At 44.6% G+C, this 72,089-nt stretch overlaps 1 long non-coding RNA gene and 1 pseudogene across 1 annotated transcript; one reads left to right on the top strand and one right to left on the bottom strand.

Annotated features, from left to right (window-relative positions):
* Nucleotides 1-27,915: 27,915 nt before the first annotated feature.
* On the bottom strand, nucleotides 27,916-49,919 carry LOC139265187 (uncharacterized). The gene is made up of 3 exons (XR_011593495.1): nucleotides 49,808-49,919; nucleotides 45,947-46,106; nucleotides 27,916-28,478 (listed from the first exon to the last, which is right to left on the bottom strand). It is a non-coding gene; the product is annotated as an uncharacterized lncRNA (long non-coding RNA).
* A 20,780-nt stretch (nucleotides 49,920-70,699) lies between these two features.
* The window catches only part of LOC139266139 (centrosomal protein cep57l1-like), a 7,667-nt pseudogene continuing 6,277 nt past the window's right edge, over nucleotides 70,700-72,089 (top strand).

The raw sequence follows: 72,089 nt of genomic DNA, 5'->3' as shown, positions 1-72,089 counted from the left end.
GTGTCTTAATGAAAGGAGTATCCATAATAAGGTGGATGAATTAACTGTGCAAATAGATGTTAACAAATATGATGTGATTGGGATTACAGAGACGTGGCTCCAGGAAGATCAGGACTGGGAACTCAACATCCAGGGGTATTCAACATTCAGGAAGGATAGAATAAAAGGAAAAGGAGGTGGGGTAGCATTGCTGGTTAAGGAGGAGATTAATGCAATAGTTAGGAAGGACATTAGCTTGGATGATGTGGAATCTATATGGGTAGAGCTGCAGAACACCAAAGGGCAAAAAACATGAGTGGGAGTTGTGTACAGACCTCCAAACAGTATTAGTGATGTTGGGGAGGGCATCAAACAGGAAATTAGGGGTGCATGCAATAAGGGTGCAGCAGTTATAATGGGTGACTTTAATATGCACATAGATTGGGCTAACCAAACTGGAAGCAATACGGTGGAGGAGGATTTCCTGGAATGCATAAGGGATGGTTTTCTAGACCAATATGTCGAGGAACCAACTAGGGGGGAGGCCATCTTAGACTGGGTGTTGTGTAATGAGAAAGGATTAATTAGCAATCTCGTTGTGCGAGGCCCCTTGGGGAAGAGTGGCCATAATATGGTGGAATTCTGCATTAGGATGGAGAATGAAACAGTTAATTCAGAGACCATGGTCCAGAACTTAAAGAAGGGTAACTTATGAAGGTATGAGGCGTGAATTGGCTAGGATAGATTGGCGAATGATACTTAAGGGGTTGACTGTGGATGGGCAATGGCAGACATTTATAGACTGCATGGATGAACTACAACAATTGTATATTCCTGTCTGGCGTAAAAATAAAAAAGGGAAGGTGGCTCAACCGTGGGTATCAAGGGAAATCAGGGATAGTATTAAAGCCAAGGAAGTGGCATACAAATTGGCCAGAAATAGCAGCGAACCCAGGGACTGGGAGAAATTTAGAACTCAGCAGAGGAGGATAAAGGGTTTGATTAGGGCAGGGAAAATGGAGTACGAGAAGAAGCTTGCAGGGAACATTAAGACGGATTGCAAAAGTTTCTATAGATATGTAAAGAGAAAATGGTTAGTAAAGACAAACGTAGGTCCCCTGCAGTCAGAATCAGGGGAAGTCATAATGGGGAACAGAGAAATGGCAGACCAATTGAACAAGTACTTTGGTTCGGTATTCACTAAGGAGGACACAAACAACCTTCCGGATATAAAAGGGGTCAGAGGGTCTAGTAAGGAGGAGGAGCTGAGGGAAATCCTTATTAGTCGGGAAATTGTGTTGGGGAAATTGATGGGATTGAATGCCGATAAATCCCCAGGGTCTGGTGGCCTTGGAAATAGCGGATGCATTGACAGTCATTTTCCAACATTCCATTGACTCTGGATTAGTTCCTATCGAGTGGAGGGTAGCCAATGTAACCCCACTTTTTAAAAAAGGAGGGAGAGAGAAAACATTGAATTATAGACCGGTCAGCCTGACATCGGTAGTGGGTAAAATGATGGAATCAATTATTAAGGATGTCATTGCAGCGCATTTGGAAAGAGGTGACATGATAGGTCCAAGTCAGCATGGATTTGTGAAAGGGAAATCATGCTTGACAAATCTTCTGGAATTTTTTGAGGATGTTTCCAGTAGAGTGGACAAGGGAGAACCAGTTGATGTGGCATATTTGGACTTTCAGAAGGCTTTCGACAAGGTCCCACACAAGAGATTAATGTGCAAAGTTAAAGCACATGGGATTGGGGGTAGTGTGCTGACGTGGATTGAGAACTGGTTGTCAGACAGGAAGCAAAGAGTAGGAGTAAATAGGTACTTTTCAGAATGGCAGGCAGTGACTAGTGTGGTACCGCAAGGTTCTGTGCTGGGGCCCCAGCTGTTTACACTGTACATTAATGATTTAGACGAGGGGATTAAATGTAGTATCTCCAAATTTGCGGATGACACTAAGTTGGGTGGCAGTGTGAGCTGCGAGGAGGATGCTATGAGGCTGCAGAGCGACTTGGATAGGTTAGGTGAGTGGGCAAATGCATGGCAGATGAAGTATAATGTGGATAAATGTGAGGTTATCCACTTTGGTGGTAAAAACAGAGAGTCAGACTATTATCTGAATGGTGACAGATTAAGAAAAGGGGAGGTGCAACGAGACCTGGGTGTCATGGTACATCAGTCATTGAAGGTTGGCATGCAGGTACAGCAGGCATTTAAGAAAGCAAATGGCATGTTGGCCTTCATAGCGAAGGGATTTGAGTACAGGGGCAGGGAGGTGTTGCTACAGTTGTACAGGGCCTTGGTGAGGCCACACCTGGAGTATTGTGTACAGTTTTGGTCTCCTAACCTGAGGAAGGACTTTCTTGCTATTGAGGAAGTGCAGCGAAGGTTCACCAGACTGATTCCCGGGATGGCGGGACTGACCTATCAAGAAAGACTGGATCAACTGGGCTTGTATTCACTGGAGTTCAGAAGAATGAGAGGGGACCTCATAGAAACGTTTAAAATTCTGATGGGGTTAGACAGGTTAGATGCAGGAAGAATGTTCCCAATGTTGGGGAAGTCCAGAACCAGGGGTCACAGTCTAAGGATAAGGGGTAAGCCATTTATGACCGAGATGCGGAGAAACTTCTTCACCCAGAGAGTGGTGAACCTGTGGAATTCTCTACCACAGAAAGTTGTTGAGGCCAATTCACTAAATATATTCAAAAAGGAGTTAGATGAAGTCCTTACTACTAGGGGGATCAAGGGGTATGGCGAGAAAGCAGGAATGGGGTGCTGAAGTTGCATGTTCAGCCATGAACTCATTGAATGGCAGTGCAGGCTAGATGGGCTGAATGGCCTACTCCTGCACCTATTTTCTATGTTTCTATGTTTCTATGTTTGCCACTCTGGCTGGCATCCAACGGGTGCGGGGCATCATCGACTGCATACATGTGGCCATCAAGGCCCCCCTCATCACCCAAGAATCTTTGTCGACCGCAAGGGTTTCCAGTCCCTCAATGTGCAGCTGGTCTGCAACCATAGGAAGATCATCATGCATGTGTGCGCCAAATTCCCTTGCAGCTGCCATGACTCTTTTGTCCTACGCCAGTCCACTGTCCCTCAGCTCTTCACACCTCCAAACAGACTTTGCGGCTGGCTGCTTGGAGACAAGGGCTATCCACTGAAGATGTGACTCATGACACCCTCAAGGAGGCTGCGTATTGAGGCCCAGGAGAGATACAATGAAAGCTACATTTCTACCAGATTTGTTATAGAGCAAACAATAGGCATACGCAAAATGCGCTTCAGGTGCCTTGAAAGATCTGGAGGAGCCCTTCAGTATGCAACAGACGGTGTCTCCACAATTGTTGTGGTCTTTTGCGCCCTGCACAACATAGCACAACAGCGAGGATTAGCGCTACATGAAGAGCAAGGCTCTGAGCGCACAGTTTCTTTAGAGGAGGAGAAGCAGGAGGAGGATGAAGAGCATCAGCTGGAAGATGAGGAGGAGCAGGAGCTGGAGGAACCTGCGGCCCAGATTGCACCAACACCCGAGCATATTGCTGCCAGGAGGCCAGGGATGGCCTCAGCAAGGCCAGATTTACTTAACTTTACGCAGTACACCCATATGGCTGCCACATGCTGAGTCAGATTTGCACCACCACACAGCAACACCATAAAGCATCCCATAAAGGACCAAGCCAGTCCTTTCACACTGACAACCATTACTGGAGGTAATGTTATGTCTCATCATTCACTGCAACTCACTAAGTGCTTCCAGAAGTGCACACAGATCTGTTGAAGACTCGAAAGTTGTGAAAAAAAACGATTTGAATGTTTGACATCACATTAATGGAAACATGACATTAACATTGAATAAAACACCCAAGTGGCAGCCCTTGTGAATCTACTTGAGTGTCATCTTTCTCTTAAACGTGCTTCTACGAGGTGCTACTCCAGTGGCTTCAGCAGAGGTAGAGGCAGCCTGCTCACTTCCTTGCTGCGACTGAATAGACACTCTTGGTGGACGTCCTGTGTTTTGGAGCCTATGAGGACCCCTCCAAAGTCTGCTCCTCCTGTGACTGTGCAGGGCCAGACTCAGCCACCGCTGTCTGAGGAGGCATCTGGGGCTCAGACTGAGGGTGTGGCAATGGGAGAGAAGTGTAAGCGCTTTGAGAGGAGCCCACACTTCCATGTCCCCTCTCACTGTTATTCCTCTTACGGGCTACCCGCACTTCCCTGCTAGCAAGGAGCTGGTGAGTACCTTGCTGCACATCGGTGGGGCCATGAGGAGCCACATCTTTGCTGACATCCCTCCTAGACAGGAGGTCCATGAGCATCTGCCATCTATTCTCCAAAGAAAGCCATCTATTCTCGATAGCGACCATGTGCTCCTGTGAGTGGCGCAGTTGCTGCTCCATGCAGGTGGCCATCCTATCCAGGGAAGAGCCTACAGTCGCCATCGCCTGCGACATGATGGTGCTCATGTTGGAGATGGACTCCTCCATTCTCTGAACATTTGCAGACATCGCGGTCACAAAACCTGTTAGAGCCTCTTGCACTTCTTGCTGCACTTCCAGGTTCATCCTCTTTCTGGATGGCCCCTGAGGCTCAGCGTCTGCATGCAGCCGAGCAGAGTTGGGAGCCTCCTGCGCCCTCCAGCGAGGAGTCTCCACTACTGTCCCTGTCTCCACCATCTGCTAGAACATAACATAAGAAACAGGAGCAGGACTAGGCCATTTGGCCCTACGAGCCTGCTCCGCCATTCAATAAGATCATGGCTGATCTGATCATGGACTCAGCTCCAATTCCCTGCCCGCTCCCCAGCTCTTGCTGACTTGTGTCTTGTAACAGACCTGGTGACAACAGTACTCTGTCCCGCATGGGACTCACCCAGGTGTGCGTATCTGTGCTGGTGTTGGGTGCGCTTATATCTGGTAATGCTGCGCTCTCAGAGGCTGGAGGCTCCTGTGAGGAATCTTCTTCCTCTTCCTCCTGGACAGTGGGGGTGGGGGCGGGTGTGGGGGGGTGCACTCTTGATGGATCTGTGGGAGAATGAAGAGATGAATTAGATATGTCATATGAAGAATGGGTACAGATGTACAAATACCATTATGCACATGATGACCATTCAGTGGCTGATGACATCAGTCCACATATGAGTGACTGCTGTATGCCATGTAGCTGTATGAGATGTAATTCTGTTACCAGGTTGCTGAGATAGCTCCCTCTAACTATCTCCCATCTCCAGCTGCTCGGCCACTCCTGTAATTTCTAATGCAGCCTGCTGTTGTGAGTGTGGCAAATTATGGAGGTCCACCTCCTGTTCTCTCTCTCTTATTGTGGGCTCTATTTTCTTGCAAGGAGGGAAAGAAGAGAAGGTTAAGTGAGAATGATGGAATGAATGTAAGGAATAGATGGGCTACATCTGTAGAGGGTCACTATGATGGAGTGAGGTGGCATCCTTGTGTGTTGAGGGTGCGTGTGAGGGATAGCTAGTAAGATGGGGATGTGATAATGTAGATAGAGAGAGTGGGATGGGTGGACGTGCAAGGTATGTTGGTGTGAGTAATGAAGTGCAGGAGTAGGGTTGGGAAGGCAGAGCGATGGAGATGTGATGAGAGGCACAGCAGGATGAAGTTAAGTGTGGCTTTGTACTCAGATTTCCTAATCTAATGAGATCGTTGAAATGTTTGCGGCACACAGGTCCTCCTGACCACATCCCTGCTATTGATCTCCTCTGCTATTTGGAGCCAGGCTCTTTGTGTCTCCTAGGGAGGTCTGTTCTGCACATTCAAAGGGAAAATGACCTCCCTGCATGCTCTCACTCCCTCTGCAAGCATATGGAGGGAGTCATCGGAGAACCTGGGTGCAGCCCTCTGCCTCTGTGCAGTCATGTCTCCACGTGTTTGGAGCAATCAAAGTCTCCAGTACAGTGACTGCACAATCCTAGATGAACCCTCAAATGCAATATGGCCATGGCTCCTTTAAATATCCTGGCTGAAAACGCGTCGTGGGTGACGTTATCAGACCTGCACCATTTAATAGAGCTGGGTAATGTGCAGGGTGGGCTTAATAGGCCCCATTACCTCAAAGTCAATTTCTGCAGTGGGATGGAAGCAAGAACGGGGTCATGACTCGCTACGGTGACCATCCTCACCTTACCTGCCCAGGTACAGAAAACTCTGGCCGTAGTAACAGTGAAAAATGAGATTGGAGTTGGAGAGTAAAATGTTTTTAAAATTGCAACCGTTATGTTAAGTTAAAGGGAGAAATGTCTGATGGAGAGCAGTAACTGTCAGGGTTGCCTTTTGTGTTCACATGGAATTTATTATCTGATCCAATTGCCCAGTAGCTCTCAGTGGTCAGCAAGCCTGAAGGACCATATGCTCTGACTGTATTAGACATCATGTTGCAGTTAGAATAAATAACACTTGGTCTTCATTCTGGGCAGATATTGAATCTTCAGATATGCAGTCACAACTTAGCTTTAATGGAACAATCTTGGAGAGGTTGTGCATGATCTGCAATTGTAAATTTTCAGCTCAGTGGAGGGGTCATGTATCACTATAACTACACCCACAAGAAGTAGACTGAATTTCACGTTTCTTTTCCTGAATCTGTCGAGTCCAAAAAGGAATGTGTTGAATTTGATTCCTGATATAATTGCATATAGGTCAGTGGGAGCAGTCTAAAAATGTTCCTTAATGCAAGTACCTCTTGTGCTATTAAAAAAATGAATCCTTGCCACTTTTGTGTGCTGAAAAATAATCTTTTCTCTCCAATCCCCCCCCCCACCCTGCCCCTTCCCATTCAATTACAGGACATTTTCCACCTGCCCTTGCTGTACTGGATAGCTTTTTTTTTTAGTGTGCATTAAATAAAATGGTCCCTTTAAGGCTCTGTACTTCCTATCAATCAGATAGTGCAGTCGACAATATGTTCAAAACTGCAATTTTAGGCTCCTCTAATGGCTCACTACATTTATCCAATGAGTGACTGAACCATACAAACCAGGATGATTTCTGGTTCACCCTCCCTCTGTGCTGCATTAACTGCTTACAGACAAGGTCACTATTCGAGTACCTGACTGACAGTATGCATATTTGGACATCTGGAGAAGACAGGACCTAGTTAAGATGTAAAAGCAAAATACTGTGAATGCTGGAAACTGAAATAAAAACTGAAAATACTGGAAATCTCAGCAGGTCAGTCAGCATCTGAGGAGAGAAAAACAGAATTAATGTTTCAGGTTGATGACCCTTTGTCAGAACTGACGAATGTTTGAAATGAACACATTCTTAAAGAGTACTGACAGGTGGAGGGAAGGACAGAATAAACCACAGACCTTCCCTTTTGTTCTTTCCTCCCCTCCCCCGTTCAGTGCTCCTTAAGATCTGTTCTTTTCAAACATTCGGCAGTTCTGATGAAGGGTCACCGACCTGAAACCTTAACTCTGTTTTTCACTCCACAGATGCTGCCAGACCCGCTGAGATATCTAGGAATTTCTGTTTTTATTCTAGTTAAGATGTGATGCCTACATCCTTGAATAGCTTGTTGTCAAGGCTTATGTGAATAAGCCAAAATAAGACCCTTTCTTGACAATACCAGCCTGTCACCTTGAGCTCCAAAACATCTAAATGGCAGATGAGAAAGCAGTAGTGCCAGCCTTTCATGGTGCAATTTGGCCTTGATCTGCACCTGAGAAAATTGGTTTGTAGAGCTATTTGACATCAATATGTACACACTTAACATTACTGTACCCACTTCAGATGCAGGAGATGCATAGAGGAAGTTCAAGTACAACTTTATCCAAGTGCAGAATGGGAAAAAGATTGGTGCCCATTTTTCCTCTGGGTGCTACATGAGTCGAGGACAGAAAAATATCTTCCATGAATCCCGAGAATTTAGAATTCAGTAGAGGAGGACAAAGGGTCTAATTAGGAGGGGGAAAATAAAGTATGAGAGGAAGCTTGCAGGGAACATAAAAACTGACTGCAAAAGCTTCTTTAGATATGTGGAAGAAAAGATTAATGAAGACCAATGTAGGTCTTTTGCAATCAGAATCAGGTGAATTTATAATGGGGAACAAAGAAATGGCAGACCAATTGAACAAATACTTTGGATCTGTCTTCACTAAGGAAGACCCAATTAACCTTCCGGAAATACGAGACGTTCGAGGGTCTAGCGAAAAGGAGGAACTGAAGGAAATCCTTATTAGTCAGGAAATTGTGTTAGGGAAATTGATGGGATTGAAGCCAATAAATCCCCAGTGCCTGATAGGCTGCATCCCAGAGTAATTAAGGATCTGGCCCTAGAAATAGTGGATGCATTGGTGATCATTTTCCAACATTCTATTGACTCTGCATCAGTTCCTATGGACTGGAGGGTAGCTAATGTAACACCACTGTTAAAAAAAGGAGGGAGAGATAAAACAGGGAATTATAGACTGGTTAGCTTGAAATCAGTGGTGGGGAAAATGTTGGAATCAATTATTAAAGATGAAATAGCAGCACATTTGGAAAGCAGTGACAGGATTGGTCCAAGTCAGCATGGATTTATGAAGGGGAAATCATGCTTGACAAATCTTCTAGAATTTTTTGAGGATGTAATTAGTAGAGTGGACAAGGGAAAACCAGTGGATGTGATGTATTTGGACTTTCAAAAGGCTTTTGACAAGGTCCCACACAAGAGATTAGTGTGCAAAATTAAAGCACATGGTATTGGCGGTAATGTATTGACGTGGATAGAGAACTGTTTGGCAGACAGGAAGCAGAGAGTCAGAATAAATGGGTCCTTTTCAGAATGGCAGGCAGTGACCAGCGGGGTGCCGCAGGCCTCAGTGCTGGGACACCAGCTATTTACAATATACATCAATGATTTGGATGAAGGAATTGTATGTAATATCTCCAAGTTTGCAGATGACACTAAGCTGGGTGGTGGTGTGAGCTGTGAGGAGGATGCTAAGAGGCTGCAGGGTGACTTCCACAGGTTAGGTGAGTGGAATGCATGGCAGATGCAGTATAATGTGGATAAATGTGAGGTTATCCACTTTGGTGGCAAAAACAGGAAGACAGAATATTATCTGAATGGTGACAGATTATGAAAAGGCGAGGTGCAACGAGACCTGGGTATCATCAGTCATTGAAGTTTGGCATGCAGGTACAGCAGGCGGTGAAGAAGCCAAATGGCATGTTGGCCTTCATAGATAGAGGATTTGAGTATAGGAGCAGGGAGGTCTTACTGCAGTTGTACAGAGCCTTGGTGAAGCCACACCTGGAATATTGGGCCCAAGTTTCCACATGATTTGCACCTGATTTCTAGGAGCAACTGGTGGAGAACAGACTGTCTTAGAAATCGCAATTCTCCACATATTTTTTTCTGCAGTTCTAGTCAGGTAGAACAGTTCTACTTTGGAACAGAATTTTTTCTTCAAAAGGGGGCGTGTCCGGCCACTGACGCCTGATTTCAAAGTTTCCACAGTGAAAACGTACTCCAACCTAAAGTAGAATGGAGCAAGTGAAGATTTTTGTAGAACTGAAAAAACCTATTCTACACATTAAAAAATCAGGCGCAGGTTACAAATTAGGCATCCAGAACGAGGTTGGGGGGGGAGGGGGGGCAAGGGAACTCATTAAATTCTACAATAAATCCTTATTTATACTTCTACAAATATTATACAAATAAATCCAACCTGAATAAACATTTATAAGCAAAGAAAAGATTAAATAAACCATATTCCTACCTGTGTGAAAGTGCTTCAGCCAGGGAGAATTCTGCAGCCGTTCGTGCGGCTGAGCGGGAGGGTGGGGGAGAAAGCCGTTCGTGCCGCTGAGCGGGAGGGGGGGGAGGAGAAAGCGGTTTGTTGTTGTGGAGGGGAGGGAGGGGAAGGACTCAGCGGTTTGTTGCCGCGGAGGAGAGGGAGGGGAAGGAGACAACCATTTGTTGCCGTGGAGGGGAGGGAGGGGAAGGACTCAGCGGTTTGTTGCCGTGGAGGGTGGGGAGGGGAAGGAGACAGTGAGAAGGGAAGCCTCAGTGCTGATGTGCTGATGGCAATGTGCTTTTATTAAAAAATGTTCAAAAATTAAACAGCTACAAAGAACTACAAAAATGGCCGAGTGCCAATGTTTTTTTTCACACTGAGTATGCGCGAACGCTCTAACGCGCACGCGCAGCGTTGCCGGCAGGAAAAAAACTAATTTAAATAGTACCCGCCCCCTCCCACTTACAAAATCGGTGCGAGTGTAGGCTCCGCCCCCCCTGGGCGCCGCGCCAAACAGACAAGGAGCTGCAAAGCGCTCGAGAATAGCGCGTTTTTTATCCTGTGGAAACTTGGGCCCATTGTGGTCAGTTTTGATCTCCTAATCTGAAGAAGAACGTTCTTGCTATTGAGGGAGTACAACGAAGGTTCACCAGAATAATTCCCGGGATGGCAGGACTGACATATGAGGAGAGACTGGATCAACTGGGCTTGTATCTACTGGAGTTTAGAAGAATGAGAGGGGTCTCATAGAAACATATAACATTCTGATGGTGTAAATTCCTGGATTCTTTTACCTCAATCTGGTTCAGTAAAATTACTGAGTCGAATACCTCTTGTGCTTTGAACAAAGCAGTCTTTATTACCGGCCAGTAAGACCTATCAGACAGAAGATATACTCTCTGGATAGAGCGTACACACTCCCTACGGATAGGTGAAGTTACATCGTAAAGCGTCAACAGTTATACAGTTTTGAAATCAGATAACAAAATACAATTAGATTGACATTCTAACTCAGCCACTCATTAGTCAATCTATATGAGATGTTTTTATGAAAGCTCAAGCATTGCCTCTAAATGTTTCAATCTAGTGGTGTGACTATTAACTGAGACCTTGCAATTCTGCAGATATATTTCATGTTACAATTAGATGTTATTGGCAGGATTAGTGACTTGAAACCTTGAGAAAGACTGTTAGCTATGCTGATGTTGCACTATTTGCAATCTGACATTCTCCCAGCTATTCTTCCATGGCTTATACATTTTCATATATCCCGTTTACTTTACTGTCCTTAATTCCATATATTCCGTTCAGATATCCACAATGGGATTGGACAGGTTAGAGGCAGGAAGAATGTTCCCGTTGCTGGGAAGTTCAAAAACCAGGGGTCACAGTCAAAGAATAAGGGGCATGCTATTTAGGACCGAGATGAGGAGAAACTTCTTCACTCAGAGAGTGATTAACCTGTGGAATTCTCCACCGCAGAAAGTTGTTGAGGCCAGTTTGTTGGATATATTCAAAAGGGAGTTAGATATGGCCCTTACGGCCAAAGGGATCAAGGGGTATGGAGACAAAGCATCAAAGGGGTACTGAGGTTGAATGATCAGCCATGATCTTATTGAATGGCGGTGCAGGCTCGAAGGGCCGAATGGCCTGCTACTGCACCTAATTACTATGTTTCTATTTTTCTATGTTCTGGGCATATTCCGATCAGAACAAGCTCCGCCATTTTCTTTGAGTGAACCTGGTTTTTATTGCACCTGGCATCATGACAGAAAGAAAGAAAACAGTAACATATTATTTCACAGATGCTGAATGTTTTAAAGAACAGCATGCTCAATATAATTGAGCATTTTTTTTGGTGGGGAAGAGCTTTAAGTAATTTTGCTATTCTAGCATGTAACTATTATGGCATTGTAATAATCGATATTTTAATTTAAAAACATCATAAGAGTGAAGAAATAAAGGAAAACCATTTCAGTGATAGTTTATCCTGGTAAAACAGAATTTATAGCTTATAGCTTTTTTAATCAACTTATTTTATACTTTGCATCTGTTTTCACAAAGGAGAGGGGCAATGCAGACATTGCTATTGGGGAGGAGGAATGTGAAATATTAGATGAAATAAACATAGTGAGAGAGGAAGTATTAAGGGGTTTAGCATCTTTGAGCAGTCGGTCGAGGAGGTGGGAGCTCGGAGCAGCGCGAGTCCGGGGTCGTCGAGAGGCCTATAAAGGCCAGCGGGAGTCGGGCAGTTCGAGCAGTCAGTCGAGGAGGTGGGAGCTCGGAGCAGCGCGAGTCCGGGGTCGTCGAGAGGCCTATAAAGGCCAGCAGGAGTCAGGCAGTTCGAGCAGTCGGTCGAGGAGGCGGGAGCTCGGAGCAGCGCGAGTCCGGGGTCGTCGAGAGGCCTATAAAGGCCAGCAGGAGTCAGGCAGTTCGAGCAGTCGGTCGAGGAGGCGGGAGCTCGGAGCAGCGCGAGTCCGGGGTCGTCGAGAGGCCTATAAAGGCCAGCAGGAGTCAGGCAGTTCGAGCAGTCGGTCGAGGAGGCGGGAGCTCGGAGCAGTGCGAGTCCGGGGTCGGCGAGAGGCCTATAAAGGCCAGCGGGAGTCGAGCAGTTCGAGCAGTCAGTCGAGGAGGTGGGAGCTCGGAGCAGCGCGAGTCCGGGGTCGTCGAGAGGCCTATAAAGGCCAGCGGGAGTCAGGCAGTTCGAGCAGTCGGTCGAGGAGGCGGGAGCTCGGAGCAGCGCGAGTCCGGGGTCGTCGAGAGGCCTATAAAGGCCAGCGGGAGTCAGGCAGTTCGAGCAGTCGGTCGAGGAGGCGGGAGCTCGGAGCAGTGCGAGTCCGGGGTCGTCGAGAGGCGTACCGGTGCAGCTGCAACGGGGACAGAAGACAAAAAAGTAAAAAGAAATCGAAAGGTGACGTCACAGCCAAGGGGCTAAGTGATTGGCTGGTGATTGGTAAGTAGTTTTTCTTTTTCTTTTCTATATCAGTAAGTAACATTTAGCATTGTTGTTGCCAAATTAAGTTTATCTAAGGGTTAAGTCATGGCAGGAGAGCTCGGACACATGTTATGCTCCTCCTGTACTATGTGGGAAATCAGGGACACCTCTGGTGTCCCTGACGACTATGTGTGCGGGAAGTGTATCCGCCTCCAGCTCCTGATGGTCCGCGTTGCGGAATTGGAGCTGCGGGTGGATTCACTCTGGAGCATCCACGATGCTGAGAATGACGTGAATAGCACGTTTAGGGAGTTGGTCTTACCGCAGGTAAAGGGTACACAGCCAGATAGGGAATGGAAGACCAACAGGAAGAGCAGTGCAAGGAAGGAAGTGCAGGGGTCCCCTGCGGTCATCCCCCTGCAAAACAAATACACCGCTTTGGGTACTGTTGAGGGGGATGACTCATCAGGGGAGAGCAGCAGCAGCCAGGCTCATGGCACCGTGGCGGGCTCTGCTGCACAGGAGGGCAGGAAAAAGAGTGGGAGAGCAATAGTGATAGAGGATTCAATTGTAAGGGGAATAGATAGGCGTTTCTGTGGCCGCAACCGAGACTCCAGGATGGTATGTTGCCTCCCTGGTGCAAGGATGTCTCGGAGCTGGTGCAGGACATTCTGAAAAGGGAGGGTGAACAGCCAGTTATCGTGGTGCATATAGGTACCAACGATATAGGTAAAAAACGGGATGAGGTCCTACGAGACAAATTTAAGGAGCTAGGAGCTAAATTAAAAAGTAGGACCTCAAAAGTAGTAATCTCGGGATTGCTACCAGTACCATGTGCTAGTTAGAGTAGGAATTGCAGGATAGCTCAGATGAATACGTGGCTTGAGCAGTGGTGCAGCAGGGAGGGATTCAAATTCCTGGGGCATTGGAACCGGTTCTGGGGGAGGTGGGACCAGTACAAACCGGACGGTCTGCACCTGGGCAGGACCGGAACCAATGTCCGAGGGGGAGTGTTTGCTAGTGCTGTTGGGGAGGAGTTAAACTAATATGGCAGGGGGATGGGAACCAATGCAGGGAGACAGAGGGAAAACAAAATGGAGAGAGAAGCAAAAGACAGAAAGGAGATGAGTAAAAGTGGAGGGGAGAGAAACCCAAGGCAAAAAACAAAAAGGGCCAATGTACAGCAAAATTCAAAAGTGTCAAAGTGTAATAAAAAGGCAAGCCTGAAAGCTCGGTGCCTCAATGCGAGGAGTATTCGGAACCCAGGAGAGGGCTCTCAGCTAGTTAGAGTGGGTGAGAGCTCAGATGAACAGGACCCCAAGAAAGAATGCAAAAGGCAGGAGGCAACAGAGCAGAGTAGCACTGGGGTAAGTGTAAACCACAAGGTGATAGGAAGGGACAATATATATGAATATAAAGGGGCTGCAGGGGGGGTCAAAACTAAAAATCATGGTTTAAAAACTAGTATTAAAACACTCTACCTAAACACACGCAGCATTCGAAATAAAGTAAATGAGTTGATGGCACAAATCATTACAAATGGGTATGATTTGGTGGCCATTACAGAAACATGGTTGCAGGGTGGCCAAGACTGGGAATTAAATATACAGAGGCATATGACAATTCGGAAGGATAGAAAAAAGGGAAAGGAGGTGGGGTTGCTCTATTAATTAAGGATGATATCAGGGCAGTTGTGAGAGATGATATTGGCTCTAATGAACAAAATGTTGAATCATTGTGGGTGGAGATTAGAGATAGTAAGGGGAAAAAGTCACTGGTGGATGTAGTTTATAGGCCCCCAAATAATAACTTCACGGTGGGGTGGACAATAATCAAGGGAATAATGGAGGCATGTGAAAAAGGAATGGCAGTAATCATGGGGGATTTTAACCTACATATCGATTGGTCAAATCAAATCGCATGGGGTAGCCTGGAGGAAAATTCATAGAATGCATACGGGATTGTTTCTTAGAACAGTATGTTACAGAACCTACAAGGGAGCAAGCTATCTTAGATCTGGTCCTCTGTAATGAGTCAGGAATAATAAACAATCTCCCAGTAAAAGATCCTCTCGGAATGAGTGATCACAGTATGGTTGAATTTGTAATACAGATTGAGGGTGAGGAAGTAGTGTCTCAAACGAGCGTACTATGTTTAAACAAAGGGGGCTACAGTGGGATGAGGGCAAAGTTGGCTAAAGTAGACTCGGCACACAGACTAAACGGTGGCACAATTGAGGAACAGTGGAAGACTTTTAAGGAGCTCTTTCATAGTGCTCAACAAAAATATATTCCAGTGAAAAAGAAGGGCGGTAAGAGAAGGGATAACCAGCCGTGGATAACCAAGGAAATAAAGGACAGTATCAAATTAAAAACCAATGCGTATCAGGTGGCCAAGGTTAGTGGGAAACTAGAAGATTGGGAAAATTTTAAATGACAGCAAAGAATAACTAAGAAAGCAATAAAGAAAGGAAAGATAGATTACGAAAGTAAACTTGCGCAAAACATAAAAACAGATGGTAAAAACTTTTACCGATATATAAAACAGAAGAGAATGACTAAAGTAAATGTTGGTCCCTTAGAAGATGAGAAGGGGGATTTAATAATGGGAAATGTGGAAATGGCTGAGACCTTAAACAATAATTTTGCTTCGGTCTTCACAGTGGAAGACACTAAAACCATGCCAAAAATTGCTGGTCACGGGAATGTGGGAATGGAGGACCTTGAGACAATCACTATCACTAGTGGGGTAGTGCTGGACAGACTAATGGGACTCAAGGTAGACAAGTCCCCTGGTCCTGATGAAATGCATCCCAGGGTTTTAAAAGAGATGGCGGAAGTTAAAGCAGATGCATTCGTTATAATCTACCAAAATTCTCTGGATTCTGGGGAGCTACCAGCGGATTGGAAAGCAGCTAATCTAACGCCTCTGTTTAAAAAAGGGGGCAGACAAAAGGCAGGTAACTATAGGCCAGTTAGTTTAACATCTGTAGTGGGGAAAATGCTTGAAGCTATCATAAAGGAAGAAATAGCGGGACATCTCGATAGGAATAGTGCAATCAAGCAGACGCAACATGAATTCATGAAGGGGAAATCATGTTTAACTAATTTACTGAAATTCTTTGAGGATATAACGAGCATGGTAGATAGAAGTGTACCGATGGATATGGTGTATTTAGATTTCCAAAAGGCATTCGATAAGGTGCCACACAAAAGGTTACTGCAGAAGATAAAGGTACGCGGAGTCAGAGGAAATGTATTAGCATGGATCGAGAATTGGCTGGCTAACAGAAAGCAGAGAGTCGGGATAAATGGGTCCTTTTCGGGTTGGAAATCGGTGGTTAGTGGTGTGCCACAGGGATCGGTGCTGGGACCACAACTGTTTACAATATACATAGATGACCTGGAAGAGGGGACAGAGTGTAGTGTAACAAAATTTGCAGATGACACAAAGATTAGTGGGAAAGCGGGTTGTGTAGAGGACACAGAGAGGCTGCAAAGAAATTTAGATAGGTTAAGCGAATGGGCTAAAGTTTGGCAGATGGAATACAATGTTGGAAAATGTGAGGTCATCCACCTTGGAAAAAAAAATCAGTAAAAGGGAATATTATTTGAATGGGGAGAAATTACAACATGCTGCGGTGCAGAGGGACCTGAGGGTCCTTGTGCATGAATCCCAAAAAGTTAGTTTGCAGGTGCAGCAAGTAATCAGGAAGGCGAATGGAATGTTGGCCTTCATTGCAAGAGGGATGGAGTACAAAAGCAGGGAGGTCCTGCTGCAACTGTACAGGGTATTGGTGAGGCCGCACCTGGAGTACTGCGTGCAGTTTTGGTTACCTTACTTAAGGAAGGATATGCTAGCCTTGGAGGGGGTACAGAGATGATTCACTCGGCTGATTCCGGAGATGAGGGGGTTACATTATGATGATAGATTGAGTAGACTGGGTCTTTACTCGTTGGCGTGCAGAAGGATGAGGGGTGATCTTATAGAAACATTTAAAATAATGAAAGGGATAGACAAGATAGAGGCAGAGAGGTTGTTTCCACTGGTCAGGGAGACTAGAACTAGGAGGCACAGCCTCAAAATACAGGGGAGCCAATTTGTTGTGGAAAAATATTTCCAAGACTGTATAATATATAAAGAGAGGTTTATTAAATCGGAGACAAAGCTTTGGGAGAAGTGTTAAAGACCCCTGTCTTTGAACCATCTTCTCAAATTGGTATCTGTAGTGAAGTCCTTTTATCTTACAAATTACGTCACTTTACAACACATGCTTTAGCACTACAAAGCTTTGACTTATCGAAGGCTAAGCTTTTGATGTATAACCCATCCTGCATTGTGACAGGGCAGTATAAAGAAGTGCAGGCTTTTGACACCAGTATAAACAAACATACCTAGCACTTAACTATCTAGTGTTCATTATCTCACTTTCCAATCTTCATCATTAACTCAAGGCCAGCATACCTTAAAGTCTAACTGTTTTTTTTATATATTGCATTAAATTGTCCCTTACAAAATTCATTAAAGGGCAAAATAAAACAAATGTTTGGTCCCATATACAATCAAATATATGTCCAAAAATCCGCTCCAACAATATTCCCCCTTTTGGTCCTGGAGGATCTTTACGAAATCCAGATGACCACAATGATAGTTGCATATATTCGTCCTTTGGGGTATGTTACTTCCCTGATGTTCCATATATCCACCTTGCCTGTAGCTCTAGGCTACCCTTCAAAGATTGTGGTCGGTGTCATTGTCGTCTGTTTCTTCATCCTTGGTGTCTTCAGGTATTTCCATCAGGTGTGCTTCTTCTTCGGCGATTACACTGGCTACTGGCATCAGTCGGGCCATCATAACTTTACAGCAGATATTAAAACACCCGATAATCAGACAGCAAGTAATTATTATTACAACCAGACTAATTACTCCATGCATAAGATAGGACCCCCAGGATTCCCCCTAACAGCCAGTCAAATCAGCCAGATCCTCCTGCTGTCGTGAATAACAACTTTACCTCCCTTCTTATGTGATCAGCGAGGTTGGTTATGTTTTCTGAATTATCGGGAATGTAAGTGCAACATTCAGCTCCAATTAAGGCACATGTGCCCCCACTTTGTGCTGGTATATAATTGCTTCAGCAATGTCGTTAACTATCTGTTCCAGTACTCTCGCTCGGTTACGTAATTCATCCATGGTGCGTCCTTTCCCGAATGGGAGCATCATGACCCCAAATAGCCTCTCTACCAGGGTAAGATCTCGTCTTAGTCGACCTGGTGTCTGTACTTCTGCTAAAGTACGTACCCGTCTGACAAAAAGGACCACATATCCCAAATAACAGGACCCCCTCCAGTTCTGAGGCAACCAGGGGTAGGCCTTATGTCCACACATAAAATAAGTGCCATTGTATGCTGTTAGATTCGATCCCAATCTCTCTCTCAGCCCCCGTCGCCACCTAATCTTAGGGTCCCAGTCCTGGCTACATGTCTGATTCTTCAAACCCTCTATTTCAAAGAACCCCTGGTTTGTTGTTTCGCTGGCTATTATGTTCCACCTGGCGAGGTTAAAGTATCCTGCTACAAAACCTGTTTCCTCACCGGTCAGGTTTCTAGTGAAACAAATGTCAGCGGTGGGCCTTCCAACTCCTGAGGTGTTGGTCAAAACCAGGAACGGGGGTCGTACCGACCTATTGTATTCTGGCTGGTACCATCCGTCAATGCATCCAAAAGGTAAACCCCCTGATCTCCACGTTTCTTTATCCCCACTCTGGTTCCAAGTATCATTTACTTCCCTTGTACCGTTTTGTCACGTTACCCACTCTGCTACTTCTGAGATGTTAAGGGAGATGTACAAAAAGGTATTTACATGTAACTCTCGTTTCGGTCTAGCTAGCAGGCCGGACCTAACACAAACTATGATAATCGCACCCATCGCAATGTTTAGTTTCATCTTATTACTCTATAATTAACAAATAGTCAAAGGCAAAATGGCCGTATGGCTTGCTTGAAGAATCTCTCGCTGTCAATTTGTAAATAGACAAACAATAACAACTAATACGTGTGCTAAACGGCTGGTTCAAAAACCTTAAGCTGGGTCCAATGCTTCCATTGTCCGTTCCCTTTAACATCGATGCAGGCACAAGTGGCCTTGCTGATTATAACCTCATATGGTCCTTTTTGGGGCAAACCCCGGTTTTCCCGGGAGGACCCTTACCATAACGCGACTTCCCGCCAACGGGACTTCAGGGAGCTTTGTAAGCTCTGCTTCCGCGTCTCTTTCATCCTGATTGTCCCTAACTTATTTACGCATCCCTTTTAATTGAGTACTTAGTTCCAAAACATACCGTTTTATTTTGTCTTTTAATGGGCCTACATCGGCCCCCCCTGTTATGATGTTCTCTGGTAATTAGTTCATAAGGAGTTAATCCGGTTGTCCAGTTTGTCGTGGCTCTTAACTTCATCAATATAATGGGTAATACTTCTGTCCACGTTTTTCCTGACGTTTGCATGGCCATTGCCAGGGCGTTCTTAAGGGTACGGTTCATGCGCTCTACCATCCCAGAACTCTGCGATGTGGGGGATGTGGAATTTTTGTTTTATGCCCATCAACTGGCATATTGTTTTTACAATTTTTTTCCGTGAAGTGGGTGCCTTGGTCGGAATCTATTTGAAGAGGCACTCCCCATCGGGGAATCACCTCAGTCAATATCCTTGCCACTGTTGAGGCAGTGCAATCACGTGTGGGGGAAAGCTTCCACCCACCGGGTAAATTGATCTATAATCACTCGGGAATATCTTTTTCCATGGGATGGGGGCAAAGGACCTGTAAAATCAATTTGTACATGTTCCCATGGCCCCCGTGGACGGGGCTGGTGTCCCATTTTAATTTTAATGGGCCTGCCTGGATTATATCTCTCCCTATCCCTTTCCACCACCAATCTCTCCCAAGACTCCCGGTCATAGCCTCTCATCCTGAATGAGACAGGGCATGATGCAACTCCAATAATGTATTCTGTATGCATTCAGCCGCCATTACCTTGTCGTTTCGTCTCCAAACGTTATCCTTCTCTTGCGTTGCGCCGCTTTGTCCACATACCTATTTCTTCCTCAGAAGTGTCCTGGTGTAGTTTCTCAATACTTATCTGTTCGTCTCGGGCCCCAGCGGCACTGACTTAATTTTAATCATTTAAAATCATTATCAATGGAGAGTGTTTTTTACCTCTTCAAATTCTTTTTTTTTTCAATTAAACTAATATCTTTTTCACAGCTGATATCAACTGGTATTCTTACCAACGGATCCACCACAGAACTAATACAAGTGCAGACCTGGGTCAAGCAAGGCTGTCATCACACCAAAGCTCTTCACAATCTTACTCGCTGCAATGCTTCATCTCACCCTTGCCAACTCCCCACTGGAGTGGAGCTAATCTTCAGGACAAGTGGGAAATTGTTCAATCTCCGACGCCTCCACTCCAGATCCAAGGTTGCTACAACCTCTGTCATTGAATTACAATATGCAGATGACGCTTGCGTTTGTGCACACTTGGAGTCCGAACTCCAAATCTACGTTGACACCTTCACTGAAGCGTATGAGAGTCTGGGTCTCACATTAAACATCAGTAAAACAACCTGTCCCCACCACACAGCACTGCTCCCCGGTTATCAAGATTCACAATGGGACCTTGGACAATATAGGCTGCTTTCCATATCTCAGGAGCCTACTATCAGCAAGGGCAGACATCAAAGACAAAGTCCAACACCGCCTTCAGTGAGCCAGTGGAGCCTTTGGCTGCCTGAGGAAAAGAGTTTTTGAAGACCAAGCTCATGGTCTACATAGCAGTAGTGATACCTGCCCTCCTGTATACTTCAGAGACATGGATTGTGTACAGTAGGCACTAGAAAATTACCACCAATGCTGCCTCCGCAAAATCCTGTAAATTCATTGGCAGGATAAGTGCATCGATGTCGGCGTCCTCTCTCAGGCCAACATCCCCAGTATTGAGGCATTGACCACACTCGACCAGCTCCGATGGGCGGGCCACATTTTCTGCATGCCCAATACTAGATTCTCGAAACAGGCACTCTCCTCTGAGCACCGTCATGGAAGGTGAGCCCCAGGAGGGCAGAGAAAACGCTTCAAGGACATCCTCAAAGCCTCCTTGAAAAAATCCCTACCAACTCTTGGGAATCCCTGGCTCAAGACCGCTCAAAGTAGAGGAGGAGCATCTGAGAAGGCACTGAACACTTCGAGTCTCTTCACAAGGAGCACACAGAAGCCAAGTACAAAAAGCGGAAGGAGCATTCGACAAATTAAGTACCCCACCCACCCGTCCCTCCAACCACCATCTGCCCCACCTATGACAGAGACTTAGATCCCGCATTGGTCTCATCAGTCACCTTAGAACTCATTTTAATGTGAAAGCAAGTCATCCTTGACTCCAGGGGACTGCCTAAGAAGAAGAAGTAGGTTAGGAAACTCCTTAGTTGTCCAGTGTACATGCCTAAAATGAACATTAGGCCCATTGCCTATGCAAATGGTGGACTTAACGTTTGTTTGAAGCCCCTTTGACAAATTGGCTAATGTCTGACCACTGCGCTCAATTTTCTGGCTCCGTGAAACTTTTGTCCACTGCTGCTTTATGATACGACAGCTGGAGGCTGCAATCTTAAAGTAAAGTAAAAAAAACATTTTACTCATCCAAATGTGGAGCCAAGAGGCACAGGAATGCTGGTCCTGGCTGCACATTAAAATTGTGGGCCACTATCCCTACGTTTATTGTGCTTAAATTAAGGCTTTGCTCTGCAACAAATGATAACTAAAAAACAATGACAGTGGGCAGTACAAGAATTGCCTATACTGGCCGGCAGCACTCGCTGATATTTGCTGAGATTATTTCATGCAACATTATGGGAGGAAAATCTTGCATCAGATCAAATTTTGTACTGCCCACTCCCAAAGAGGACATAGATTGGTCCTTTAATGCTCGCTGACTATCTGATGGTTGTGACTTTTATCATCTCTTTTATCTTTCCCCCCACACTGTGAGCTGCTGTTAAAGACCAATGCTGACCATGCTGGAGGTAAGTTCACTCTTGATTCAAGTGATGGGGACTTTTCTTCTGTTTTCGTCCATCTTCCACCCATTTCATTGGATATTTTGGAGTCATATTCTTCAAAGGAATTTGAGGACGTTCCAATCAATAATGTGAGGACGCTAGTTTCTATAATTACATCAGATATTAACTTTAACTTGGAATGATTTATCATTTTTAGAAAGATATTAAACTCTATTCATAAAAATGAGCACTGATATTCCTTCTCTTGTTTTCTCTCCTAAATATCCTTTTACGCCACAATAACACGTTAATTTTATTTTAGACTATTTCTTTAGGATTTTATACATATATATTTTCGGTAATCTCAAAGCCACTTGGTTTGTCTATACAACTATCGTTACACTTAAAAGTAATTTATTGTTTGTGTAGCACTTAAGACTTAAGATGTTATAAAGTAACATAAATGTGTAAGCTACTTTACTTTTTTGTTGTATTGTCCAATTGAAAGTCCATTAAACTTTCACAGAAGATAAAAGAAAAGTAATGTGTGGCTGGAAATGACTGTTGCCGATGTTCATGGATAAACACTTACGGACATGTCTGCAGCATTCATCATGTCAACGTGCAAACCCTCTGCCTACTATTTTAATGGAGACATTAACCTGTTTTATTTAAAATCAGTTTACTCCTTCGTCAAAATAATCAACAGAAGTCTCCTGCTCATTCCAGTTCTTAAAGGGGATGTCATTTCACTCAGCACCTGGTCATTTTCATCATTGCTGGACTTCACTGAGAGCTGGAAGGAAGTTCTGAGATGGCTGCTGCAAATCCTCTTTGAAGGACCACTCGGTTTAATGACCTGGCATTGGAGACATTGGTGGGGGCAGTGGAGAGAATGAGGGATGCACTGTTCCCTCTATCTGGGAGAAGGCCAACGCCACAGGTTTTTAGGACCATGTGGGCAGAGGTGGCTGCGGAGGTGTTGGCCAGCACGGTGGTCGGCAGAATCCCAACACAGTGCCAGAACAAATGCAATGACCTCAGTCAGGTAGTCAAGGTGAGAACATGTTTGCACAACTCTTACATACTAGCCTCTGAGCCTCTATCTGTGCACACTCTTCAAAGCAGCTATTAACCCAACAGGCAACTACCTGTACCTACTCATAGTCACAGCCTAATTTCACGTCTTGCCTACATTCATAGCTATTCAGCTGCGGCAGGCATAACTTGCACATACATAGCTGAACTCTTACTCACACATGTGCCTTTCTTTTGCAGGCCAAGATGGCATATAACATAAGGGAGCAGCAGCATAAGGGGGGGTGGGAGGTGGAGGGGGGTAAGCTGAACTGCGCTAACTGACTAACTTGGAGGTGTGAGTGCTGCGGCTCATTGGCCCACTGGTGGTGGGCGCCGAGGCTGGGGGAGATGTCGGGCCCGTTGGGAGCAACAATGGTATCTTTATCCCCTCTTCTCATCCCACTTCCCCATTAAACCAGAAGACATTATCACTTTCCGTTCCTCATACTGTCTGCCTTGCTCCATTTCTGCCCCCCGGCCCTCAAATTAACGTGACTCTTGTGCCATTTATGCTTTCAGGTAACCATGCAACAGATGACCAGCCTGTCCCTGAGTCTCCCCCAAATGAGTCACGAGGGAGAAGGGGGGACGAGGATGAGGAGCGAGTGGAGGAGGAGGAGCCTAGCACTGTGTCACTGCTTCTCTCACCCGCAAGCACCAGCTCATATACTGACACTACGCAGTCCTTAGAGGTTAGATTAGTAGAGGGGTCTGCACTTTGTCATGCACCTGGGCCTAGCAGGCTACAGCACGGTCAAGGGGGAAGGGAACCTCAGGAGCCATCTCCCCGGAGGGCGAGTTTTCGCGTGAGCTCTGCTGCACAAGAATCAGATGAGGACCTCAATGGGGAGGTGTTCACACAAAGGGTGATGGCCACACACCCCGAGAAGATTAGTGCAATGTCAAGGATGCCCGAGAGCAAGTTGGCAGTGGTAAGGCGTATGGAGGAGTGCACCTCACACATTGCACGGAGCTCTGCACACAGCATGGAGCCCAGCATTGTCAGTGTGCAGATGATGGTGGACTCCCAGAGAGACCGTGTGGATCCAGACCTCATGATGCATGTCATGGACGATGTGACAGTGGATCAGTGGAGCAGGAACATGCTGTCCTCTCTCAGAATGACAGCACTCCTGATCCCACTACTCACTGTCACTCCGCATTGCACTGCTTGCTGTCTTTCACCCAGTCAGCCCAGACTGCCGCCGCCCAACCTGAGATGGTGCAGTCTACAGCCGGGCCTTCCAGACCCAGAGCTGGTCGAGGGCATCCTGCAGGTCATCTGTAGTCTCTGGCCCTGACACACAGCAGCCTTCCACCAGCTGTGCTGCAGCCACAGGGAACACACTGCGGAGGAGTATTAAAATAGGTCAACAAAAGAGCGAATATAAGGAAACTCACAAGGGTGATGAATAAATACGCAGTTACTCATATTATTATTGTTTTATAAATGTTGATTGGAATGTTTGATGTTTGCAGTTGTTTCTAATTTTAGTTTTGGGGCTTTGGTATGGAAGGGCAAATTGGTGTGGTGATGGGAACATCCAGAGGAACCAGGAAGTGGGATGGAAATCAGTGGAAATGAGCTCTGATGAGATGGTCGCGGCCCTTCCTTGAAGGATCGCGATGGACTCGCTGCCTCCTCCATTGTGGCTGTTGCTGCTCCTGCTCCTCCTCGTCCTCCTGCTATTGCACTTCCTCCTGCTCCTCCTCCGGGTCCTCATCCTTCTCTCGCTGTGGTGTGGCTATGCCTGGTGGCAATGGCTGTGCCCTCATGATGGCCAGGTTGTGCAGCATGCAGCAAACGATGACAAATAGGGACACCCGCTCTGGCGAGTACTGGAGGACTCCTCCCAAGCGGTCAAGGCAGTGGAACCATTGCTTGAGAACTGCGATGGTCTGCTCAATGATGCTCTGGTGGCGGTATGGCTCTCACTGTATGAGTGCTGGGCAGAAACATAACATAAGAACATAAGAATTAGGAACAGGAGTAGGCCATCTAGCCCCTCGAGCCTGCTCCGCCATTTCAACAAGATCATGGCTGATCTGGCCGTGGACTCAGCTCCACTTACCCGCCCGCTCCCCGTAACCCTTAATTCCCGTATTGGTTAAAAATCTATCTATCTGTGATTTGAATACATTCAATGAGCTAGCCTTAACTGTTTCCTTGGGCAGAGAATTCCACAGATTCACAACCCTCTGGGAGAAGAAATTCCTTCTCAACTCGGTTTTAAATTGGCTCCCCCATATTTTGAGGCTGTGCTCCCTAGTTCTAGTCTCCCCGACCAGTGGAAACAACCTCTCTGCCTCTATCTTGTCTATCCCTTTCATTATTTTAAATGTTTCTATAAGATCACCCCTCATCCTTCTGAACTCCAACGAGTAAAGACCCAGTTTACTCAATCTATCATCATAAGCTAACCCCCTCATCTCCGGAATCAGCCTAGTGAATTGTCTCTGTACCCCCTCCAAAGCTTAAGTAAGGTAACCAAAACTGCACGCAGTACTCCAGGTGCGGCCTCACCAATACCCTATACAATTGCAGCAGAACCTCCCAGCTTTTGTACTCCATCCCTCTCGCAATGAAGGCCAACATTCCATTCACCATCCTGATTACCTGCTGCACCTGCAAACTAACTTTTTTTGGAATTCATGCACAAGGACGCCCCAAAAAAAAAACAAAAAAAAGAAAAAAAAGGGGCCTTGTAAATGTCTGCTGTGTCATCCAGGGCGGGTGGCACGGTTTAATGTTTTATGTTTTACAGATAAACTCGAAAAGAGTTTCATGCACAAGGACCCCTCCCCTTTTATAGGGGGCACTGGAAAAAATGTGATTTTAGCGCCCAAAAAAAAACCAAAAAAAAAGAAAAACACAAAAAAAAACCAAAAAAAGAAAAAAGGGCCTTGTAAATGTCTGCTGTGTCATCCAGGGCGGGTGGCACGGTTTAATGTTTTTTGTTTTGCAGATAAACTCCAAAAAGAGTTTCATGCACAAGGATCCAAAAGAGTTTCATGCACAAGGACCCCCAGGTCCCTCTGCACCGCAGCATGTTGTAATTTCTCCCCATTCAAATAATATTCCCTTTTACTGTTTTTTTTCCAAGGTGGATGACCTCACATTTTCCAACATTGTATTCCATCTGCCAAACCTTAGCCCATTCGCTTAACCTATCTAAATCTCTTTGCAGCTTCTGTGTGTCCTCTACACAACCCGCTTTCCCACTAATCTTTGTGTCATCTGCAAATTTTGTTACACTACACTCTGTCCCCTCTTCCAGGTCATCTATGTATATTGTAAAGAGTTGTGGTCCCAGCACCGATCCCTGTGGCACACCACTAACCACCGATTTCCAACCCGAAAAGGACCCATTTATCCCAACTCTCTGCTTTCTGTTAGCCAGCCAATTCTCGATCCATGCTAATGCATTTCCTCTGACTCCGCGTACCTTTAGCTGCTTTCCAATCTGCTGGTACTTCCCCAGAGTCCAGAGAATTTTGGTAGATTATAACGAATGCATCTGCTATAACTTCCGCCATCTTTTTTAATACCCTGGGATGCATTTCCTCAGGACCAGGGGACTTGTTTACCTTGAGTCCCATTAGCCTGTCCAGCACTACCCCACTAGTGATAGTGATTGTCACAAGGTCCTCCCTTCCCACATTCCTGTGACCAGCAATTTTTGGCATGATTTTTGTGTCTTCCATTGTGAAGACCGAAGCAAAATAATTATTTAAGGTCTCAGCCATTTCCACATTTCCCATTATTAAATCCCCCTTCTCATCTTCTAAGGGAACAACATTTACTTGAGTCACTCTTTTCCGTTTTATATATCTGTAAAAGCTTTTACTATCTGTTTTTATGTTTTGCGCAAGTTTACTTTCGTAATCTATCTTTCCTTTCTTTATTGCTTTCTTAGTCATTCTTTGCTGTCGTTTAAAATTTTCCCAATCTTCTAGTTTCCCACTAACCTTGGCCACCTGATATGCATTGGTTTTTAATTTGATACTCTCCTTTATTTCCTTGGTTAAGTGGTGGAGTGGTGGGGTTACAGAGGGGAGTCATAATCAAGGTGGAGAGCAGACAGCCACGAGCTTGTTGTGGAGGCTGGAAGAGAGCTGGCACATCAGTCTGGCATTGGATGAATGCATCGTGGCTGCTGCCAGGATAGCAGATATTGACAGTGAGGATGCGGCGTGTGTGGTCGCACACCAACTGTACATTTGGTGAGTGGTAGCCTTTGCGGTTATGGAGGATCTCAGGTTTGTGATGCGGTGCCCTCAAAGCGATGCAGGTGCAGTCAATGGCACCTTGCACCATGGGGAAACCTGCTCTCCTGAAGAATCCACATGCACACTCTGTGCTGTTTCTCTCTTGTCATGGGGAAGGAAATGTAGTCCCTTCGCCGCCTTCACTGCAGATCGTGGGATCCATGATGTGATCTTGCAACCCAGCACTCCGCTTATGTGCTGGGCTGCTGCCACGGCACCCCGCTCCCCGCTGGTCCAGTGATGGCCCCTTCTCTCTCCTGCAGAGTCGGCAGCTTGGCCACCCCTTTAATGGAAGGCGAGGGGCCTGTCTTCCCACCAGCGCCACGTGTACCACCGCGTCGCACTGGAAAATTCACGTCCCTCTGTGCCCCGGTCCCGCCCCCATCAGGAGCGCAGGAACTCCCGCCTCACGGCTGTTATCACCTCTAAACAGGGCGGTACCGAATTTTCAGCCAGCTATGTTTAAGAATAATTGTCCAGCAGCAGGTTAAAAATGACAAAGTCATGTAATGGACTCCAAAAATCACCATTGTGCCCATTTGTTTACTGGCGGTACTGGCAATATACTGATGCTGAAATGAGAAAATTCTTCATAACCTGCTTTTGACGGAAACCTTCCATTTGAGCCTCTACCATCAGGGAAGAAGCTTATTATTAATGCATAAAGGATTGTCTTTGACCCTATGTGATCTCACTGTAACCCAAACAATCAGGACCTATTCAACTAATTTTTGTATTTGTCTCAAATATTGCAAAAATGATGCAATTTTTTCAGGTATTTAATATTATTTTGCACAATCTGACTGTCCAGAAATGTTAACACAGACTGACTGAAACAACATCTATTTGTATTATATTTATTAGTCTGTCATTAGCTTTTACTTATTTGCTTATGTACCTTAGATAACCATGTTTCTACTTACAGAACTCACATACACAGATGACCTCTAATGCACATCTTGTCTTGTCCCCACAAGAAGATTCACACAGACCTGAACATGGCAATATGAAACAACAGACTTTATTTGTGGGGAATGCAAGCGATCCCTGTGCTTCGTACCTGTATTTTTATGGTCAGCTAATGTTAGAAGATTTCTTCTACATTACATTTGATACTGGGCTTTAGCAACTCAGACTGTTGCATTTCAGTCCCCTTCACTGAGAACTAAAACTGGAAACTTTTGCCAAGCTGCTCAAAGCCACATTTATGTAACATTTTTAGCTGCAGTGAACCCAGAGTGGAATTAGCATTGAAGTACAAACTGGAGTCTTATGATCACACCGAAGTCACTGATTCGAGATTCATGCTGGAATAAACACGCACTTCTATTAGAATCCCTTGACGAGATGAGAAGCTCCATCAGCGGAGTGCATTGACATCTCTCTTGCAGTTTTGAGCATTCGTGCTGTTTAGTACATAAATACAGAAGAGGTTAGAATTTGATCAGAGGTGAGATAAAATTACATTGATTTGTGCTAAATCGTGATTCATAGTGTGTTATATGACACTGGGAATGGTAGCATCTGCAATAATAAATTAATATAGTTTCTTTGGGGAAAGTAGAGTACAGACATTAGTCACATTGTAATCAATATGTGTCTACCACTTCGAGATTAAACATGAATCTTGAAACGTTTTGAGGTAGTTTTGTCATTAGTGCTGACATTGATCACTGTTCAGTCAATCCTGTCAAACACTATATAATGAGACAATACTGTGTTAATATGATGGACAGGCATTGAATCAGTTGGAATACACACAACATATTGTACTATTTTGTAATAAGAATTAACATGTATTTTACCTGGGGATTGTACCTTTCTGTACATTACAATTGAAATATTTCCAACACAAAATAATCAGAATAATTTAATAACCAGTGTTTTAGTGAAATAAAGCAATCAGAAATAAAAGGAGAAAATGTTTGAACTTCCCTTCCTGTCTCCCATGGTAGCTGATATCATTAACGGTTCTCTCTCCTCAGATACTGACCCCCTTGCCTTCAAATCTGCCATCATCACCGCTCTCCTCAAAAAACCAACCAGTAACCCCTCCATCCTTGCAAACTACTGCCCCATCTCCAACCTCCCTTTCCTTTCCAAATGCCTTGACCTTGTTGTTGCCTCCCAAATCCGTGCTCATCTTTCCCGGAACCCCATTTTTGAATCCCTCCAATCAGATTTCTGCCATTGCCACATTACCGAAACGGTTCTGATCAAGGTCACAAATGACATCCTATGTGACTGTAAGAAAGGTAAACTAATTCTCCTCATCTTTCTCGACCAATCTGCAGCCTTTGACACGGTTGACCACTCCATTCTTGATGTTGACAGAAAGACATTGGTGTTGAAATTCCGGCCTCACTGGGTGCGTATGAAGTGCGCACTGTCCTGGCTAGGCCTCGCAAAAGCCTTTTTTTGTGGCGCGCTGCGCATGCACCGAAAGCCGGCTTTTCTGTTCTGTCAAGATTTGTCTTGACAGATCGAATGCATTCCCACAGGACGGACATTCGCACAGCCGAGAGTGGGCTATTTGTCCAACTTATGCCCAGCGAATAGAAACATAGACATAGAAACATAGAAAATAGGTGCAGGAGTAGGCCATTCGGCCCTTCTAGCCTGCACCGCCATTCAATGAGTTCATGGCTGAACATTCAACTTCAGTACCCCATTCCTGCTTTCTCGCCATACCCCTTGATCCCCCTAGCAGTAAGGACCTCATCTAACTCCTTTTTGAATATATTTAGTGAATTGGCCTCAACAACTTTCTGTGGTAGAGAATTCCACAGGTTCACCACTCTCTGGGTGAAGAAGTTCCTCCGCATCTCGGTCCTAAATGGCTTACCCCTTATCCTTAGACTGTGACCCCTGGTTCTGGACTTCCCCAACATTGGGAACATTCTTCCTGCATCTAACCTGTCTAACCCCGTCAGAATTTTATATGTTTCTATGAGGTCCCCTCTCATTCTTCTGAACTCCAGTGAATACAAGCCCAGTTGATCCAGTCTTTCTTGATAGGTCAGTCCCGCCATCCCGGGAATCAGTCTGGTGAACCTTCGCTGCACTCCCTCAATAGCAATAATGTCCTTCCTCAGGTTAGGAGACCAAAACTGTACACAATACTCCAGGTGTGGCCTCACCAATGCCCTGTACAACTGTAGCAACACCTCCCTGCCCCTGTACTCAAATCCCCTTGCTATGAAGGCCAACATGCCATTTGCTTTCTTAACCGCCTGCTGCACCTGCATGCCAACCTTCAATGACTGATGTACCATGACACCCAGGTCTCTTTGCACCTCCCCTTTTCCTAATCTGTCACCATTCAGATAATAGTCTGTCTCTCTGTTTTTACCACCAAAGTGGATAACCTCACATTTATCCACATTATACTTCATCTGCCATGCATTTGCCCACTCACCTAACCTATCCAAGTCGCTCTGCAGCCTCACAGCATCCTCCTCGCAGCTCACACTGCCACCCAACTTAGTGTCATCCGCAAATTTGGAGATACTACATTTAATCCCCTCATCTAAATCATTAATGTACAGTGTAAACAGCTGGGGCCCCAGCACAGAACCTTGCGGTACCCCACTAGTCACTGCCTGCCATTCTGAAAAGTACCCATTTACTCCTACTCTTTGCTTCCTGTCTGACAACCAGTTCTCAATCCATGTCAGTACACTACCCCCAATCCCATGTGCTCTAACTTTGCACATCAATCTCTTGTGTGGGACCTTGTCGAACGCCTTCTGAAAGTCCAAATATACCACATCAACTGGTTCTCCCTTATCCACTCTACTGGAAACATCCTCAAAAAATTCCAGAAGATTTGTCAAGCATGATTTCCCTTTCACAAATCCATGCTGACTTGGACCTATCATGTCACCTCTTTCCAAATGCACTGCTATGACATCCTTAATAATTGATTCCATCATTTTACCCACTACCGATGTCAGGCTGACCGGTCTATAATTCCCTGTTTTCTCTCTCCCTCCTTTTTTAAAAAGTGGGGTTACATTGGCTACCCTCCACTCCATAGGAACTGATCCAGAGTCAATGGAATGTTGGAAAATGACTGTCAACGCATCCACTATTCCCAAGGCCACCTCCTTAAGTACTCTGGGATGCAGTCCATCAGGCCCTGGGGATTTATCGGCCTTCAATCCCATCAATTTCCCCAACACAATTTCCCGGCTAATAAGGATTTCCCTCAGTTCCTCCTCCTTACTAGACCCCCCGACCCCTTTTATAACCGGAAGGTTGTTCGTGTCCTCCTTCGTGAATACCGAACCAAAGTACTTGTTCAATTGGTCCGCCATTTCTTTGTTCCCCGTTATGACTTCCCCTGATTCTGACTGCAGGGGACCTACATTTGTCTTTAATGGCCTTCAAACTCTTGCAACTGGTGAAAGCAGGTGGATAGCCTATTTTTACCAGTATAAGATTTTCAAAACATATAAAAATTAAATTTAAAAACACATTTTTACATTAAAAATCCTGTCCATTAAGGTAATTTTTATTTAAACCATATTAAAACACATTTAAAAAATTCCAAAAAATATGTATTTTTTAAAACATTCAATTAATTTTAATTTCAATTAATTTTAAATTTGTGAGGTGTTTTATTTATTTGTTATGTTGTGTTTGGGTGTTTTAGGGTTTTTTCTCATTGATAGCAATGGGAACACGCACAAACGGAGTTCCCATTATTATCAATGAGAATACTGTATCGTGATTGGTTTTTCAGGCCCACGTGACTCCAACTTGGACTTACGTACCTCAAAGAAAGGTCCCCATGCGATGCGCAGCGAATCTAGGCCTCCGACCGGGATCCTATATTTCTCCAGGACCAACAGGTAGATTCGTAGATTTTTTTCAGGGTGGAGGTGTTCGTACGAAGGAAGCCTCCAACCTCAATTTTAGGCCCATTATATTGTATTGCTTCATTTCTTCCATTGCACTGCCTGTAATATCTGCTACTCCTGTAAGTGGAGCTATGAAGGGAGTTTTCAATGTTGAGGGTGTCGCACCTTGCCTGCGACAGATTCATTGAGCTTGGAGAGCCCCAAAATAAGAGTGATTATACAGGTGGGTTCTTCCTACTCGAGAGAAAAGCTACTTCCTGTCCACCTATTCAGTTCCCTTAATTCATCCTTAGATTCCTCATCTCCACAGAACATCACCCAAGTCTAATTGTAGCTTAGTGTCTTTGTCACAGGTATCATGCAAGTGAATTATCGCTGGACTATTTCCAAGGCCTGGATGTCTGTCTAAGGTGAGATGCCCAAAATTGTACTCCAAATGAGGTCTGACCATCACTCTCTATAATTGCAGTAATACTTCCTCAGTTTTATGTTTGAAACCTCAAGCAACCCATTAGCCTTTTGATTACTTTGTGTATCTGTGAGCTAACTTATAATGACTTACACTCTTAATTCTCTTTGTTCATCTGACCCCTCTGCAACATCTTCCCTACTTAGAATGTATTCCTATCCTCCGGTTTTCCGTGTACAGATACACAACCTGGAGTTTATCCCATTTGTTAAGTCAAGCTATGTCCTTTTGCAATTTTCTGCTCTCTTCAATTCACAATACATTTTAGCTTAATATCATTTTCCAAATTTGGATACAATCTCTTCTATTCGCACATCCATGTTATTTTATAGTGAAAAGTTGTGGGCCCAGCACCAGTCCTGAGGGAATACCACTTTTTAGTGCTGACCAATATGAAATGTCCTTCTATCTCAGTTTTCTGCCCCTTAACTCCTAAAAATTAAAATGCCTCCAATCCTACTGAGTTAGGCTCCTCATCTGTTGTATGGAAACTTAGCAAATATCTTCTGAAAATCAATGTGAAGGACTTTTAAGACTTTAAATGAGTGTAATTGTATAAGGTAATAGCAGTATTAAAATTTTACAGGAAACTATTTATCCATGATTTTTACAAATGAAAAGTGATATTAACTCTGAAGCTAAAAAGGAAGCAAAAGAGTTACACTGTGCAGTCCTGTTTTTAAAAAAATATTGTAGCTAGCAAATAGGTTGAAATCATCTCTACTAATCTATTTGAAATGCTGCATCATTGCCAATTTTGTGTTTATTATATTAAAGAAACTGTTTTTTGGACACTGGTCCAAAGTTTAATGAACACAAGTACATAGAATCATTTCAAAAGGATGCACAGTTGACAAAGGTAGAATTTAAAATGAGGAAGTGGCTGTCACTTCAGATATTTAGCTTCAAGAAGCAATTTTTTCATCGGGTCAAGAGTTTCAGTGCACAAGTATGCATTCTAAAATTAATATTGAGCATGGGTCTGAATCGATGCTGTTCATTCATTGTCACTGACTTTAAATAAAGGTGTTTTAAGTGTCTTCGCTACCAGATAAAAAGGATTGAGTTCATGACGCAAATCTCGCTGTAATTGTGTGTGCAGATGTGGATATGGTACCAGATATAAATCTAACTTGACATTGTTTATATCAAAATACATAATTTCCAATGGAACATTCAGCTGTGCACAAGAAATGTTAATAGCAATATGCTAGTACAACTCGTTACAACTCATTTCTAGAACATGCTTTTATTTTTCATTGCGCCTTTGTATGCAGTTGTTAAAATAACAATGTAATACCATCTGTTTAACAAAACAGCTGGGATCCAAGTGTTGAGGCCATATGTGAATGGGTAGAGAGCAATATCCCTCAGTGCAGCTGAAATGAGAACTGTCATCATGGAGTTGTCATTATCTGTTCCATTCTGGAGTCGTTTTTAATTTAAACTTTCCCTGCAACGGTTACATTTTCTGACATTTTAAGGCCAAGAGGAAGCAAGAGAGATTGAGAAGTTCTGAGTCCTGAGAGAGAGAAGAGAGCTACCCCAAACTCCAGTGCAATTGTACCGGTTTAACCTGAGCTGCAAGTTGCCAATTAAAGTCTAATCAAGCCAGCCATTGCAAGACATTGCCTTTCCTTTCCTCAAAGCTACTTTCCATAAAATCCATCACTATGCACTTGCCCGGCGGATTTTACTGAGTGGTATGTCCACAGAGAACACTCCACCGAGGTGCCCATTAAAATAGGAGCCTAATTACTGAAGAGGAAAAACCCCAAGGTGGCCATTATTAGAAGTTAAGCTAATTGTTATATTTTTGAGACTTTTCTACCATTCTTGCTCTAGATCATTTTGGCTCCTGTATGTTAGAACACGCACATGTACCAGTCCGAACTCACTATACTTTCAAGAGTATCCATCCTAGCCTTAGTCTGGTATGCTGTCAGTAGTATATCCAGGATAACAAATGGCAAAACCAACCTCAATTTTTTCTAAGCTCCTGAAATTTATCCTCTGCCTCTATGCTAATATGGTTAAACTAATATGGCAGGGGGATGGGAACCAATACAGGGAGACAGAGGGAAACAAAAAGGACAAAAACAAAAAACAGAAAAGAGATGAGTAAAAATGGAGGGCAGAGAAACCAAAGGCAAGAAACAAAAAGGGCCACTGAATATAAAAGGGCTGCAGGAGGGGTAAAAACTAAAAATCATGGTTTAAAAACGAGGATGAAAACACTCAACCTAAATGCACGCAGCATTCGAAATAAAGTAAATGTGTTGACGGCACAAATCATTACAAATAGGTATGATTTGGTGGCCATTACAGAAATATGGTTGCAAGGTGGCCAAGACTGGGAATTAAACATACAGGGGTATCTGACGATTCAGAAAGATAGGCAAGAAGGGAAAGGAGGTGGGGTAGTTCTATTAATAAAGGATGATATCAGGGCAGTTGTGAGGGATGATATTGGCTCCAATGAACAAAATGTTGAATCATTGTGGGTGGAGATTAGAGATAGTAAAGGGAAAAAGTCACTGGTCGGCGTAGTTTATAGGCCCCCAAATAATAACTTCACGGTGGGGCGGGCAATAATCAAGGGAATAATGGAGGCATGTGAAAAAGGAACGACAGTAGTCATGGGGGATTTTAACCTACATATCGACTGGTCAAATCAAATCGCCTGGGGGAGGAATTCATAGAATGCATACGGGACTGTTTCTTAGAACAGTATGTAACAGAGCAAGCCATCTTGGATCTGGTCCTGTGAAATGAGACAGGAAAAATAAACGATTTCCTCGTAAAAGATTCTCTCGGAATGAGTGATCACAATATGGTTGAATTTGTAATACAGATTGAGGATGAGGAAGTTGTATCAGAAACGAGGGTACTATGCTTAAACAAAGGGGACTACAGTGGGATGAGGGCAGAGTTGGCTAAAGTAGACTGGAAACAAGGACTAAACGGTGGCACAATTGAGGAACAGTAGAGGACTTTTAAGGAGCTCTTTCATAGTGCTCAACAAAAATATATTCCAGTGAAAAAGGACGGCAAGAGAAGGGATAACCAGCCGTGGATAACCAAGGAAATAAAGGAGAATATCAAATTAAAAACCAATGCGTATAAGGTGGCCAAGGTTAGTGGGAAACTAGAAGATTGGGAAAATTTTAAACGACAGCAAAGAATGACTAAGAAAGCAATAAAGAAAGGAAAGATAGATTACGAAAGTAAACTGGCGCAAAACATAAAAACAGATAGTAAAAGCTTTTACCGATATATAAAACGGAAGAGAGTGACTAAAGTAAATGTTGGTTCCTTAGAAGATGAGAAGGGAGATTTAATAATGGGAAATGTAGAAATGGCTGAGACCTTAAACAATTATTTTGCTTCCGGCTTCACAGTGGAAGACACAAAAACAATGCCAAAATTTGCAGACCACAGGAATGTGGGAAGGGAGTACCTTGAGACAATCACTATCACGAGGGGAGTAGTGCTGGACAGGCTAATGGGACTGAAGGTAGACAAGTCCCCTGGTCCTGATGAAATACATCCTAGGGTATTAAAAGAGATGGCTGAAGTTATAGCAGATGCATTCGTTATAATCTACCAAATTTCTCTGGACTCTGGGGAGGTACCAGCGGATTGGAGAGCAGCTAATGTAACGCCTGTGTTTAAAAAAGAGGGCAGGCAAAAGGCAGGTAACTATAGGCCGGTTAGTTTAACATCTGTAGTGGGGAAAATGCTTGAAACTATCATTAAGGAAGAAATAGCGGGACATCTGGATAGGAATAGTGCAATCAAGCAGACGCAGCATGGATTCATGAAAGGGAAATCATGTTTATCTAACTTACTGGAATTCTTTGAGGATATAACGAGCATGGTGGATAGAGGTGTACCGATGGATGTGGTGTATTTAGATTTCCAAAAGGCATTCGATAAGGTGCCACACAAAAGGTTACTACAGAAGATAAAGGTACGCGGAGTCAGAGGAAATGTATTAGCATGGATAGAGAATTGGCTGGCGAACAGAAAGCAGAGAGTCGGGATAAATGGGTCCTTTTCCGGTTGGAAATCAGTGGTTAGTGGTGTGCCACAGGGATCAGTGCTGGGACCACAACTGTTTACAATATACATAGATGACCTAGAAGAGGGAACAGAGTGTAGTGCAACAAAATTTGCAGATGACACTAAGATTAGTGGGAAAGCGGGTTGTGTAGAGGACTCAGAGAGACTGCAAGGAGATTTGGATAGGTTAAGCGAATGGGCTAAGGTTTGGCAGATGGAATACAATGTCGGAAAGTGTGAGGTCATCCACCTTGGGAAAAAAAAAACAGTAAAAGGGATTATTATTTGAATGGGGAGAAATTACAACATGCTGTGGTGCAAAGGGACCTGGGGGTCTTTGTGCATGAATCCCAAAAGGTTAGTTTGCAGGTGTAGCAGGTAATCAAGAAGGCAAATGGAATATTGGCCTTCATTGCGAAAGGGATGGAGTACAAAAGCAGGGAGGTCTTTCTGCAACTGTATAAGGTATTGGTAAGGCCGCACCTGGAGTACTGCGTGCAGTTTTGGTCACCTTACTTAAGGAAGGATATACTAGCTTTGGAAGGGGTACAGAGACGATTCACTAGGCTGATTCCAGAAATGAGGGGGTTACCTTATGATGATAGATTGAGTAGACTGGGTCTTTACTCCTTGGAGTTCAGAAGGATGAGGGGTGATCTTATTTAAACATTTAAAATCATGAAAGGGACAGACAAGATAGAGGCAGAGAGGTTGTTTCCATTGGTGGGGGAGACTAGAACTAGGGGGCACAGCCTCAAAATAAAGGAGGAGCCAATTTAAAACCGAGTTGAGAAAAAATTTCTTCTCACAGAGGGTTGTGAATCTGTGGAATTCTCTGCCCAAGGAAGCAGTTGAGGCTGGCTCATTGAATGTATTCAAGTCAAAGATAGATAGATTTTTAACCAATAAGGGAATTAAGGGTTACGGGGAGAGGGCGGGTAAGTGGAGCTGAGTCCACGACCAGATCAGCCATGATCTTACTGAATGGTGGGGCAGGCTCGAGGGGCTAGATGGCCTACTCCTGTTCCTAATTCTTATGTTCTTATGCTATGTGATATAAATTTGTCGGCCACCAGTTTTGGGCACGAAGGGTGACGTGAATGGACACATGAAAAATGGACGCAAAGGAGTCCAATGTTTACCCCTGTAACTTCACTTCTCAAAAATGGTAAAGCATCATATCAGTCCTTATTTTAAATTGAAAATACTGTGCTGGATTTTTGGCTCATTTAACGCCTTGATGGGGCGCAAAAGTGATTTTTTTGGGACGTGAAACGGGGCGCACAAGATTTTATGCCCAGGCGGAATTTTTGCCAATGGTTTTGTGGCGGCGCTAAAACTTAGCGCCCACCTACTGTTTTGACAATTTGGATGACGTAAATCATCATGCATCGCTGCGCTAGCAGCCCAGGTCAAACTGTCGAGTATATCACCCGATTTAATGTTTGCTCGGGACCCCGACAGCAAATAGCAGTCGGACCCAGGGTGCACCAGGCGCTAACGGCGTCATCTTGAAAATGGAGGAGAACGTCAGAGTTCTGAGCGATTAAAAGCATTGCGAGAAGAACGCTACGTTACTGCATACTTTCGATTGTGCAGTTTATGTGTGTTTCGAGTTTGTTTTAAAGGACAGTTAAGGACGTTTTAAAAGATGGGGGCCATGATATGTCGGGAGCCAGTAATCCTGGCTGTTATATTTATACGGCATCGAGCTGGAAGGCGGCTTATTGATAATCATTTTCAAAGTAATCATAGAGGTCGCAGATGTATGGGGAGGAGGCCTTACCAACCCCCCGCCCACCGCCCCCCCATAAGCTTACAGGGAACATTGCGCATACCTGCAGCTCTCTCAGGCACAGTGTGTTAGAAGGCTGCACTTCTGAAAAGAGGTGGTCACAGGGGTATGCCAGCTCATACAGTCAGACCTGCAGCCTACTAGTGGCAACAGGACTGCATTGCCCATCGAGGTGGAGGTTGTCATGTATTCAACCAGCATTGTAACCCATGTATAAACTGACCTAAGTTGTACACCGTGAGAACACTGACCGGGAGACACTCCTAACCTGAACCTTCAGGTATAAAAGGGGAAGCTCCACCCACCTTCATCACTTGAGTGCGAAGGAATAAAGGACAGGTCACAGACTGACCTTCTCTCAAGCATGGACCTCGTGTGCATTTATACTGTGTGGTAAGGACGTATCAATGGCGACAAGAAACTGGGATTTAAACCACCCGAGCATGGCCACTAGCAGAACAGACGAGAGGTACTGTGTTAAGGAATGGTTGGGACAGAGATTCAACATTGTTAAAGCAGCACACAGTTCTCCAGGCAGACAAGGGCAGTCAGGCATGCCCCAACATGCAGTCGAACCCAGAGGGGGAGGGCAAGCTGAACAGTGATTCACGCCATTGCAAGGGACAATGCGGCCAGTAATGGGGCCATCAACACCTGTTAATGGTGCACTCAAGGACAATAACAGGGGCAGTCAGGGACGATCGACTGGCAAGGGACCTTTTGTTTCAAACCGCAACTCATGCTGGAGGCGTGGAGGCATACATTCAGCCGGAGTTTGCAGAGATGAGCAAAATACCTGTAGAAATTGCAAAAATGGACACTGGGGGAAATCGCTGGAAGCTGAAGTTCAGCGAGTTCATGTGGAGCACGTATACAGTTCATATACCAGGACGCCACCTATAATGATGAAAGTGCTCCTCAATGGCATCCCAGTATCAATGGAGTTAGACATGGGTGCCAGCCAGTCCCTGATGGGTATCAAACAGTTCGAAAAGTTGTGGGCATCCAAGGCCAGGAGGCCAAAATTATCGCCGATTGACGCACAGCTACGGACTTACACAAAGCAGATCATTCCGGTGCTAGGCAGCACCACGGTAGTCGTGACCCACAAAGATTCGGAGAACAGGTTGCCACTCTGGATTGTCCCAGGGGACGGTCCCGCACTACTGGGGAGGAGTTGGCTTGCTGTCATGAACTGGAAATGGGGCGATGTCAATGCAATTTCCTCTGTGGAGTGAGTATCATGCTCACAGGTCCTGGACAAATTTGACTCATTATTTCAACCCGGCATTGGCACTTTCATTGGGGCCAAGGTTGTGATTCACATAAACCCGGATGCCAGACCAGTACACCACAAGGCCAGAGCGGTGCCGTACGTGATGCAGGAAAAGATAGAAGGCGAATTGGACCGCCTGTTGAGGGAAGGCATAATCTCGCCAGTCGAATTCAGTGACTGGGCGAGCCCGATTGTGCCGGTGCTCAAGGCGGATGGGTCGGTCAGGATATGTGGCGATTACAAGGCCACCATCAATCGGGTGTCACTCCAAGACCAGTACCCGCTACCGAGAGCGGAGGACCTCTTTGCGACGCTATCCGGTGGCAAACTTTTAAAAAATTTGGACCTGACCTCAGCTTACATGACCCAGGAGCTGGCGAGTGAGTCGAAGAAGCTGACCACCATCACGACACACAAGGGGTTGTTTGAGTACAACAGATGTCTGTTCGGGATTCACTCGGCCGCCGCGATCTTCCAACGAAATATGGAAAGCCTCCTCAAGTCGATTCCAGGGACGGTGGTTTTTCAGGACGGGTTACGATACTGATGAACACCTCCACAACCTGGAGGAGGTGCTATGCAGACTGGACCGAGTAGGGCTGCGACTGAAAAAGGCGAAGTGCGTCTTCCTAGCTCCAGAGGTAGAATTCCTGGGGATGAGGGTAGCAGCAGACGGGATCAGCCCTACTGCATCCAAGACGGAAGCGATCCAGAGAGCACTCAGACCCCGTAACACGATGGAACTGCGTTCGTTCCTGGGGCTCCTGAACTATTTTGGTAACATTCTTCCCAAATTGAGCACGCTGCTAGAGCCGCTACACGTGCTCCTCTGCAAAGGTCGCGAATGGGTCTGGGGGGACAGCCAGGAAAGGACTTTTAATAGAGCATGCAATTTTTTATGTTCCAACAATCTGTTAACGCTATATGACCCATGTAAGAAACTTGTGTTAACATGCGATGCGTCGTCCTATGGTGTCGGGTGTTGCAGCATGTCAATGCCAAGGGTCAGTTACAGCCGGTAGCTTATGCCTCCAGGAGTCTGTCCCAGGCAGAAAGGGGCTACGGGATGGTAGAAAAGGAGGCGCTCGCATGTGTATATGCGGTAAAGAAAATGCACCAGTACCTGTTTGGCAGGAAATTTGAGCTGGAGACAGATCACAAACCCCTAACGTCCCTTTTGGCCGACAACAAGACCATAAATGCAAACGCATCAGCCCGCATACAGAGGTGGGCACTCACGTTAGCTGCCAATGACTACACAAGTCGGCACAGACCGGACACCGAAAACTGCGCCGATGCACTCAGCAGGCTCCCACTAGCCACCACTGAGGGGGCTACCGAGCATGCTGCTGAGATGGTCATGGCTGTTGAAGCTTTCGGAAGCGAAGGCTCACCCGTGACAGCCCGTCAGATTAAAGTCTGGACAAATAGAGACCCGCTATTGTCTCTAGTCAAGAAATATGTCCTGAATGGGGACTGAGCAGCCACATACAGGGCATGCCCTGAGAAATTTAAACCATTTCACAGGCGCAAGGATGAACTCTCGATTCAGGCCGATTGCCTGCTGTGGGGAAACCGCGTAGTCATGCCCCAGATGGGCAGAGAGGTGTTCATCAGAGAACTCCACAATGGGCACCCGGGCATTGTCACAATGAAGGCAATTGCCAGGTCACACGTTTGGTAGCCAGGAATAGACGCAGATCTGGAACTTTGTGTTCGCAGGTGCAACACGTGTGCCCAGCTGGGCCATGCGCCCAGGGAAGCCCCCCTTAGCCCCTGGCCATGGCCCGCCAAGCCTTGGTCACGCATCCATGTTGACTACGCATGTCCTTTCATGGGGAAAATGGTTTTGGTTGTAGTAGACGCCTACTCCAAATGGATCGAGTGTGACATTTTAAATTCAAGCACGTCCTCTGCCACGGTAGAAAGTCTACGGGCAATGTTCGCCGCCCACGGTCTACAGGATATCTTGGTCAGCGACAATGGCCCGTGCTTCACAAGCACTGAATTCCAGGACTTCATGGCAGGCAATGGAATTAACCATGTTAGAACAGCATCATTCAAGCTGGCCTCAAACGGCCAGGCAGAACGAGCAGTGCAGATAATCAAACAGCGGATACTCAGATTCCAAAGGGTTCCCTACAAAACCGCTTATCACGCCTCCTGTTGGCCTATAGATCCCGACCACACTCGCTCACAGGGGTTCCATCCGCAGAGCTACTAATGAAAAGGACGCTCAAAACCCGATTATCCCTTATACACCCCACCATGAAAGAAATTGTCGAGAGCAGGCGCCAGTCACAATATCACTACCATGACAGGAATGCGCGGGCGCGATGTATTGATGTAAATGATCCTGTTTTTATCCTCAACTATGCTGCAGGGCCCAAATGGCTCGCAGCACTGTGGTTGCCAAAGAGGGAAATAGGATTCTGGTAGTTATACTTACCAATGGACAAATCTGCCGCAAACATGTGGATCAAACAAAACGGAGGTTCAGCAACCCCATAGAAGAAGCAGAGGAAGAACACGATATAGAGTTCACTCCACCACAGGTGACCGAACACCGGAACCAATGGGAGGAGAACCCAGTCACTGTAGGCAGTCCGGACAGGCCTGAGGCACTGCAAACAGCAGACACTCAGGCCAGCGCCTAACAACCGGAGCCCCAACTCAGGCACTCTACAAGGGAGCGTAAACCACCAGAGAGACTCAACCTGTGATCCCAATAAGACTTTGGGGGGGGGGAGGTGATGTCATGTATTCAATCAGCATTGTAATCCACGTATAAATTGACCTAAGTTGTACACCGTGAGAACACTGACCACTAGGTGGGAGACACTCCTAACCTGGACCTTCAGGTATAAAAGGGGAAGCTCCACCCACCTTCATCACTTGAGTGCTAAGGAATAAAGGACAGGTCACAGACTGACCTTCTCTCAAGCATGGGCCTCGTGTGCATTTATACTGTGTAGTAAGGACTTATCAGAGGTGACTGCGGCACTTGCCTTCTATGCCTCCGGCTCCTTTTAGGCATCAGCAGGGGACATATGCCCCATCTCGCAGCACGCTACACATTGCTGCATTCGCCAAGTGACTACTGCACTGTACGCATGCAGGATGGATTTCCTAAACATACCATTGACCAAGGAGACCCAAAATGAGAGGGCTGTAGGTTTTGGATGATTTGCCTGCTGCCCCAAGATTCATGGTGCCCTTGACTGTACGCACATCGCCCTGCGAGCACCTTTACAGAATCCAGGGGTTTACAGAAACTGAAAGGGATTCCACTCCATGAGCATACAGATCGTCTGCAACCATACTCAACGCATCATGGCAGTCAATGCCCACTATCCAGGGAGCATCCATGATGCTTTCATCTTGCGTGAGAGCAGTCTCATATATATGTTCCAGCGTCAACCACAAGGCCAGAGCTGGATGCTGGGGGACAAAGGTTATGGTCTCGCCACGTGGCTTCCCTCCAGAACCCTCAAGACAGAAGCCGAGCATCGCTATAATGAGAGCCATGCAGCCACATACAACTTAGTCGAACAGACAATTGTGGAGTGCTCAAGCAGCACTTCCGATGCCTGCAGGCTGCCTGCAATACTCCCCTCAGCAGATCTCTTAGATCATTGTGGTGTACTGCATGCTACACAACTTAGCCATCATGAGGGGACAGGATTTACCACTGGGGACTGCAGGACCACCTCAGGAGAGAGGAGGGTGGAGGGTAGAGGGGGGGAGGAGGAGGAAGATGAGGAAGAGGAGCCTGGCAAGGAAACCATGCCACCACCCCCACCACCAGCCCCATCCCCACCACAACCACAACCACAGGGAAGGCATTGTGGAAATGTCAGCAGTTCATAATTGAAAGCTTTGCTTGAAGAGTGAACGGTACGTTTAACCGTTGCCTGGCCACTCTATCCCACCATGTTGACTATTCCCCCTCTTATTCTGCAAATGACACAGGAATGTTAAGGTGAACAAAAGAATTTATTAAACTTTGTAAACTTTAATAAAATAACATAAATTAGCTGCATCCAGCAATGTGATAATTCAACAACAACAAGAACAACATGAACAACATAAATCAGAACATAATAATAAAACTTAAAACATTGTGCATGAAACACAAAAGTTAGTATGCAGGTACAGCAAGTAATCAGGAAGACAAATGGAATGTTGGCCTTTATTGCAAGGGGGATAGAGTATAAAAGTAGGGAAGTCCTGCTGCACCTATACAGGGTTTTGGTGAGGCCACACCTAGAGTACTGCGTCCAGTTTTGGTCTCCGTATTTAAGGAACGATATACTTGCATTGGAGGCTATTCAAAGAAGGTTCACTAGATTGATTCCGGAGATGAGGGGGTTGACTTATGAGGATAGGTTGAGTAGGTTGGGCTGATACACATTGGAGTTCAGAAGAATGAAAGATGATCTTATTGAAACTTATAAGATAATGAGGGGGCTCGACAAGATGGATGCAGAGAGGATATTTCCACTCATAGGGGAAACAAAAACTAGGGAGCATAGTCTTAGAATAAGGGGCTGCCCAGTTAAAACTGAAATGAGGAGAAATGTTGTCTCTGAGGATTATATATCTATGGAATTCTCTGCCCCAGAGAGCTGTGGAGGTTGCGTCGTTGAATATATTTAAGGTGGATATAGAGATTTTTGAGCAATAAGGTAGTAAAGGATTATGGGGAACGGGCAGGGAAGCGGAACTGAGTCCATGACCAGATCAGCATGATCTTATTGAATTGCGGAGCAGACTCGAGGGGCCAAATGGCCTACTCCTGCTCCTATTTCTTATGTTCTTCTGTTCTTAGGATGCATCCAGCATCAACAACATAAAAGCAGCAACCCCTGCCCCAATATCTTTTACCACTGGCTGTCCCCACCCTTACTCTTATCACCCTCTCTTGCCTGCTGCTCCTAACCCAAGTGATATCAAGATGGCATGCAGCAACCTTGCCAGAGCGCTGCTGTGTTGGGGGAGAGACAATGGAGACACCGCCTGGGGACACACTGGACCAGCTCGTGGTGTGGAAGGCCCGGCTTCTGACTAGCGAGCCTCTTCATCGGTGTCGCCTGTCACAGGTGGTTTTGGTTTGGATGTGACAGTGGGGAACGCAGAGAGTATGGCAGGAGGGTTTATGGACTGCATCACTTGCCCAAGCTGAAGCAGAGCTTGTGCCTGTGATGCACCATATTCCGCAAGGGTTCGCACCACACTCTCCGGGACTCCAGTGTCACTGCTGGAGGCCACCAGCCTCGTGTGGGCACTGATGGCCTCGCAGGTTTCACGGCTCGCACTGACAATCTATGACCCTACCTCCGCAATGGTCACAGTGAGACTCTCGATGGTCATGGGAATCCTACCAGGACATCAAGGAGCTGACGGGTGAGGTGGATGGTCTCGCTGCACAGTCTCACCATGTCCAGTTCCACGTCTGCCTGTCTGTCTGTCGACCGACCTTGTCAACTCACCTTCTGGAGAGATGGCATGCGGAATTAAACCCCAGAATTACGTTGCTGCATGCCACTAGTCCCAGGAGCCTCAGAGTTGTCGAACCCTGAGAAAGTTACGTCACCATCCTCAGATGAGATGAGTGCCGGCGGTGAAAAGGTGTATCTGCCCCTGACTCAGCTGATCTGTAAACTCGTTCTCTTCTTCTTCTTCCTCCTCCTCCTCCACACAATGGCCTGACGTGGAGTGTTGCCCTGAGGGATGCCGCACCCGTGTCTAGTCCACAGACACTGCATGACATTGCCCCAACCCTAGTCGACAGACACCGCATAACATTTCCCCAACCCTAGTCCACAGACACTGCATCACATTGCCCCAACCCTCGTCCACAGACACCGCATCACATTGCCCCAACCCTAGTCCACAGACACTGCATCACATTGCCCCAACCCTAGTCCACAGACACTGCATCACATTGCCCCAACCCTAGTCCACAGACACTGCATCACATTGCCCCAACCCTAGTCCACAGATACTGCATCACATTGCCCCAACCCTAGTCCACAGACACTGCATCACATTGCCCCAACCCTAGTCCACAGACACTGCATCACATTGCCCCAACCCTAGTCCACAGACACTGCATCACATTGCCCCAACCCTAGTCGACAGACACCGCATAACATTTCCCCAACCCTCGTCCACAGACACCGCATCACATTGCCCCAACCCTAGTCCACAGACACTGCATCACATTGCCCCAACCCTAGTCCACAGACACTGCATAACATTTCCCCAACCCTAGTCCACAGACACTGCATGACACTGCCCCAACCCTAGTCCACAGACACTGCATGACATTGCCCCAACCCTAGTCCACAGTCACAGCATCACAATGCTCCAACCCAGTGCAGGGATTGTGCAGGACTTACCCTCATTTTCTGAACGGGGATCAGCACCCCCAGTGGCAGTTGCCCGACCTGAGATGCTGATGAGGCCTGTCACTCGCTCCTCAATATCCGTGAGTGGCAAGGTCTGAGGCGGACCACCGCCTGTCCGCATCAGTTCACGTCGATTATGAGACTTTTTTGCCTGCAAAGATGAAAATAGGAATGCTTATAAGAGGGTCCATCTGCTCTTGTGGCACAGATAGTCACCAAAGCACTTGTACTATACTGTCTGAATGTTATACAGTCCTCTGTTTAATGGCCTTGGAAGTTGCACGTGGTTTATCGGGAGAATATCGATCCTAGAAAGCAATCTTAATCATGTGTAAAGATCATTCATGGCAAATAGGGTGCCAAACTAAGCCTACCTATGTGCCATGCATTTTCGGAGGCAACCCACAGACTGCTGAGAGGCACCAAAAGCATGAGAACAAATAGTGTTAGATTTATAATTGAAGTAATGAAGGAGTGCATGAATAAAAATTTTACTCACTCTAACCATACTCGAAAGATCATTGAACTTTTTTTTGGCACAGTATGCCACTCCTGAACACTATGTCTGAGGCAGAGACCTCCTCAGTGATTTCCCTCCATATGCATTTAAAAATGGATGGCAGTGGTCTAGATCCACCCCTGCAATGTAAGTCCTGCCATCTTCTTTCCACAGCCTCCACTAAAGCTTCATTAGTCTCGTGGCTGAATCACCTGGCACGCTGTCCTCCATGATCAAAATCTAATTTTAAAATGGCTGATTCAGCCCCGGGTGTACTGCACATGTGCATGGCTGTGTCCTGCATTTGCGTTTGCAACCGGAGAGCAGACCAGAAGTGCGGGAAGAATAAAAAAATTGTGCATGCGCAGAACGGCTGATTTTTTTTTTTACTGCTAGAACTTTCGGCTCCAGCGCACAAAGTGTGTGGTGCAATGCTGGAGTTAACGCTAAGGCTCCTCATGATCTTTCATTTGGCAAAAGTTGCTCGCTTTGGCGCAAACGTTAACCCGGCGCTAAATTTTTGAATGCACCGTGAATTGTGCCCGGAAATGGGCGAAAATGCAGAAAGACGAAAATCCAGCCCATAATTAAGTGAATTACAATCGTGCAAACAATGAACAAGTTAATAATCTAACAGTGATACAACACAAGCTGGCCAGAATGGCTTGTTTCTGTGCTGAAGACTATTTAACGCTATGTAGCTCGATGTGACACAATTACTTATTTGCAGTAAAAGGTCTGTGCTCTAATTCTGAGTCAAACTTTTTTTTAAGTTAAATTGTGATGACAAGCTTTTATTAAAAACTGCAGCTGGGATGAAGCTCCTTGTGTTTTGTGACTAGATTTAAAGTGATGACCACAAGCCAAACTGGTGGAAAAACACTACATTTTTGTCACAGTAATGTCAACTCATCTAAACAGGTAAGGAATGAACTTTCCAACTTAACTCGAGGTAAATTTGAAAGCAAAAAACAGGTGCAGCTGAGGAGAAAACTAATGAGCGGGAAAAAACCCAGTCAGGTCTTTATATTTTATAATGTGTTATAAATATTTGCAGCATCTGCCTTTCTTTTAATTTGTTTATACTCAAATCAAAAAAAAAAATCACTATTCACATTCGCAAGTTCTAGGAGGACATTGTTGAAGTTTGGAGAAAACTTCTGAATGAAAGTACTGATACAACCATATATTTCTAAGTAGAATGTATTGCTAACACTTAGTATTGTTGCATAAATATTTAGTATAGAAGATGATAAGGTTAGCTTTTTTAAGGTTATATATTTTTTAGCATTCACTATAAAAAGTCACACATTAAATTGATGGATGGAAGGCAATGACGAGCTGCTGTCACATGTTAAATGCAAATGTACTTATTTATGAAACTGTGCTATCTATCTACAGTGAGCACTTAGTTCATTGTCTCTGGGAGATCTCTTGCGTAGCTTTTTTCAAAATGTTACAACAGCATAACCTCTAACTTACTGTGAGCAATGCCACAGGAGGTTGACAAGTGTTTGTCTGTGCACACATTTCATGCATTACACACAAAATACAAAAGTGGCCATGAAAAAAAAATTGACATATTTAGGGTGTTGGAATTCATGGGAAATTCACCAGTGTCCCACCATAACCCCAGTAGGAGAACTTGCTGCCTCTTCACTCAAGGTTCAGCTACTTCCTGCTAGAAACCCATGGAATTTTAGCTCTTCAGTCTATAGATGTTCCCAGTTTCTGTTTCTGGACTAATTTTAGATTGCTTCATTTACTGGGAAAATTAGAGAATCTCAGTGCATTCATTTCTAAGGAGCAAAGCCATCACATTGTCACTTATGAAAATCATGTCTAGGCACTGAGGAGACCAAGCATGGATTTGTCTATTTGTGGACATCATCCCCCTTCACTTATTCATAGATCTCACTATTACTGGTAATATCAGACTGAGCACTTCAGTCACTCCAGATTTAATTGTCTCTCCTAAATAGACCCAGTACCAAAAGACTACTATTACATCCTGTCCTTCAATGTATTAGTCATGTCCGTACTACTGACACCCATCTAATTTTGTGACGAGGGGAAGAGAGACTGGCTGGTTAGACCACCATGTGCAGTGATCAAGCCCTGTACATCTGTGCTGAAAGAATTGGTGATTTCGTGACCTCCTGAAGACCCATTCTATTTCTACTGATTGAAAAGAGCTGTTGGGACAGTCAATTTTTTTCAATCAGAAATACAGATAGAATACAGTCCAGGAGAAATCATGTTGGAAAAAGGATAAGGAAAAGATGAGGATTGTAGCAACTGCTGTTACACAGCAGGCAACATGACAAATGGTGGGAGAATTCCTCTCGGAAGTAGCTTTGTCAAGACTGATGGGTCGGAGGTTGGTGCAGCACCATCAGTGCAGTGGAAGTGGTCTCATTTAAGTTGATAGAGTGGAGATTAGACCAGCACCTTCAGTGCTTTTCTGCACTGTTGGCGTTAGTGTGAGGAAGCCTGCAACATGGCTTCATCTCCCAAATGGGGTATTAGCCAGGACACATGTGGGTTTGAGTATGTTTTCATTTTAGTTTTATGAATTAAAGAACTGTAAGGGGCCATCGAGCAACTATTATTATTAAGTATTTCCTTGTCTGTCTATCTCGGAATCAGTGTCTATAATAGTGTTTGATAATAGCTTGATAATAGTGTTAGATAACCACTTTAATTAGCTGCATTCATTAAATTCAGTCAAGTATTGGATGAACAAAATGTAAAATAATTCTGACTTCTGGGAGATCCAAGTTTTTCATATCTTTGTGTCACCTATTGTATTCTGATATAATTACTCTAACTGTCAAAGATATTGACCCTGAAATTCCGTTCAATCTCTTCCCGTGGGGAAACAACCTAAAAAAAGCAAAAAGATACGCACTTAACTGCTGCGACTGTCCGAATTTCTGAGCCTGAGGCCCAGAAGTGATTGCACGCGCAGCTCGTGCACGTGAGGATGTACGCAGGCCAGGATCTAGTGACAGTAAGTATGGAACTCCTATTGCTATGAATGAGAACCCCACCCAAACACTTAAAAACGAATAAAAAATAGAAAATAAAGTACACAATTAACATGCATTTAAATAAAGATTGTTATAAAAAAAAGTTTTCCGACTTAAAAACATTTTTTGATTAACACTTAAAATAAATTTACCGTAGTGGGGAGGGATTTTAAACAGAAAAAGTGCTTTTATAACTTTATTTTTTATTTGTACGTGTGTTTTTAAACACTTGCGCCTGTAGGCTATACGCCTGCTTTTTCAGGCGCAGGATTTTAAAGGACATTTGCAGGGCAAGATATTCATAAATATCGGAAATCTTACCCTGCCAGTGTCCTAGCTCCCGAGATGCGGCCATCTGTCGAGACCAAAAACTTAATAGATCGGAAATGTCGGTTTCCAGCGCATGCGCATTGCGTGCTGGAAACCGGCTTTTCCGATGCCTTCCCGGGTCTGTAGGAACTTCTTATGGAACCGGGACATCGTAATTTCAGGGCCAATGTATTCCTTTGCAAAGTGGAATGACACAGATTGACCTATATAACCTTGATGAATAGGAATAATAGGTGGAATAATTCAAAATTCTATTACTGGCTCAGCAAGGAAGGAAACCATACGATAAACCTTCCCACAAAATCTAGTCATAGACATGTAACATTTTAAATTAAAATGTAGATGTGCAACATTATAGGCATAAAACACAAGAACTTGCTTGTGTACGATTAGATGCCAGTAAATCAGAAAATCAAAGTCATTCAGTAAATATATTTGCAATCTTCCTTTTTTTTTGTTTTGTGCCAAAATATTTGTGATTACATTTTTACAAAGTGCCCCACCATTGAGAAGGCAGCACAGTGTTCCACATCATTAAGAAGGTAAAACAGTGCATAATGCTTTCTGTTTCTTCCTTTAAATAGCTGCCATCAATTACTCTGTGACATCAGTCTATGGTTAGGAGGGTTTTTATTCCAGAGTTGATAAACATACCACGTGTTGCCTCACTAATGGAAAATAAGTAGAGTTCTTTGAAAAAAATAATGAAGCAATTTATCATAATGCTAAACTCGGACAAGAACATGAAATATGCAATATAAAATTAGACAATATCAAACGCCACATCAGTCTAACACGGAGTACAGCGTGCTAAGAGTAAGCTGCCAGTCTGGCCCGGAATTCAATTGGGCATCAACAGATCTTCAGCAGATACGAAAATTAACTTAGAAAATAATCAAACATTGATTTTTTTTTCAGTCAGTCAACCATCAACAGTGGTGTATGGATTGATTCCTGAAATAACTTGAGTTTGAAAAATTGAATTAAGTGATCGCTGAATGTACTACATTAAGCTATGTCACAATATTTGGTTATTCAGCTAATGACAGCTTCAACAATGTAGGTTGAAACATTCTGTGGTTTCAGTACTAGGATGAGGTGTCCTAAACCTTTTTGGTTTCATATCGTACTTGCATTTGTATAGTGCATTTTACAACCTCAGGATGACCCAAAGCACTCTACAGCTAAAGAAGTACTTTTGAAGTGTAGTCACTGTTGTAATGTAGGAAATGTGGCAGTCAAATTATGTACAGCAAAATCCCATAATGAACAATGTGATAATGACCAGATAATCGGTTTTAGTGATGTTGGTTGAGGAATAAATACTGGCCAGGACATTGGGGAGAACAACCATGCTCTTCTTCAAAATAGTGCCAGGGGGTTTTTTACATCCACCTCAGAGGGCAGAAGGGATTTTTGGTTTAACAAGATCTTCTGAAAGGTGGCAACCCTAACAGTACAGCATTCCCTTGATACTGCACTGGATTGTCAGCCTAGATTTTGTGGTCAAGTTCTGGAGTGGAACTGAAGAAAAAGTTGAGAGTACTGATTTTTTATAAAATAAAATAATGTCTTTAGTACTTGATAGCCTAGAAATTGGATTGCATCCAATTTGGGGAATGGTTTCTCTTATGTATGGAGAAAGATTCAAACTGAACACTGTGAGCTCAAAGTGAAGCGTGACCTTAGTCTTTTATTGCAGGTCTCCCGAGTGCCTCTCCAACTTGTGAGGCCTCCTTAAATACCTGTGCTCCCAAGGGATGATAGGATCCCTTTGGACTCCTGAGGATGAGCCCTCTGATGGCTGTGCAGAGTATAAACAAGTTTTCATATATAACAACACTTCCCCCCCAAAGTTAATAGTGCAACTATTACAATGTGAGTCGATCTGGAGCCCTTCTTACCCTAGTTGATTGTCTCGGTGTGAAAGCTGGTATTGGTGAGTTAATTGTTGGGCCCTCGCTGGGCTGCTGTGCAGCTGACCTTGCTGGGCTGCCTGATGGGGGGGTCCTGCTGGGCTGCTGTGGATGATGGTTTCTGCTTCGTGGCCAACCGTGGTGCCGGTTGCCACTGGTGTGTCTGTTGAGGGGTCAAAGAAGGTAGGGTCCAAAGTGGGTTGCTAAGGATAGTCCGTGAATCTGAGTTTGATTTGGTCCAAGTGTTTCCGGTGAATGAGTCCATTTGAAAGTTTGACCTGAAACACCCTGCTCCCCTCTTTGATCATGACAGTGCCGGGAAGCCACTTGGGACCTTGTCCATTATTCAATGCAAATACAGGATCATTGATTTCAGTCTCGCGTGACACATTTGTGCTATCATGGTATATATATTGTTGAAGCCGCCTGCTCTCTACCTGTTCATGTAGATCAGGGTGAACTAACGAGAGCCTTGTCTTAAGTGCTCTTTTCATGAGCAGTTCAGCAGGTGGGATCCCCGTGAGCGAGTGGGGTCAGGATAGGCGAGTCTGCAGTGAGCCTTCCGTTACCCACTTCAAGCCTTGCTTGATGGTTTGTACTGCTCTATCTGCCTGACCATTGGACGCTAGTTTAAACGGGGCAGATGTGACATGTTTGATTCCGTTGGTCATGAATTCTTTGAACTCAGCACTGGTAAAACATGGCCTGTTGTCGCTCACCAGGACATCAGGTAGCCTGTGTGTGGCAAACATGGCTCACAGGCTTTCAGTAGTGGCAGCAGACGTGCTAGCCGACATTATATCACATTCAATCCACTTGGAGTATGCATCTACAACCACAAGGAACATTTTACCCAAGAATGGGTCTGCATAGTCGACATGCACTCTAAACCACATTTTGGAGGGCCAAAACTTAGCGGCGCTTCCCTGGGTACATTGCTTAACTGCGAGCAAGTGTTACATCTGTGCACGCAGGACTCTAAGTCCACATCGATGCCTGGCCAACACACGTGAGATCTGGCTATCGCTTTCATCATTACGATGCCTGGGTGGGTACTGTGGAGGTCTGATGAAGGTGTCTCTGCCCTTCTTGGGGATCACTACTCGATTGCCCCACAGATTGCCGGGCAGTGACTGGTGATTGCTCACTCTCAAATGCTTCCATAACCATGGCTAGATCTGTGAGCTGCGCCATTTCCACCCCCGTGGTGGGCAATGGCAGCCTACTGAGAGCATCGGCGCAGTTTTCTGTGCCTGGCCTGTGGCGGATGGCATAGTTGTATGCAGACAACGTAAGCGCCCATCTTTGGATCCGGGCCGATGCATTGGTATTTATCCCTTTACTCTCGGAAAACAGGGATATGAGTAGCTCATGGTCAGTTTCCAATTCAAATAGACACACGCTAACGCTTCTTTTTCAATCATGCTGTAGGCTCTCTCAGCCTTAGACAGACTCCTGGATGCATAAGCAACCGGTTGCAGTCTCCCAAAATGATGAGCTTGCACATCCGACGCCATATGATGACGCATCACATGCTAGTACCAAACGCTTACATGGATCATACAACACAAGCAATTTGTTTGAGCATAACAATTTTCTCGCTTTTACAAAGGCATTTTCTTGGCTTTTGCCCCATGCCCATTCACCCCCTTTATGCAGTAAGATGTTGAGACCCGGTAAGAAGTTACCAAAGTAGTTCAGAAGTCCTCGAAACGTCACGTTCTGTGGCCTCGGTGCGTTCTCGATTGCCTCCATCTTTGAATTGGTGGGCCTGATGCCATCCGCCGCGATCCTCCTCCCCAAGAACTCTACTTCAGGTGCAAAGAAAATGCACTTCGAGCATTTTAACCTGAGCCCCACGCGGTTGAGTCGACTAAGAACCTCCTCCAGGTTCTGCAGATGCTCGACTGTGTCCTGAAATGTGACCAAGATGTTGTCCTGGAAGACCACGGTACACGGGACAGACTTCAGTAAGCTTTCCATGTTTCTCTGGAATATCGCCGCCGCAGATCAAATTCCAAACGGGCATCTGTTATAAATGAAAAGACCTTTGTGCGTGTTGATGCAGGTGAGGCCCTTCGATGATTCCTCCAGTTCCTGCGTCATGTAGGCAGAAGTCAAATCCAGCTTCGTGAACGTCTTTCCTCCCGCCAGCGTTGCTAAGAAGTCATCGGCCTTTGATAGTGGGTATTGATCCTGCAGGGAGTAACGATTGATAGTTACTTTCTAATCACCACAGATTCTGACGGTGCCGTCTCCCTTGAGGACTGGAACAACAGGACTGGCCCACTCGTTGAACTCGATCAGTGAAATGATGCCCTCTCGTTGCAGCCGGTCTAGCTCGATCTCTACCCTTTCTCTCATCATGCAAGGTACCGCTCTCGCCTTGCGATGGATGGGTCGTGCCCCCGGAATTAGGTGGATCTGCACTTTTGCTTCTTGGAATTTCCCGATGCCTGGTTCGAACAGTGAAGGGAACTTGTTTAAGATCTGTGCACACGAAGTGTTGTCAGCAGGCGATAGCGCTTGGATGTCGTCCCAGTTCCAGCGTATCTTTCCCAGCCAGCTCCTGCCGAGCAGCATGGGACCATCGCCCAGTACCACCCAGAGTGGTAGCTTGTGCACCGCTCCATCGTAGGAGATCTTTACGGTAGCACTGCCGATTACAGGAATCAGTTCTTTCGTGTAAGTTCTTAGTTTTGTGCGGACTGGAGTTAAGACCGGCCTTGAGGTCTTGTTGCACCACAACCTTTCGAAAGTCTTTTTGCCCATGATGGACTGGCTCGCACCCATATCCAGCTCCATTGACACCGGGAGTCCATTTAATTCAACATTCAGCATTATCGGGGGACACTTTGTGGTGAATGTGTGCACCCCATATACTTCTGCCTCCATGGTCTGAGGCTCTGGTTCATCGTGATCCTCCGTGGATCTGTCCTCCTCTGCGATATGGTGGTTTGCATGATTAACAGGATTTGAAGCTCGCCTGCACTTACATGGGAGGTGTCCCATTGTTCCACAACTGTTGCAAACGTACCTTTTGAAGCGGCATGAATGGAAACGAAGATCACCCCCGCAGCGCCAACAAGGTGTTAATGGCCTTGCATTCATCACCCTTGTTGGTGGACTCTAAGACATTTGTGGATGTGCAGCTGTCGGCATGTGTGACCTGCCCTGTACGTTGCGATTTGAAAACAACATCATTTTGGTCACAGTACTTGTAGCCGCAGTTGTGTGCTGAGTGATTTGCTTAGTATTGTCACTGGTGGCAATGAACGCATGGGCTATCGTTGTGGCCTTACTCAAGGTTGGGGTCTCTACAGTCAGAAGTATGGTTTCGTGGCTAATGCCAAGTATGAAAAAGTCTCTGAGCATGTGCTCCAAATGTCCTTCAAATTCACACTGTCCTGCAAGGCATCTTAGCTCAGCGACATAACTCGCCACTTTCTGGCCTTCAGACCCCTTGTAGGTGTAGAATTGGTACCTCGACATCGGTACCTTTCCTTCAGGTTCAAATGCTCCCAGACCAGTGAACACAAATCATTGTACGATTTCTCTATGGGTTTCGCTGGAGTAAGCTGATTTTTCATGAGGCCATACCTTGGTGCCCCACAGACGGTGAGGAGGATCGCCCTTTGTTTGGCAGCGTTCTCTTCTCCATCCAGCTTGTTGGCTACGAAGTATTGGTCGAGTCACTCCACAAAGGTTTCCCAATCATCTCCCTCCAAGAATTTCTCCAGGATGCCCACTGTTCACTGCATCTTTGGGTTCGTTATCTGTATCTCATCACCAATTGTTATGTTTGGAGAAAGAGTCAGACTGAACACTGTGAGCTCAAAGTGAAGTGTGACCTGAGTCTTTTATTACAGGTCTCCAGAGTGCCTCTCCAACCTGTGAGGCCTCCTTAAATACCTGTGCCCCCAAGGGATTATGGGATCCCTTAGGACTCCAGCAGATGAGCCCTCTGGTGGCTATACAGTGTATATCCAAGTTTACATATAAACAGTTCCGGTGCTGTACATGTTGCATACACTTAAAGAAGTGAATAGAAGGCCCATGGGGAAATTGGTTTGCCAGACTTATGGTGAGCTGTAGCACCAGTTAGTTCTAAGTTCAATTACATATCTGCTAAGGCTCTGCTCTAGAATCAGCTTGTTAGTCCCAGGAGTTATGGAGATCACCAGCTCAGATGCTGGCCGAGGTCGTAAGATGAGGAGATGGGGGTGGATAGATTAGGGAGGGATGCAAGTGGTGTCCGGCAGCAGCCTGCGAATTTACTGTGGAGCCAGGAGGAGGTGCTCCTGCTTTACCCCACTCCATAATAAGGGAAGTAAAAACATTAACACTTACCTTTGGTGTGGCAGCCTCCTGCGGTCCCTTTAAGGAGCATTGTTTTGGCTGCCAAGCACCTGAGAATACGAACCATGGCATGCGTGGCGCAAGCTGCAGTCAGTCACAAACAACCTTGACAAATGGGGCCTGACGCAAGCTCCGGGCCTCCATGTGCATGTGAACAAGGACTTGTGCATGTTTCAGGTATGCACCCTGGCGCCTGTGCAGGAGCCTTTACCAATAGGGAAGGCGGCGCACTTCTGGCATGGAACTATCACACACTGCACACCATATTTGACATATAGGCACCTGTTTTATACCTGTAAACCGGGCTCAGTGTGATCCAATTTCTAGGTTGATATGTTGCAGTGATGTGCAAGCAATGGTAGGGATATACTTGCGCTTTTTCAAATTTGCTCTAAATTCTGCCCACGTCCTCCTCCAGCAATGTTATTAGTATGACCAGAATGAACTGTTCAAGGATTTGTAAGAAAGGTTACATTTTTTTAATTCATTCTTTCACTCACAGGATGTGGGCATTGCTGGCAAGGACAGCATTTATTGCCTGTCTCTAATTGCCCTTGACAAGGTGGTGGTGAGCTGTCTTCTTGAACTGCTGTAGTTCATGTGCTGAAGGTACTCCCACAGTGCTGTTAGGTACAGAGTTCCAGGATTTTCACCCAGCGACAATGAAGGAATAGCGACATATTTCCAAAGCAGGATGGTGTGTGACTTGGAGGGGGAATGTGGAGGTGGCTGGCTTTGTCGTTCTAGGTGGTAGAAGTCGTGGGTTTGGGAGGTGCTGTCAAAGAAACATTTGCGAGTTGTTGCAGTGCATCCTGTAGCGGGTACACACTGCAGCCATGGTGCACTGGTGGTGGAGCGAGTGAATGTTTAAGGTGGTGGATGGGGTGTCAATCAAGTGGGCTGCTTTGTCCTGGATGGTGTCGAGATTCCTGAGTATCAGTCAATGAAGATAAAATTACAATGAGTCTTTTTGGACTTTTTATATATACATCTGCTCACAGATGACAACAACCAGCCATAACATGGATTAGAATTATTATAAGGTGAAAAGTGTATCACTATAATTGATCATGTTAGAAAAGATAAAGTTAAGAACACAGGATTATAATGTTCATTTGAGTCTTTGACCATTTACTTCCCTATCTGAGTTTTGTCTGAGACACACTTCCCTGTTGGAGATTTGATGAATGATCATGTTCTACCTGAGGCTCCATTAACACCTGAGATTCTTTATTTTGCAAGGATGTTCCAGATACATTCTTCTGTGGGGGTGAGCGTTAAGCAAAATCAAAGACATCCCATTGACATTGACATTCTTGACCTCCGTGCACCTCTTTTCATTATTTAACCTCTAATCTTTGGGTTCTGGAGCATGCACTGAAAAATGGTGCTGAAAGTGAAAAGTAAATTTAGCTAAATGATAAAAATGCCAATGCAAACAAGATAGCACTTCGTATTTATACAGCACTTTTAACATAGTAAAACATCTCAAGGCGCTTCACAGCACAGGAGCATTATCAGACAGAATTTGACTCTGAGCCACATAAGGGGATATTAGGACAGGTGACCAAAAGCTTGGTCAAAGAGGTAGGTTTAAAGGGCCCAAATTTGGCCATGACTTGCATCAATTATTTTGGAGTAAGTTGTTTTTTCTGGCGTAAGTTAAAAAGTGCGATTTTCCTCCCAAAATTTGCTCCAGAGTAAGTCAGTTTGGTATGATTTTTTTTAGTTCCGTTTTTGTTTTCAAAAGCGGGCGTTCCCAGACACTTACGCCAATTTTGGCCATTTATGCCATTTTGGCCAGCTAAAACTTACTCCAAATCGACTTAGGTCAGCGTATGTGGCCAGCTCTGAAAAACCTTGCAGGCAGTTAAGAATTTGGCGCAGGTTAGTACATTAAAAGCACCAAGGCTTACAAAGAACTAAACAAACCACAAAAAGTAATAAGCAATCAGTAACAAATAAAAAATTGAAGTCCTACCTTGATGCCAGAATCTTTTTTTTTTAAAGTCCCCCCCCCCCCATCAAAACACTTTTTCTCTGCCCCCCCGAAACAATGTTTCTCCTCCCCAAACACTTTTTGGACCCCCCCCCCTACAAAACTCTCCTCCTACCCCCTCCCCCCCCAACCCCAATCAAAACTCTCAAGCACAAACATCAATAAATAAAAAATAAAACTGAAGTCCTACCTCGGCCCGGGAACTCAGTGGGCCAGTCGGCTGGTGTGGGAGGCCACTCGGCCAGGGATAGGGTGCGGCAAAGATCGGGACGTCCCTTTGGCTGGGGATAGGGGCTGTGAGCATTGGGTCCTGCTCACAGCCCGCAGGACATGCTGGGAGGGCAGGAGCATGTGCGCAGACTTCACTGCCCATGCGCGCAGCTGCCGGCAGTGCTTTCTGTGTTGGCCTGTTGCTCCGCCCCCCACTTCACTATCTATGCCATGCTGAGACACCGGCGACTCGGCAGAGCGGGCAGGATGGGGCCCCTTTTTTCCAGCGCCGTTTCCAGCACGCAAAGTTGCCGCATTTAAGGTAAGTGCGCCGAAAAAAGGGGTTGGGGAAAATTGGGCCCTAAAAGAGGAGAAAGAGGTAGGGAGGCAGAGAGGTTATGGGAGGAAATTCCAGAGCTTAGGTTCGAGGCAGCTGAAACCACGGCTGCCAATGGTGGAGTGATTGAAATCAGGGATGTATCAGATGCCAGAATTGGAGGAGCGCAGAGTTCTTGCGGTGTTGTAGGGTTGGAGGAAGTTACAGAGATAGGGAGGAGTGAGGCCATAGAAGGATGTGAAAACAAGGATGAGAATTTTAAAATATAGGTTTTGTTAAAGACCTCGATTTATCTAGTGCCTTTCACCTCTGGACATCCCAAAGTGCTTTACAGCCAATTAAGTTATTTTGAAGTGTAGTCACTGTTGTAATAAGGAAATGTGGCAGCCAATTCACTAATGGTCAGATAATCTGTTTTTAGCAGTGTTGATTGAGGGATAAATATTGGCCAGGACACCGAATTGCTGGACCGGGAACCAATGTAAGTCAGCGAGCGTAGGGATGATGGGTGAATGGGATTTGGTGCGAGTTAGGATACGGGCAGCAGAGGTGAATGAGAAGTACAATTAAAGAGAAAGGTGAGGAAAATTAATGAAAATAAATACTGGAAAGGGACCATGTGCATCATACAGTAATTTTGACTGTTTTTTTTCATTTTTTCTGGGCAGCAGGTTTTAATGAAGTTGGCTTTTTTCTATTTAGCTTTTGTATCACTACGTTATGGGCATACGACACCGAGGAATCCTTGGCCCATGACCAACCAAAGTGGAGGAGGAGCATCTGGGAGGGTGCTGAGCACTTCAAGTCCCATCGCCAAGAGCAAGCAGAAATCAAGCGTAGACAGCAGAAGGAGCATGTGGCAAACCAGGCTCCCCACCCACCCGTTCTTTCAACTACTGTCTGCCCTACCTGTGACAGAGACTGTAGGTCCCGTATTGGACTCTTCAGTCACCTGAGAACTCACTTTTAGAGTGGAAGCAAGTCATCCTCGACCCAAGGGACTGCCTATGATGATGATGATGATACGTTCATACAGTTATAATCCAGTTCATCCAATGTTTCGCAGAGATATACCTGTAATCTGTATTTCTATCATGTCTCTATCTCTCATTCCTTTTATAGAGATTGCTGTTTCTGTTCATCCCTCTTCATCTGTCTTTATAGTTTGATAGGGAATGCAACTATTTTGTAGGCCCTAACCTTCAAAGCTCAAGACTTGTGCCAATTTATCTAAATCTCATATCTGTGTTAACAAGATAAATTGACTACTTCACCAATAGAAAAACGTAATAGAAATACAGCTAGCGGTGCATTTTGTTGCACTTTTCATGTACCTGTGTTTCATGAGCACATTTATATTGACGCACTTTTGCATGACAGTTTACAGCACCTCATCATTCAGACTCTGAAACCACAGCATTTTAAATGTTGAATTTATGATGTATTTAATATTATTCAAGAGATAATGCAGTTTGAGAAAAGTAATGTACATTTCATGGTTCTATTAATTTTATAGATGCAACTACCCTTAATGTCTTTAAATTTTGTGACATTTGTGCGAATTAAGTTGAAGGATATCGATGCTTGGAATAAATTATTTTCCATGTTCTACACCTGATGTCAATATCAAGGAATCCCAGGTGAGCTACTGAGTAGTTTTGATGCACTGCAAATGTTGGCCGACTGTGAATTGACTCCATCCTTGGAAGACTAAACCCTACTGAACTAGCGAGTTTCTATTTCTCAACTCATTATTGAGGACTTTCTCATTCGGAGTGCTAATTTGTATCCAATTAATGCTGAATAATGAGCAGTTTTGTGCTCCATGTGTGCAATCATTATGGACCTGGATTGAGACTGTCCAAAATTCATTTCCCTTCAAACCTTTACAACCAGTAAATAAAGGAAACTTACCTTACATCATGTGGCTTGGTTTGGCCCAGGTTCCAGAGGTAATCCTCTGTGCCACTCAGTCCTTAAATATCTTGATATACAAGAGCTGCAATAGTAGACATTCTGGCCCCAAGTTTCCACATGATTTACTCCTGATTTTTAGGAGCAACTGGTGGAGAACGGAGTATCTTAGAAATCGGAATTCTCCACATTTAAGTTTTCTGCAGTTCTAGTCAGGTAGAACAGTTTCACTTTTGAACAGAATTTTTTTTTCAAAAGGGGGTGTGTCCGGCCACTGATGCCTGATTTGAAAGTTTCCACAGTGAAAACGTACTCCAAACTAACTTAGAATGGAGCAAGTGAAGATTTTTGTAGGCTTGAAAAAACCTTGTCTACACATTAAAAAAATCAGGCGCAGGTTACAAATTAGGCGTCGGGAACGAGGTGGGGGGAGGGGGGGAAGGGAAGTCATTAAATTCTACAATAAATCCTTAGTTATACTTATACAAATATTATACAAATAAATCCAACCTGAATAAAAATTTATAAGCAAAGAAAAGATTAAATAAACCATGTTCCTACCTGTGTGAAAGTGCTTCAGGCAGGCCTTTCAGGCAGCGGTTTGCCGTCGGGACCGACCGATGGCAGGGGGAGGGAGGGAGAAAGCTGCAGGAAGCCTCAGTACTTGAGGCAGCCATCGGGCCCGACGGATGGCAGGGGGAGAAAGCTGCAAGAAGCCTCAGTGCTGATCATGGAAGGGCAATGTGGTTTTATTAAAAAATGTTAAAAATTGAACAGCTACAAAGAATTTGAATAGTCTCAAACAAGTGCATGTGTCCCGTTTATCACAGTCTATCTTTAATTACAGAATGCACTCCCTCACCCTCACACACAGAAATATAAAGAAAATTAAAATGCAAGCCTTTGCAAGGGTTCAATAAACAAATTTTCACTTTTTCTGCAGCACTTTTTAAAATGGTCGAGTACCAATGTTTACTTCAGACTGCGCTTGCGCGAACACTCCAACGCGCACGCGCAGGTTGCCGGCACGAAAAAAACTCATTTAAATTGTACCCGCCCCCCTCCGACTTACAAAATTGGCGCGATTGGTAGGCTCCGCCCCCTGTGCGCCACGCCAAGCAGACATCGAGCTGCAAAGCGCTCGAGAAAAGCGCGTTTTTTTTCAGGCGCCGTTTTCGGCGCGAAAAACGGGCACCCAGCTCGGAGGGGCGCCTGTTTTACCGCGTGTGGAAACTTGGGGCCTTAATGATCGACTGTAATTTCTGAATTTTGCTAACCTTTCTTGTGAACCAATTTAAAATATTTATTAGACACAGAGATTTTCTTGCACTCAAAAGTAGATTGTTTCTATGTAAACCTGCAGTAATGACATGGCAAGTGACTTTAATATCCTGCTGTGGATATCATTAATCTCAGCTATTATTTTAGCTGTTAACAAGGTTTAAAACATGAGTACTTCAAAGATAACAGTTACTGAACATTCCAATAGACTTTCTGTAATAAGACTTTAATATTTATTGTATTCCTGTGGTTTTCAAGGTTAGATGTAATTAATTCAAGTTTTGAGCAGCACGTATCTGGCATACTGACCTGCATTGCCAAGTGCAACTGGCCACTTCAGATCAGGTTGAGGTGGTCTGGAATAATGTCTTTGTGACCAGCATATTACTCTTGACCTCTCCTGCAACCATTCCCTGTTGGCTGCACTCAACTGGTGAAACTATGGATGGCACACTGCAATATTCTTTATCAATCCTATATAGATAAAGGGATTTTAGAAACTGGACCAGCACAAGTGGTGTAACGCAGAATAGGTGATATTTGCATTCTCCTTGGGTTTTTAATGATGAATTATCAAGCAAGAAATATTCACTGCAAAGGCCCGCTGTTAAAATTCAGTTGTGGGTTAATGAGATAAACCAGTGTGCTTTTTACAACCATTATCAATGCATCACCATGCAGTTTCCATTATTCTAGACTCCATCAAATCTCATGGTTTCAGGTCAAGGAAACCTCCTGCTGAATTAGTAATACTCCACATTAAGCATCACTTGGTGGAATCGTTGCAGGAAGCAAAGGCACAGAAAGTCCTCTCGTGGCGGACCACCACCATGAGTGGCTCGGCAATACTGCCGCTGACTGAGTTGGCTGATTCATGAAGGATTCAGCTGTCAGATTGGGCCTCCATCAGGTGGAAGGGAACCAAGATGTGGAAGTAATCCACTTGACCTCATCCTCACCAACTTATCATGATAGCATTGGAAGAAGTACACTGTCCTGGTGAAGATAAATGATCATCTCCACTATTAGGACATCCTCTATTACGTAGTGTGGCACTACCATCAGCCCAAAACTGAGCCTCCATGAGACACTGGGTCAGCAGCAGAATGGTATACCAGTAAAATTTGTAAATTTGTGGCCTGGCACATCCCTCAGTGTTTTATCATCATCAACCCTGGAGGATCAAAAGGTATACCAGGAGCACCACCAGGTAGATTGTAGAGTGAAACAAATATACAGGGCTACCTGCACTTTAATCACTTAAAGCAGCACAACCATATCCCATAACCAGTAGATCAGAGCAATCTCTGTAGCTCTACCATATCTAGTGAAGAATTGGAAAATTAATGGGATGAAAAGGCTCTATGAATATCCTCATGCATTGTACAACACAGCATGAGTGCAAGAGACAAGGCTAAAGTGTTTCCAAGTGCCTTCAACCCAACCATCATAGATTTAATTCATTCCATGTGATAAGAAGTGTCCGAGTCCACTAAACACAACAAAAGCAATGGGCCCTGACAATATCCTGGCTGTAGTGCTGAAAACCTGTACATTACAGTTAGTCAAGCTGTTCTAAGACAGCTATAACACTGACATCTACCTGACAATGTGGAAGATTGTCCAGATGTGTCCTATCAACAAAAAAAAGGATCAATCTAACCTGACCATTTACTGCCCGATTAGCCTTCTCCCAATGATCAGTAAAGTGACGAAAGGAAACATGAAGCAGCATCTACTCATCAAAAACCCACCCACTGACAATCCGTTTTAGTTCTGCCAGAAGTATTTGGCTCCAGAACTCATAACAGTCTTAATCAAGAATGGATGCAACAGCTGGAGGCCAGAGGACAGATTAAAATAGCTGCCCTTGCCATAAAAGTAGTTTCCAAACTGCACTGGGGGTCAAGGGAAAACTCTTACCACAAGAACTGCAGCAGGTCAAGGAGAAGGCCCACCATCATCTTCTCAGAGCAATTAGGGATGGAAATAAATGCAGACTTGCCAACCTGCCACTCCGCCTGAGAACAAAGAAAACAAATATTCATTTTTGGCAATAATTGCAATCAGATGTTAGATATTAAATGTGTTGATGTTAAGGGGAAAATTGTCTATCATTTCATCGAGTTCAGGTGCTGCTTTGTGCCTATATATCCCAGTCCAATAGATTAGACAACAATTGCAAATTTTGACTGCATAAAATTAATTTATTAATTGATAAGTCATTAATTCCTTTGGGGGTTCGCCCGATTGATTGATTTAAACTTTGGCAGAAGATCCATTGAAACCCCAGAGTAAAAGGGTTTCTGTACATCGTCTGTCGAAGTTACGGTGATCGATTGGGAAAAGCCCTGCGGAAATTCAACTCAGTAAGTGATTTTTTTAAAAAGAAAATGTGATTTGCTTTAGATACACAAGCACAACTGCTCTCCTGAAAGGAATATAGACTGAAACAGGCATTGATATGAGTTTTGTGAAACTACTTTAAAACTGAAATACCAAGAGACTGGCAACAATTTGCTTTATTGTATTTTTGTACGAGATGAAACAGCTCTTTTATGTTTTTGTTCTTCCCTAAAGCGAAAGTAAAACTATTTCATTATTTATTTACTTTTAAGATGTGAAGGGAGAATGTATGGGTCTCCTGTATGGTTTCGGTATGATTCACATAACATTATAATTCTGGAACAGAAAATGCCATGGTTTTAAAAAAATGAAATATGATTTGACCACTCATTCTATTCCTGAAGTCTTTTCTGTTGCAAACTGAACCCAGACTATTCTTGTTATTCTATTGATTTTCTTGCCAAATCATTTTGAACACACTTCTGTCGAAATCTAACAGCTTACTTGTGCACAAAGCATAGGAAGCATTCAGCCCAAGGAAGCTGATTAGCAGGTCTCTGGTGGCAAGTAGGCTGCATACAGTTCTGTGTTAGCACTGTGTCTGTTTTATTACATTAAAATGGCCAGGTGAACAAGGAAAAGACAGGTGTCTAATGATAGCGATTACAGGTCTGACTAATCACCTGATGCTGACAAGTGATTGTTCTATCTCTGCTGTGCTATTTCTACTGCCAAATAGTTAGAAAAAATGTTAAAATCCACAGCGAACATTCTGAAAAGCATTTTCAAAATTGACAGCATCATAAGTGCCAGTATCTGTCAGCACATTCATCACAAAATTTGTGATTATTGCTTGAAAATTGAGGTATCTCACTTGTGGGCTGATGTCGAGCCAATATGAGTGACTTCTTGGATTATATATGAGCTGTGACCAGTTGTATATACAGCAGGTGACCATTCAGGGCTAGCTGCACACTAAGGGAGGTCAGCTCCTGGCATGCTGATTCTGCAGCCAATCTATTGCACTGACCCCACTCTCACTTTATTTGGAGAATGGGATTTTTTGTTTTTGATTGATGTGCAGCAAGGATTCAGGGAAGAAAAAAATCCAAACAGGCGAGAACAAAAATTAAGTAGAATTTCAACGTTAAGTAGAAAGAATGTAAACATCAAGCCAAGGGATTTTAAAAGAAATGGGATCAGGAAGAAAGAGTAAAGTTTAAATAAAAGATTAAATAGAAAAATAACATTACAAAAAAGAGTGATGGATAAATGCTCGGCAAAGCACAAATCAACGTGAAGAATTGTGGCAAGTGTTAAAATGACAGAATGGTTGATCCTCAATTAGTGACAGTAAACACCATAATAAAAGTGTTCAAAAGCTTACAATGCTACACAAATACCATCCCCACCACTTATATCGGACAGGGTGATGTTAACGCAGTTTGTCTGCTATACGAGGTGGACCATAAAACAATAGAGCTTCTCCAACATTAACCTAAAAATGCCCACAATTCAACAAACAAAGCTTCACTTTTGAAGGCTATTCATTGAACAGTAGTTCACGCTGTCCCTGTAAGCCGCTGACAATAGATTTAGGGGCTTCATCAGGTTGCGCTAGCTGATCAGCAGTTCATCCACCAATCACAATCACTAAGGAGGTGGTACTCAGTAAGATAATGGGACTAAAGGTAGATAAATCCCCTGGACCTGATGAGTTGCATTCTCGGGTCTTAAGAGAAGTAGCGGCAGGGATTGTGGATGCATTGGTTGTAATTTACCAAAATTCCCTGGATTCTGGGGAGGCCCCAGCAGATTGAAAAACTGCAAATGTGACACCCCTATTTAAAAAAGGAGGCAGACAAAAAGCAGGAAACTATAGACCAGTTAGTTTGACATCTGTGGTTGGGAAAAGGTTGGCGTCCATTTTTAAAGAAGTAGTAGCAGGACATTTCGAAAAATAAAATTCGGTCAGGCAGAGTCAGCATGGATTTATGAAGGGGAAGTCATGTTTGACAAATTTGCTGCAATTCTTTGAGGATGTAACGAACAGGCTGGATAAAGGGGAACTAATGGATGTGGTGTATTTGGACTTCCAGAAGACATTTAACAAGGTGCCACAAAAAAGGTTACTGCACAAGATAAAAGTTCATGGGGTTGGGGGTAATATATTAGCATGGTTAGAGGATTGGCTGACTAACAGAAAACAGAGAGTCTGGATAAATGGTTCATTCTCTGGTTGGCAACCAGTAACTAGTGGGGTGCCGCAGGGATCAGTGCTGGGACCCCAACTATTTACAATCAATATTAACGACTTGGAAGAAGGGACTGATTGTAATGTAGCCAAGGTTGCTGATGATACAAAGATGGGAGGAAAAGCAATGTGTGAGGAGGACACAAAAAATCTGCAAAAGGACATAGACAGGCTAAGTGAGTGGGCAAAAATTTGGCAGATGGAGTATAACGTTGGAAAGTGTGAGGTCAGGCACTTTGGTAGAAAAAAATCAAAGAGCAAGTTATTATTTAAATGGAGAAAGATTGCAAAGTGCCGCAGTACAGCGGGACCTGGGGGTAATTGTGCATGAAACACAAAAGGATAGTATGCAGGTACAGCAAATGATCAGGAAGGCCAATGGAATCTTGGCCTTTATTGCAAAGGGTATGGAGTATAAAAGCAGGGAACTCTTGCTACACCTATACAGGGTATTGATGAGGCCACACCTGGAATACTGTGTGTAGTTTTGTTTCCATATTTAAGAAAGGATATACAGTAAACTCTCGTTTACCCGGGTTGTTTGGGGATTCAGCATCTGGGTAAATGAATTTTCCGATAGGGCGAGATTACATATTAAAGTTAATATTTGAAGGTGATAGAACCACCCATGAAATATTTTATATATCGTATCGTATAGATCTTTATCCGTTCTTTCCAATGAGTTATTCAGATTGAAAATCGATTCATAACTTTTCGAAATATAAAACAAAAATTGACAAGTGCTAAATTTATACGGTCGAATAAATAAAACAAAGAATTAGTTCACGTTATTTGAACATGAACATTAGAAAATAATTGAAAATTGATTCATAACTTTTTGAAATTAAAAATAAATGTCTAATAAATGAAACAAAATATTTAGTTCATGTTATTTTATTATTTTATTCTGTTATATTTGCTTATTCTGCCATTGCTGCTTCTTCAATTGCTACTTCTGCCAATGTTTCTTCATCTGCAGATGCTCCTTTTTCTGCGTTGATATTTGAGATTGATTTTTAAAATAGCGATCTTATATCTGCTTGCTTGAATTAATTCATTTTCTTCTTAATTAAAATTTATTCGCCCATCACATCCAGCTGGCGAATGCCGTGGCGATGTTTAAAACGTGTGAGCCAACCATCTGAAAAAATGCACTCTTCAGTTAAATTCATTTTCATCTTGAAGTCCTTGGCCTTTGCTGTAATCATTGGCCCTGAAATTGCCACACCTTCAGACTGTTTCAAAGAAAACTGTTCATAAAACACTTGGTCTAGTTTGTCAAGCTTCGGCTTTCGCAAATTCTCGCGGAACATTGCCTTCACAGAAGATTCAGAAGCAGCAGTGAAACTCTCTACATCTTTCTTTTGCTTCTTGATATCATAAATTGTTGATGATCCAACTTCATATTCATCCATCAAAGTACGCATACTTCTGCCAGCTTCAGACTTCTTTATAATTTCTAATTTCTGCTGAATGTTGCATACTTTTCATTTCCTAATGCTGGATTTGCTTTTAGTGCTGTCAGATGGCATTTTTAATTGTTTGATTTCAGGGTGTTTTGAACAAGTACACTCGACAGACTGATGTATTGCAATGAACTGCTTTCAAAGTGTGTGACAGTTGAAAAGTGAGCAAGAAGTCCACGCTGTAAGGGGGGGTGGTCTCTATGAGGGGGTCAGGTTCCCTTCTGACCAACTTGAGCGGTTCGAATCGCTCCCACTTCCTTAGGTTCTATACTCTGGATTTATTTGGGGGGGGGGGGACAAAAGTGCAAAAGACTGGTTTGATGCAAAAAGAACTTTGGTTTTATTACAGTCAAGGCAGTACAAGCTTATTACCCCAGTAAGAAAAATACAAGGCCAAACTTACAATCACTCTAATAAAGAACAATACAAGGAAAGGTACAAGGTCAAACTTATAATCACTCTAATAAAAGACAATACAAGGAAAGGTACAAGGTCAAACTTATAATCACTCGAATAAAGAACCATACACTACATATTCAAAGAGGGTTACAGTGAGATTATACCTCCCACCTCCCAATACCTAATTCTAGCTCGGTTGGACTCCAGGACAGGCATGGACTATGCTTACCAATCCTTTTGATAGTTAACGGTAGATCGCGGTTGTTTTTCCCTTGATACCACGTTGACTGTGGTCAGTCGCTGCCGCAATGGTGATGTTCTTCCTTCCTTCAGGACTTCAGGACTTCGAGGCTGGAGAAGGTAGTTTACAACTGTCACATTGGTTTCTCTACTTGTCTTGATGACACAGCGTAGTGTGCTACTAGTCTGTCGGTCATCTGAGGTAGTAGCAGCCTTGTAGCTACCTAGCAACCTAACCTCTGTTGAAAACAGGGGCCAGTTATACAATTTTAGTGTTTCTAATCTTCGCGCCAAATCTGTTCAAAATCCTTTGTAGAATTTTGGCGGACTTGGTTCTTCTTTGTAATATTTTGGTGGGCTCGTTAAAAGTTGATATGTTTTGGGTGAGTTGATGTTCGAAAACTGTTTCCTGATGGAAATATTAGTTTGGTAATTGCAATGTCCTTTTGTGCTTAGTCTTTCACATACAGGTTGGATTGGGCCTCTTTGTGATGTATATGCTGAAATGGTTGTCCAGACCCATGTTGATGGGTAGCTACCTTTGGGTGATTTTGTGATGTAAATGTTTCTTGTGGGGGAAGAATTTTCGAATACTCATCCCTCCAGACAGGTTAACTTAGTCCTCACACCCAGGTAGCGTCATTTAATTGGACTGTCTCCTGCTAGTTCCTTAGGTCCACCCACAGCCTTGAGTTTGTCTTTTAAAATCCAAAATTCTATTAAAGTTCGTAGTTTCTTCCATAAGCACTTTAGAGTTCCAAACTTTTTGGTAGATAGTCCCAAATTAAATTTTCTTTCAAATGAGCCCAAACACAGGGGGGGTTTCTTGTGAATTTTGCACCTGCTTCAATGCCTGCATCAATTTATGTGTAATTGAGCAACCTGTCCATGTTTGCAACAGTTGAAGTGAGCGAGATATTCATGTATGTGACAGTTGAATTGCCAAATCTCGCAATATTTTAAATTCCATTACGACGAGTTTTCTGCAGTGTCTCTGCATCTTGTTACAAACTCACACGAGGCATGTATATATCAGACATGGTCACTCTGTGACCTTCACTTTATTCCCAGGACCAAGGAGTGCTGACCCTGGTTGGGACCTCCCCTTTTATACCTGGAAACCCAGATGAGGATGTGCATTTCAAGGGTACAGGTATAGTGTGCATGAGTTACAGTTACATAACTATTGTCATTGCAAGATGGTGAAATACATGACATTTTCCTTTATGTTCGTATCCGGGTAAGCGAGAGTTTACTATACTTGCCTTGGAGGCAGTTGAGAGAAGGTTCACTAGGTTGATTCCGGAGATGAGGGGGTTGATTTATGAGGAAAGGTTGAGTAGATTGGGCCTCTACTCATTGGAATTCAGAAGAATGAGAGGTAATCTTATCGAAACATATAAGATTATGAAGTGGCTTGACAAGGTGGATGCAGAGAGGATGTTTCCATTGATGGGGGAGACTAGAACTAGAGGGCATGATCTTGGAATAAGGGGCCGCCCATTTAAAATTGAGATGAGGAGAAATTTCTTCTCTCAGAGGGTTGTAAATCTGTGGAATTCGCTGCCTCGGAGAGCTGTGGAAGCTGGGACATTGAATAAATTTAAGACAGAAATAGACAGTTTCTTAAACGATAAAGGGATAAGGGGTATGGGGAGCGGGCAGGGGGAGCTGAGTCCATGATCAGATCAGCCATGATCTTATTGAATGGCGGAGCATGTTTGAGGGGCCATATGGCCTATTCCTGTTCCTATTTCTTATGTTCTTATGTTCTTATGTTTACATAATTCCACCAGGATCACTGCTCCAGGCCTCATTAGAGCCTTGGTCCAAACATGGACTGAATTCCAGAGGTGAGGTGAGAGTGACTGCCCTTGCTATCAAGGCACCATTTGAACAAGGGTGGCATCAAGGAGCCCTAGTAAAATTGAAGTCAATGGGAATCGGGAGGGGTTGGGGGATGGGGTGGTCGGGGAGGGGGAGAATCTCTCCACTGGCTGGAGTTATACCGAGTACAAATTAAGATGGTTGTGGTTGTTGCCGGTCAATCATTCCAGCCCCAGGACCTCGCTGCAGGAATTCCTCAGGGCAGTGTCCTCGGCCAAACCATCTTCAGCTGCTTCATCAATGACCTTCCCTCCATTATGAAGTCAGAAGTGAGGATGTTCGTTGATAATTGCACAGTGTTTCGTTCCATTCGCAACCCTACAGAAAATGAAGCAGTCCATGCCTGCATGCAGCAAGACCTGGATGACATTCAGGCTTGGGCTGATAAGTGGCAAGTAACATTCGTGCCACACAAATGCCACACAAAGCCCATCTCCAACAAGCAAGCATCTAACCAGCTCCCCTTGACATATAACAGCATTCCCATCATCAAATCCCTGCCAACAACCTCCTGGGGGTCACCATTGATCAGAAACTTAACTGGACCAGCCACATAAATACTATGGCTACAAGAGCAGGTCAGAGGTTATTCTGTGGTGAGTGTCTCACCTCCTGACATCCCAAAGGCTTTACACCATCTACAAGGCACAAGTCTGGAGTGTGATGGAATACTCTCCATTTGCCTGGATGAGTGCAGCTCCAACAAGACTTGTAGCTTGACACTATCCAGGACAAAGCATCCCGATTGATTGGCACCCCATCCACCAACTTAAATATTCACTCCCTCCGCCACTGGTGCACTTTGGCTGCAGTATGTGCCTTCTACAAGATTCACTGCAGCAACTTACCTTTCAAACTTGTGACGACTACCACCTAGAAGGATAATGGGAACATCATTACCTGCAAGGTCCCCTCCAAGTTAACGCACCATCCTGACTTGGAATGATATCACCATTCCGTCATTGTCCCTGGGTCAAAACCCTGGAACTCCCTCTCTAACAGCACTGTGGGAGTACCTTCACCACAAGGACTGCAACGGTTCAAGAAAGCAGTTCACCTCCATCTTCTCAAGGGCAATTAGGGATGATCAATAAATGCTGGCCTTGACAGTGATGCCCACATCCCAGAATAAATTTTAAAAAACCTAGCCTGACACTGCAGTGCAGTACTGAGGGGGCGCTGCACTGTTGGAGATGCTGGGGCTACGATTCATGTGCCGCCAGAAAGCGGGCACTCTGAGTGTCTTTGTCCCGTGATTACCGCCGCTATGGTTGCAGAGGCCAATGGAGTGATAGTCAGCTTTTGTTTCGATAAAAATGTGCTAATTGCCCTTCCAAATTGTCACTTTGCAGTGGTGTGGATGGGTTGATTGGGGCTCTATTGACATGGGGAAATTCACCCTTATGGTGATTTGTAGCCAATGAGCCACCAGCTCCCTGGTGTTCTTAAAGGCCAGGGTTTGCAGCTAGGCCCTGAGGAGAGAAGGCCTTTCGGTAAAGGTCATGGCTAGTGTTGATGTGGGAAGGAGGGTAAGGCAATTCTCTGATGTGGAGCTGGAGACCCACATTCAGGGTGTCGAGGGAAGGAGGCGAGACCTTTTTTCGGACTTGGGGAGTCCAACTCGACAAGTCTTCAGCAATGCCTGGAGGAAGATTGCAGTCGAGG

Source organism: Pristiophorus japonicus, chromosome 6 (assembly GCF_044704955.1).
Source record: "Pristiophorus japonicus isolate sPriJap1 chromosome 6, sPriJap1.hap1, whole genome shotgun sequence".
In the NCBI taxonomy this organism is placed as follows: Eukaryota; Metazoa; Chordata; class Chondrichthyes; family Pristiophoridae; genus Pristiophorus; species Pristiophorus japonicus.
Note: the sequence above shows the minus strand (reverse complement) of the source record. Positions and strands in the feature narration are given on the sequence as shown.